Source organism: Eptesicus fuscus, chromosome 15, assembly GCF_027574615.1.
Source record: "Eptesicus fuscus isolate TK198812 chromosome 15, DD_ASM_mEF_20220401, whole genome shotgun sequence".
In the NCBI taxonomy this organism is placed as follows: Eukaryota; Metazoa; Chordata; class Mammalia; order Chiroptera; family Vespertilionidae; genus Eptesicus; species Eptesicus fuscus.
The window spans coordinates 24091766-24163854 of NC_072487.1; the positions used below are offsets into that span (position 1 = coordinate 24091766).

At 38.6% G+C, this 72089-nt stretch overlaps 1 protein-coding gene across 1 annotated transcript; it reads right to left on the reverse strand.

Annotated features, from left to right (window-relative positions):
* Positions 1 to 9444: 9444 nt before the first annotated feature.
* On the reverse strand, positions 9445 to 54238 carry LURAP1L (leucine rich adaptor protein 1 like). Its single transcript, XM_008145012.3, has 2 exons — positions 53237 to 54238; positions 9445 to 10456 (listed from the first exon to the last, which is right to left on the reverse strand). Exons 1-2 carry the CDS (start codon positions 53540 to 53542, stop codon positions 10082 to 10084), a joined length of 681 nt encoding a protein of 226 aa, XP_008143234.2. The 5' UTR covers positions 53543 to 54238; the 3' UTR covers positions 9445 to 10081.
* Positions 54239 to 72089: the final 17851 nt, after the last annotated feature.

Below are 72089 nucleotides of genomic sequence, written 5' to 3' on the forward strand. Positions count from 1 at the left end.
AGATTTTATGAGTTCTCATATATATCCCTTTGCATGAGAAGGAAAAAATGCAGAGTTGATAGCTAAAACTATATTTGATTTATAGGTGGATTTGGCTTATGTAAAAATAATTGTAGTAAATTACTCTGAGGATAATCTAAAAACATGAAGAATGCAGCGTTTCCCTACTGGTACATGATCTATCATTAGTTAAATATGAAATAATGCAGGCTCTGACAATTCTTCCCCCCACGTTGGACACACAGGCTCTGTGCACGATGCTAACAACTTGGAAGATGCCAGCCTTGGGCAGTGTTTGGAATCCGGCACTCTAAGTACAGGTGGATGAGATGGGATCCCAGCACTGGCTCTGGCTTGGCTTGACCAAACCTTAGGTTAAGCATGCTACACATTAATCCTGAGTGAGGAGATCTGAAAGAATGTGTGTTTAATGGGAGTGCTCTATTAAACATTTAAACAATGATAACTATGATTACATAGAAATAGTGTAAAGTTGATGCACCAGTCAATAAAATCCAAATAGAAACTATATCTTGTTGTGCAAGGAATTAAAACCTTGTGGAAAAAAACATTTCTGTCTACTTCCTTTCTTTCCTTCTGTAATACTTCTATAGCATTTCTATACTTGCCCTGAGAAATCCTTCTGCTTTGGAAAACTAGATTTAAATCTTTCAGACTTAAATGATATTGGACCATACCAAAGACATATTGGCTATACATATAACTGTATGCAGACAAATATTCTTTTGATACATCTCAAGCTAAGAAAAGACACATTGAGTTAGTGTAATGTTTTTATGCTATAATTTGCATGCTGTGGGAATTTTTGGAGTCTGTGAAGCTTAAGTTAAAATCTTAGATCTGACCATTACCGTTTGAATGAACTTGAGTAATTTATTTAGAGATTTACTAAGGACAGAGATAGCATGGATTTGCTACCATACTGGAGGTCATCAGAACAGTATTTCATGTGATGCAGTTTCTGGTATTCCATGTCTGGTAGAAATCAAGGAAATAGGTATTTTTGCTCACTTTTTGTACTTATACTGATTCTGTTTAATAAATCCATCTTCTTGGAACAAGTAACAAATGAGTGCTATGTTAGCATGGAATCTGTTGACAAACTCTAAACCATCAATTTATTAGCCTTAATTTAAATCGTTCTCTTGGAAAATGGCCCAGGATTAAAACATAATTTAATGGTGGTGACTAAGATTTATGCAGAAATGATTTTATTGTACTGTGTTTGTCTTAACAATGAAAGTGTGAATAAAATAAACCTCCCTGAGGTATACTTTTGATATATTTCAAGGATATAATTTAGTGATTTTTGCATTAATTCAACAATACCTCTTTGCACATTGGACTATGGTCCTGATTTAGTATCTATCATACTATTTTGCAATTGCCTTTCTTTATTTTTCTTTAGATTATAAGCTCCCTATGGGCAGGAAACATGTCTTTTTGACATAAATAACTAAAAATATTTTATAACAATTTTTATTTTTGGCTGTGGTTGAAAATAAAGAGAAAAGGAGGCAGTGTTACTAGCTACAAATGCGTTTTATTGAAACTAATAATTATAAGTACTTTTATAATAACCTTTTTTGACAGTACGGAAAATGTACTTGAAACTTAACAGGTCTTCAAACAAATGGCCATCAAATAATAAACACTTTAAGATACAGTAACTCCGAATGAGTTATGAATCATTAAAGAAATAAGCAAATGAAAATTATCTTACGGAAATTGAAATACCTAGTTTTTTTTATTTTATTTTATTTAATACCTAGTTTTTTAAAATTAAATATATTTTTTATTGATTTCAGAAAGGAAGGGAGAGAGAGAGAGAGATAGAGAAACATCAGCGATGAGAGAGAATCATTGATCAGCTGCTTCCTGCATGCCTCCCACTGGGAATTGAGCCTGCAACCCGAGCAGGTGCCCTTGACCGGAATGGAGCCCAGGACCCTTCAGTCCACAGGCCGACACTCTGTCCATTGAGCCAAACCAGCTAAGTCTAAAATAACTAGTTTTTAAGAATGGCTGCTCTCCCACTTAACCAGTGTGCTGGGAATTACAGGGCACATAGCTGATCTGCTATGTAACATGGTCCAACTTGCCCTCCTAAGCGTGTGCTTCTCAGGAAGATGTACTTTCAGGGCTTCCTCCCAGAGTAGAGGCTGATAGTGGTGACACTTTGGCTGTGAGGAGCCCAGGAATATTTATATAATCCATCATGTTTATTCATGGAGTCAGAGGAGTGGGAGTTAGGTCCCACAGGAGTTTTCTTAAAACATTATTTGTTAAAGTGTGGGCAGTTGGCCAAATCTTAATCTAGCCTCTCATAATTTAGCCCAGAACTCCTTCTTGTTCAGGTATGTATTTTCTTCTTTAGCGGTAAAAAAGCATAGAATAAAGCAGAGAAGGACACACGTAAGGCACTGTATTTGTAAGGTAACACAAGGGAACATTCACAGGTTTTAAAGGTTACAATGGAGACACCTTAGGGATGTCATTACACTGCGTATCATAGTTCACTGTCTGTACCCCCACGAAGCGTGCCCATCTCACATGCAAATTGCATTCACCCCATTCCAAAATTTCCAAATGTCTCAATTCAATAAAGCCTCAACTTTATTGAGTTTAAAACCTCATTTAAATTTCATCATCTCAAAAGGCCTACACTTCTTCATCTAAATCATCTAAATCAAGTATGGGTGAGGCTCCAGGTATAATCCATTCTGAGGGAGAATTCCTTTTCATGTGCAAAACTATGAAACTCAAGAAACAATAACTAAAATACAATGGTAGGACAGGTGTGGGATGCCAGTTATAGAGATCTCTATTCAAAAAAGGGAGAAAGGGAAGGGAAAAACACACCAACATCCCCAAGCAACTTTAAAATGTAGTTGAGGCATCAATATTTGGTTTGAAAGCCTGGGAATAATCCTCTGTAGTTTTCAGCTCTGTCCTCTGGATTTTTGACTTTTCCCTCTGAGGTTGAGAATCCAACCTCTAGTCACCCTCCAGTTTTCATCAGGAGGAGCATGTATTTGATGCTGATTAGTTTTACCAGCCTGGCTCCTAACTGTGGGGTTTTGGTGGGTTCTATAGCCTTTTTTCATTCTGATCTCTCCCTTCTAGTCCAAGCCGGCAATGTTTCTGCTAGTATAAAATTTCAAGACCCTTTTGAGTTTCCTTGATATGTCACAGGAATCCACCCCATTAGGAAAGGAGCTCCTCCGTGGGCCTTTCTTAGATAATCATATCTTTAATTTTGTGTTCTGCTGACAAGGTTGAGGGGATCCATGAATCATGTGCCTATTCTCCTTAAAGAGACATCGCTGAGACTGAATACTCAGACCTTCTGAGCCTTCGGAGGCATTAGACAAAGGCCGTCCAGCCACACCCTTGGCTTTGTATCCAGAACACTTTTTCTTGAAAATGATGCTCCTGATTTCAGTGTCGTTGGCAATCTGGATAGCCAAGAATATTCCACTTCATCAAGTCCTGCTTCCTTTTTGATTAAGTTCTTCCCTTATCCGTACATCTTTCCTCTTGCATTTTACTGGAAGAAGCCGGGAGAAACCACGCCACATCTTTCACTACTTTGCTTGGGAATCTCCTCAGCAAAATATCCAAGTTCATTAGTTACAAGTCATGCCTTTCGTAGAACTGAGGGACACAGTTCTGCTAAACTCTCTGCTGCTACATAACACGACTTCTCTTTCTTCCAGTTTCCAATAATGTGTTTTTCATTTGCTTCTGAGCCCTGAGCAGCAGTGCCTTTACTATCCTTCCTACCAATCATCAGCTTATGATGATTCAAGTGTCTCTAAGACAGCATAGATTTTCTCTTCTGTGCTTCTCACTGGCTCTTAATTAGCAGAGGCATTCAAGTCCATATTTCTACCAATCGTCTGTTCAAAGCAATCTAGGCTTTTTCTATCATGCTCCTCAAAATTCATTCCGTATTTGCTCCTTGTGCACATGTTTAGGTATTTATTAAAGCAGATCCTACTTCTAGTTCCCCAAATCTGTATGAGTTTGCCACATTAACGAATCACTACAAACTGAGTGGCTGAAAACAACCCTGTTGACACTCGATTTTAGCTGAGTCAGACCCATTTTAGACTTCAGAAGTCCAAAGTGGGTCTCACTCAGCTAAAATCGGATGTCAACAGGGCTCAAGGGAATGCCCATGTCTTTCCATTTTCAGCTACTGGAAGCTTCTTGCATTTCTTGACTCGTGGCTCTTCTCTCACAGCCAAACATATAACATGGTCACACCTGTCTCCCTTACACCACTGCCTCTTTCTTGTAAGGATCCTTACAATTACATTGGACCCCGTTGGATAACCCAGCGTCATCTTCCCATCTCAAGACCCTTAATTTAGTTGCATCTGCAAAGTTCAGTTTGCCATGTAGTCACAGATTCCAGGAATTAGGACATGGGCATCTTTGGGGAGGTGCAGGTGGAGCATTATTTTTCATACCAAAGAAACATACTATACAAATGAGGTCTTTAAAAGCGAAGTTTATACCTCCCTCCTTTCTGCATCACCAGGACCTGATATAGTTATTGCCTGGTACCTAGAAGGCACCCAGTAAATGTTAAATAATTGTTTTAGTAAAAATAACTTGTATTTGGCATTTGCTACATGACAGACACTCTTCTAAGAGATACAGCAGTGAACAAAACACAGTTCTCATCCTCACAGACCTTACCACACTCTAGTGTGGGTAAGCAGAGAGTATATGCACACAATAGTCTTAGGTGATGGATGACGTGAAGAAACATCATCCAGGGTAAGTGTAGAATTTGCCGGGTGTGCTATGTGAGAAGTCCTTTCAAACAAGGTGCCATTTGACTGGAGACCAAACAGAACAGAGGAATCGAGATTTATAAATATTTGGGAGAAGAAATTTCATTAAGAGGAAATGGTAAATGAACAGATTCTGAGGTAGGAACATGCAAGTGTTTTGAGATTTTTAAGGAATAGAAAGGATGCCAATGAGGTTCACAATGAGAGGCGAAAGAATGGACTAAGAAGAGGTCAGACAGAAAGGTGACAGGTTGCGTAGTATTTTGTAATCTGTGGGAAAGTTGGATTACACTGAGAGGGAGATGGCAGTACATTACATAGTTGGAAAACAGGCTGGCAAAAATCTGACTTGTATTTTAAAAGGTTATTCTGGTTGCTATGTTGACTACTACCTGCAGGAAGGTAAAGGTAGAAGCAAGGAGACAAGACAGGGCTATTGCAGTGAGAAATAATGCTGACTTGGCATAGAGTGGTAACAGTGGTAATATGAATTTGTAGCTCATTCTAAATTTTTTTTTAATTCTCACCTGATTATATTTCCATTGCTTTCCAAAGAGAGTAGAAGGGAAAGGGGCAAGTGGGAGAGGGGGAGGTGGAGAGAGAGAGAGAGAGAGAGAGAGAGAGAGAGAGAGAGAGAGAGAGAGAGAGAGAGATACACATTGATTGGTTGCCTCCTGCACGTGTCCCAACCAGAGCCAGGATGCAACCTGCAACTCATTTTTGAGCCCCTGATTGGGAATCGAACCTGAGGTCCTTCAGTGCAAGGGCCAACACTCTAACCACTGACCAACACCAGCCAAGGCTCTGAATTTTTTTCTAAAGTAGAACTCATGTGATTTGCATGAAGGATTGGTTGTGGTTTGAGAGACGGCAGTTAAAAATGACTGCAAAGATTTGGGCTGAGCATTTGTGAGTGGAAGCATCATGTTTTGAACTGGGGAATATTACAGACCATAACCAATTTTCAGTTTTGGATATGTTTACATTGAGTTGCTGATCAGACATTAAGCAGAGATGCTGTGTGGGCAGTTGGACATGGGGACTTGAGTTCAAGGGAGAGACTGGGGCCAGAGGTGCACTTTTGGGAATCTTAGCACCTAAGTGACATTGAAAACTGTGGAGCTGGATGAAGTCCCAGGCAAGAGAAGAGGCGCCAGCATTGAGCAGAGGTACTCTCTTGTCTGAAGGTCAGAAATCTGAGAAGAAATGAGCCCCGGGGTATGCTCACAAGCAGGCAGTGGGGAATGAGGAGATCCAAAAGAGAGTGAGGCCAAAGGAAGACAGTCTTTTAAGAAAGGGGCAAGCCTGGCCTGCATGGCTTAGTGGTTGAGCATTGACCTATGAACCAGGAGGTCACTGTTCAGTTCCAGGTCAAGGCACATGCCAGGGTTGCAGGCTCCCTCCCCAGTAGGGGGCATGCAGGAAGCAGCTGGTCAATAATTCTCTCTCGTCATTGATGTTTCTATCTCTCTCCCTCTCCCTTCCTCTCTGAAATCAATAAAAAATAAAATTTAAAAAAAAAGAAAGAAAGGGGTAATCAGTCCTAGCTCTGTAGCTCATTTGGCTAGAGTGTCATCCTGATTTGCTAAAGTTGCAGGTTTGATTCTTGATCAGAGCACATACAAGAATCAACCAATAAATAAGTGGAACAGCAAATCAACGCCTCTCTCTCTCTCTCTCTCTCTCTTTCTTTCCTTCCCCCTTCTACTCTCTCTTTAAAAGCAGTAAATTAAAAATAAATAATAAAAGTGATCAAATGTGTTCGCCACTGCTGTGATGCCAGTAAGATGAGTTCCCCAAAATAACCACTTAGTTTGGCATCATGCACGTGATTGTGTTCTGATGAGTTGGGGATACAGATGCCTAATTGAAGTTATTCATGGAACTCCAAGGGCCTTTATAATCCACCAAACAGCAAAGACTCCTCACTGCATTTCTAAACTTTGACAAATACTTAAAACTATGCTATGGAATTTGGGGCTGACTGGTAGTATAAATATTGGAGTTTCTTTGAAGTTGAGTCAAGACTTCTGCATTAGTCATCTAGAGTTCATTTCTTTGCAAAACTCTCAAAATGTACTAGCTTTAAGCTGTCTAAATTCCTTACCTTCAATTATCTCCCTCTCATAAGACAAACGAGTTTATAAAAAGAGGGAGATTAATGTAACGGAGGAAAATTCCATTTCCTGGGAGAACACGACTCAGTCCACGCAGAATAGTTTGGAAGGCACTTTTGCTTTAACATTTCTACCCCATTTCCTTATGGTGCTGACAGAGAGCGAACATCAGATGCTGCAGGTCAGGCATTAGTAATGGGGATTCCTTATTAGAAAATGCATTTGTTCTCTTGAGACCAATGAATATGTTAGTAATTAGTTAGTGTTGTATAAATTTCATATTCCCCTCCTCTTAGTAAACTCAACTATCAAAATATTGTTGGCTTATATGTGACTCCATATGTCAAAATCACTGAGTCCATATTTGGTATCTTTTGAAAAAAGTAGGCATAACTGTAAAGCACATATAATATTGAAACTAATAGAGCCAAAAAAAATTTTCCTTACATACGCTGCCAAAGTTTATTACAGGTTCTTTAAAATATAATGTATAAATGAAAACTAGTCCACATACTTCTCTCATAGTATACTCCTATGCTTTTCATTTCCTTTCTACAGAAGGGGGACTTATAGAAGGTATGGAATAGACAAAAGCAAGGAAAGCTGATTGAAAAAAGGAGGGTGTAAAAGAAATTTGCCAGATTGAATTTATCATCTGAAACTGTGATCCAAGGATACAAATAATCTTCCATGTGTTCTGCCTTGATCTAGCCAAATGCTGGGTTTTGAGGGGCTTAGAATTTGCTCTTGATGCTTCATATCGTCTTGCTCTCTGCCCACCTCCCTCTTATTGGGGACATTCTTCTTGCAATGGTGCAGACATAGGGTTACATATTTCATTACCCTCTGTTTGAAATTTATCAGTCATATTTCTAAGAATGTTTTCTCAACTAGGTCATGTGTGCTAAAAATTGCTCGATTTAACTTCAGATTAAATCCAAACAAAATAGCCAACCAACCAGCTTTCATTAACGGAATGAAAAAGAAAACAGAAAGGGTGAAATATACAAGGAACAGTTGGTATGTGGTCAACTCCCTGATTCGCCTATAGGTACAAACCTGACTCTGGACATGTGATTTCAACAAATGGTTGGGAAGCTCAGTATTGGAAAATGCAGGTCCCACTGATTGGAAGGGAAATGGTTGGTTGCTTTTTTCTTTTCGTCATCGACTTATATTTGCTTTCTCATTTGTGCTTTATTATTTAACTTCAATAGGTACAAAAGAGTCTACTGAGTGTTATTGTTAGGAATAAGATATACCCAAATTCAAATCCCAGTTCTGACACTTACTGGGTGATTTGACCCATTTACCTACCTTCTGTATGTCTTAGTTTCTCAAACATAGAAGGCAGACAGTCCCCACCCACATTATGAAATTGTTGTGACGAACATTATATCAAGAAGTTTATGAAAAAGGACCAGTGTAGAATATAGACCCTATAGATTTTAATCGTAAATTGAATAATATATGTCCTGGAAACAAACAATACATTTTGACAAGTGTGTTATAGGTACATAGTAACAAAGGACATTTTGGGGAGACCATGTCTTAAATATGGACATTTTTTAGTTTAAATAGGAATACTTTTTGATTCATATTGTAAAATATTTTGTGCAGAAACACGTATCATTACAAAATACAGTTTGACATCTCAATAGATTAACTCACTAGGAATCATTAAGGTAAAGGAAATGTGGAGGAATAATAATATCACATCAAAATTAAGAGATTATCCACCGCAGGATGAAATGATACCATATAAGTGAATAGTGATTCTGCTTTGCATGTACTATATTTATCCATCCATCCATATGTATTATCTAAGTTTTTATATATCCAATTGCAATTGCAAAATGCATATAAGTGAATGTTAACAAAATCTCAAAATACAATTAAATTTAGGACCCCTTAACCCAGGGGTGGGGAACCTTTTTTCAGCCAAAGGCCATTTGGGTATTTATAACATTATTCAACATACAAAGTTATCAACTTAAAAATTAGCCTGCTATATTTGGTTAAACATCTAATTAACTCACCCCTAATGCCTTAGCAGGGCCAGACCAAATGATTTCGTGGGCCTTATATGGCCTGCGGGCCAGACATTCCTCACCGCTGAGGCTTAACCTCTAATCACCATCATATCTGATCTCAATTATCTTTGAAATTTGGGAGAATCAAGTGTTACCATACAACATAGTCTACCATTTCAGTTAGCATCACTGATGAGAAACCCTAGCCAGTTTGGCTCAGTAGATGGGGCATCAGCCTGAGGACCACAGGGTCACAGGTTGATTCCAGTCAAGGGCAAGTACCTCTGTTGCAGGCTCCTCCCTGGCCTGGGCCCTGGTGGGGGCTCATGCAGGAGGCAACCAGTTGATGTGGTTCTTTCACATTAATGTTTCTCTCTGTCTTTCCCTCTCTCTTCCACTCTCTCTAAAAATCAATGGAAAAATATCCTTGGGTAAAGATTTTAAAAATAAATAAAAGAATCACTGATGAGAAAGTGCTGATCTACACTATGAACACCAAGTTGAACTGAATAGATTTCATATAGTTGGGTCATCCAAATGATTGCCATAAAAATGCGTGACTAACAGTTTTGTTGATTTTTATGCTAGGAAGTTGTGAACTGGAAATAATACCTAACTTGGTCCCAAGCATTTTGTTCAGTCTACTCTATAAAACAGTAATAAACCTCGGTATCTTCTAGACAATGACACTTTGAATCATTTAGGAATGCAAGCAACAAAATTAGCTGTCATCAGACTTTGGTTTATTGAAAAATGTAGCAAAGTTTTTTGATGTAATCCCTGACCCCTTGCTCTGAAAACAAAAGCAAAAACATAATTATTGCTTATTCTTTCCCCCTTCTTTATTTGTGCCACTGTAAAAGAAGGGAGAGGAAAAAAAATCATTGTAATAAATAAAAATAGAGATGTAAGAGAGAAAAATAGATGAATCCAGATTAGAAATATTAGGAGCAACAGAAATATCATCAAGCAGTTTCAAAATATGCTTCTTTTTTTAAAGGTTATCATGTAAAAAAAAAAATCACACCAAAAATATAGCAGCAGAGAAGAGAGATAAATACAAGTTAATTGCACACTAATCCCATGCAAAAAACCTGGGTCATTAGCCAAAGCAGTAGTATTCAGAATCCAATTTGGGATGCTTGTGCAGTGCCTGGGAGTCCTCTATTACGGAGCCGTCACTGAACTGGTCCAAGTCTGACGGGGTCTGATGGCCTGGGACATCATCTGCCAAAGTGTCCAGGTAGCTCCCCACAGAGATGCCATCCAGCCCATCGCTGCCGTCATGTAGGCTATTGTAGCTGCCGTGCAGGGAGGTGCTCTGACTCTCCAGTAAGCTGCACAGGCTGCCACTGAGACTGCTGCCTCGGCTGGTGATGGTGGCTTTCTCTTCAATCATCCACTTGATGGACTCAATGCTCTCATTGATAACAAGCAGCTGGCGCATGAGCCTGGCGTCCGTGGCTCTGAGATTAACCTACAGAGAAGGGGGAGAGAGGAAAGACCTTCCAGTTAGCCTACGTTCTTGAAAGACCCAACATTCATTTGGATTCTATCTTCTTCAGCCCATGATTTTACTTATTTATTTATTTTTAAATATATTTTATTGATTTTTTACAGAGAGGAAGGGAAAGGGATAGAGAGTTAGAAACATCGATGGGAGAGAAACATCGATCAGCCGCCTCCTGCACACCCCTACTGGGGATGTGCCTGCAACCAAGGTACATGCCCTTGACCGGAATCGAACCTGGGACCTTTCAGTCCGCAGACCAACGCTCTATCTACTGAGCCAAACCGGTTTCGGCCAGCCCATAATTTTAAATTCATAGACTAAATTCACTTGATCTCAGGATGTTTTTGAAAACTGCTGACCAACGGCGGGAATCCTAATCAAGGAACTCGCTTCCTGCCAGACGCATCAAGCTCCAAAAGAGACAGTAAAACTCCCACTGCATCCCTGACCCTGACCAAGATGCCTGGAAATTTCATACTGAATCTCAGGTTCTCAGCTAAAAAACGTATGCTCTCTTTGGCCACATTAATAGTTTATCCAAGTTTACTTGAGAATTTGTGTGTTAATGCTAAGAGGTGGGGAGAGGAGAAATGTGTAGAAATTAGGAATTATCATAATCATTGTTACAGCTTCTATTTTTTTTGTGTGATAATGTGCCAGGCATCATTATGGAAGCTCAACACTCATTGTAGTAATTCTCTACCACAGGTAAATTATTTTTATCCCCATTTTACAGATGAAGAAATGGAAAAGATTTGAGAGTACAGAGGAGGTCTGTTCTCTTTATGATTTATGAACATATATAGTAATCAATAATTCCTTGTTTCTAAGAGGAACCAAATTGCTCTAATATTTCTTGACTCCAAAAGGGTACCATTATACTAGGCTGATACACTTGGCAAGATGCAGTGTACAGATAGTTTCTGTAGATTTATTTGCTTCAAATATGTCAGGGGCAGCCCCAATCAAAATTGGGGTATGGAATTCTGAGAAGGTTCTAACACTCCCCTAAGTGCCTTCTAGGTGTGTATTTCTTCTGATAGTTCTAAGCTACCTTGGAGAAATCTGTCTTTAAAGCCACAAAACATAATTTCTTTGTGGGTCTTACACTTCAACGGAACGTTTGCTAACATCAGGTGTGTGGTGGTTCTGGCGGAGGTGGGAAAAGGGAGGCTGCAGGAACTCGCATCATTTCCTTTGTTCTTGGAGTTGGAGAGATGTGGCTCCTATAAAGACTGTGGTGCCTGGACTGGGAGGCAGGGACACGTTTGGCCACCAGGGGTCCTAGTCACATTCTTTATGGTTTGAAATGGATTCCTGTTGTGTGTGTTTTTCAGTTGGAATCTTTTAACCCAAGAGTCTGGGCTTTGCTAATTCTCTTTAACATCCATGGCTAGTTCAAATTGATAGGTTTCTAGAATTATCAAAGGCACTCAGTCACAAGTGACTCAAGCCATAAGGGAGAAAGGAGCCTATTGTCTTCAAATATATGCATTCATTTTTGTAAAAAATATTTCCTGGTTAGGAGTTAATCCATAACTGAAGGCAAACTTTGCATTTAGTGAATGTGGTGAACAAACATTAGGAGAGATGGAATTTCTACCAGGGACTTCAAAGATCTAAGATTACAGGATAAAATATATATGTATAAATATAAAAAGCACAAAGTACAATTTAAAAATCCTTCTTTTTGATAGGATATTCAATAAAGTGATTGGGTGATTTCCTTATCTTTTCCAAGAAAACACTGAGAACAAATTCTGTGGAAGGTAACCAGTGAAAATCATTTCACTGAGGTGTTCACAAACAGAAGGATGTAAACTTAGTAGGTCTAACAGGAGAAATGGGTAGAAATTAAGGAATCATTGTATCATCATATATTAGCTTTTCTATTTGCGGTGTCATCTCAATGACCTTGCAGTGACCTGTTGGGGAAGGAGACTTTCTGGCAGTTTTTATGTTCCAGTTCACCCACACACCCCCAAGAGCCATCAAGAGACTGTAATACGACAACTATTTACAAATCAGCAACAATTTGCCTAAGTCCACTGAGGAGCCTAGAAAATCAGGATGAGCCAAAGTCTTGCAAATGTCTCCAGTCAGGCAACCGTAGCTGATAGAACACGCTGTGTCCATTGCTGGTGCAATGGAAAGGAGAGCATTTCCCGAGAGCTCCCCAAACGAGCACGGCTGCATCTGTTCACATGCCCACCCTGTCCCATGCGAGTCTCCCAGCCCGGGCTCGGCTCTCGGTGTGTCCCGGCTAGTCCCCTCACTTGAAATACTTTTACTCTCTGCCTCCCTAAATCCACTCCATCCTTCAAGTCCCACTTCTTCCCTCAACCCTACTTGCTACTCCCAGCCTCCTCTGCAGTCCTATTAGTTTATACCTCACGGTTTGGCTTAATTTTGTACGGTCTTGCATTGCTACCTATTATTGTGTCTTGGAGCTGTTTCTTTGACTAAATTTAAAGTGCCTTTAAGAAAGAAGCCATGTCTTCTATTTCTTCCATCTCTTTAGGTGTGTCGTAAGCAATGATTGATTTTTTTTTTTCCCTTTTACAAATAGTCATAATTTGGGGGCCTCAAAACATAGTAATTCACATTCCCAGAAAAGTGTGTCACTCAAGGGTTAAAACACACTTAGGATAATATTTCAGAGATTTTTGCCTGAGCCACACAGTGGCTGCATCAAATACAATTTAAAAAAAATTCATTGCACAATATGAATAAGAGAGGAGTAGACTATGAAGTAACAAAAGCTTCCTTTGACCGTGACATGATTTATTTAAATAAAAAAATTCTTTTCTTCTGAAAGCAAACATTCACAGGCCATTGAACCACAGTTGGGGGAAAAAACTGACGAAAGCGGGTCAGTTAGAACGCGTTGATCTGGCTGATAATGATTACAGATCGACTGTGTCTCACTCTCTGTCCTCGGTGAGAGAGTAAACAGCTTCCCACTGTGGGAGCCCTGGGCCGGCCGGTTCACACGCTGCCCATCCATTTCCTGGAGCTGCAGGCAGCTTGCTCACACTCACTGCTTTCTCCCGGAGCTGAGGCGTGGCTGTGCTCCTGCTGATGAACCTTGGAAGCATGAGCAATCCACCACAGAACTAAAGCACAGGGTCACTTCAGTCTCCAGTAGCTGCCCCACCCATTCTCACTATTGTTCATGTCAGTCCTTATGAAGTCTGACCATCGATTAAGAAGAGAGTAGACGAGAGAGAGAGAGAGAGAGAGAGAGAGAGAGAGAGAGAGAGAGAGAGAGAGAGGAGACTGGCTATGTTGGCAGGAGACCATGCAGTTCTTTCACTTGAGGTCTTATAAGGTCCCGTAACCTTACTCTGAGAATGGCGAGAGGTGGGAGGCCCTCCTTATGATTGAATCTGTGTCCCGCTCTTTGGAGAGGGGACATGATATACAACCCCCATATCACATTTCTGGTTTTTCTGCTCCCTTCATAACATTCATCACTAGTTGAAATCATTCTGCTTCTTATTTGTCTACTTCTTTTCTGTCTCCCCATTGGCATGCAAGTGCCACAGAGTGCACAGAGTGTCCTCTTCACGGCTCTGTGCTCAAGACGTACAAGAGTGCTGGGCACCTAGTAGGTGCTCAGTTAGTGTTCATTCAAGGGCTGAATGATTTCGTCAGATTGGACCATCTGTCAGGAGCGCCCCTCCCTTGGGCTCTGCTGTGGGCCAGTGACATGTTTGCTTCTAGAAGAAAATACATTTTTTATTTTTATTTAAGTAAATCATGTCACGGTCAGAGGCAGCTTCTGGAAAGAGCATTTCAGTATTGAAACGTTCCCAGCGTGCAATCCCACGCCTCGTCATCCACAGGCCTGGGCCGCTGGGGAACCGGCGCAAGGTTACTCCTATCTTCAAGGTGCAGATTGCGAGCTAGTATCTCCGAAAGGAAGTGGACGTCAAGGTGTGAATCACACGCCAAACATGACTGTGTTTGTTCGGAGGTAATAATTGGTACGAGCACGGCACAGGTGTTCTGCAAACACTTGCTGAAATGAGTTAAACAAAGGGAGCAAACACACAAGTAGGACATTTACCAAAAAAAAAAAAAGTTTGCACGAACTGATCCAGCAGAGTGGATGTCCTTTCCTCTCTCCCTGCTCCCTCTCTCCCGCCCTGGCCCTTAGTTGCTGCACTTTAGACGGGGTGAATGCTGACATTTCACGTCCTTTTTAAGCAGGAGGTGAGCTGGGTCTGTGGTAGAACTTGAAAGGAAGGATCTTGAAAGAGCAAATATTCTTCATAATAAACTTTTCCAGATCTATGTTTTCTTTCAGACTCTCATTTTAATACTGAAAGAATACAAAGGTTACGAATTGGCTCAGTGGGATCCCAGAAAGAGAGAATGCGGTCAAATTTTCAGTGAAAGAGGGAGATGACAAACTAGTCAACTTGCTTTGTGGTGGTGAATGAGGAACCTGCCCCTGCCTCTGTCGGCCTACATGACCTTTGGGCAAAGTGGCCTGGCACGGAGGCCTGAAAACCACATCCTGGGTGTCGTCTGAGCTGCAGTGAGCCACGGGACTCAGTGGATGTGGTAAAACAGTCTGTGAACAAAGCCTGATTTCTGCCCAGTAAAGACGATTTCGTTCAGCTGGGGGACTCAGCTGTCACTTGTGTCTGCTTTTGGTATTGAGATGTTATTTGATAAGAAGATTCTGTGGGACAGATCATCTCAGTATCTCCCTCCACCCTGCCTTTGTCTCCGATTCTTTGCCATTCCTGTGGCCATTTGCTCACTAAATTGTTTCTGCTCTGAGAAAATTCTGCACGTTATAGAGGAGGCAAGTTACACCGCTTTTTGCCGCTCAGGAACTCCAGCAAAAGGCTTAGCTGGTAAAAACCCATGGCTAAAGCCAGAAGTTTGAGCTCTATGTGAATGCAGTGATAGAAATTTTAGCTCTGACCATTTGGGTTGAAATAACAATCAGATTGTGTTCTGCTCCAAGATAAACATGCATCTCCTCTTTAACATGCCTGTATCTTGACTGCAGTATGCACTTGAACTGCGGAATTGTGTCTTCCAGATAAGGACATCACTCACTCTGTCTTGTCAGACTACAGGCCTGGTCAGCACCATGTTCTCATATCTCTCTCCAGGCTCTCTTTCACTGTTTCTCCCCTTTTATTTATGAGAATGGATTAATCAGATAAAAGCAAGCCATCTCGTAGTTATGCATTCCTACTGTGAAAGCCACCATATCCATGACCTAAATCCCAAACGTCCAGCAGGCTGTCATATGCATTAGAAGGGAGAAAGACTACTTTTCAAGCAAGTCCATAATAATGAACAAGCGGAAAGGAAGCCAGATTTGCTTTGCTTTTTAACATGATGCTCTAATCCTAGTTTCAAATCGGAGGAAACCCATCGACATTGTTTTCAGATTTGTAGTTGGCGGAAGCTCGCTTTTCTACCCATATTTATTTCTAAATATACAAACATAATCAAAAGCATCTGTATGTACTAAATGAAAGAGCTGTTTCAAATATGCTTGGAATATTGTTTTTCCAGCAGCTTATCCCAGTTTATCTGCATGTTCACTTTGCATAACCTTCTTGTGTCCAAATTTGCTCTCTCTCCAAATTCACCACATCCTCAATTTGATGATCACAGGAGATTTTCTGCCTGCCCACCGTTAACATTTCCAGCAGTTTTATTAATAGTTTATTTGTAAAGCACTCCTCTAACTCTTCTCGCAGAGGATCCGCAAAGATGTTGTTGTCCGTGCAGTCTAGGAGACAGTGTGCATTCCCACCCACAGCCTTTGCTTCGGAATGAGCGCTTCAGGGGAGAAGCCATCCACAAGTCCCTGCGGTTCCCAGAGTTTTCCTCCGCTTTCCCAGTCAGTTAAAAACTGACAATAAAATTTGTTTCTAATTGGGCAAGAGAGGATTCCATTTTTATATCAGTCAGCTTTTGTCTCCCTCCATTTATGTTGTTTATTTGGGGAACTGAACAATAACTAAAACAGTTCACTCTTTTCCCAAGACCTTATAGAAGAGTTATTTCCCCAAAGACTAAATTACATACATAAAAACACTATCAGCAGCACAGTTGACTGATGGATGTTGTTTTGATAAATTCAAAAGCTGCATCTGGTTTATGTGAAAGGGGCACATGTGATCCGCCCCCTCCCCGCCCCCCCCCGCCCCCCCCCCCCCCCGCCCCAGTTTTAAACATAAACTCCATCCACCAGGCCTGCTCCTGAGATCTGTACAGTTTCTGCTGGTTGGATAGGAGTTTGCAGTCTTGTTCCCTCAGGTTTTAGGTCCAACGGATACTTAGATGCCTGTGAAGTCAATTCCTTTTCCATATCCTAATGTAGTGAAATTGGTTTCCTGAGTGCTTTCAATACATACATGCAGAGTGTAGTCACCTGGGTTGAAATTCTTTGCAATGATGTAGCAGAAACACAGACTCCCCACATTTGTACCATGTGCATTTTTCTAATTTAGAAGTTAAAACGGTATTTTTACATGGAAGACTAGGATATGTAAAGTGCTTCTCTGTAAACATAGTAGCTGTGCTTACAGTGGGAGGGAAGGGAGGATGCAGGGTGGTGAGCTGGTAGATGCTTAACAACTGGCTCCCTGGAAAACCACACACACACACACACACACACACACACTAGAAATTGTACCGGCATAAAAGATGTGTAGCACACACTTTACAAATAACACTAAAATATATAGTGCCTTTTATTGTGAATTTCATGTAACTAGTTGAGTCTCAGAGAATGCTTTTGTTCATTTTTGCTAAACTGAACCTGTGGTTGCAGTTCAACCACAATTCAACAAGTAGAACTGCTCCTGATCCACGAACTCTTTTCTCAATAATTCTGTCATTAAAGTTCATACGTGATCTACTGTTAAACTACCTTTCACGCCAGAACAAATTATATGTGCTAAACCGAAACCTGTTTCAGCTGCAGCATTAGTTATGTGCCTCAGCACTAGTTATGCCTGCACCTTGCTGGTTGGTCAGTGGTGTGAGCAACTTTGCTAAATTGGATAATGGGTTTTGAATATGTGAAGAATAGTTCCCTGTCTGCGTGTGCTGTTGATAATGTAATAGCTAAAGACTCGGCCCCCTTTTCAGTTTAATCTGCGGTATTCACATTTTCCCTATCACTGCTTTATGACCACAAAATCAAGGTCAGGTTCTGATTTATAGTGACTTCCAGTGCCGTGCTGTCAATACTCCTACCACGGTCAGTTTCAATCTACCAATGTGATATCACTAAGCACAGGGTTGGTAAGAGAGTCTCAGTAGTGCAGCATTAGATAGTATTTCACCCAATAGAAACAATACATGTTTTAAATAACCCCAGAAAATAACTAATAGTAAAATGCAGTAAATAATTACCAAGTGATGTGTTTTGAGTACTTATTACCTTACTTTTCATATAACTTATTCATTTGTAGGTTTATATAAATACACACTTTAAGGTGTAAGAGCGACTGTGACTAAAAACTAGTTCATAAAACTGAAAATTTAACAAACAGGTCACACAGGCCGGTAGGAGTTGGCCCTCGTATCTCACTGAAGGTGAAAAATAAAGGCTTAACCTCATCTACTACATTTTTTGATAAGTAGGTCAGAGGCTTTCATTTCTCCCTTAGGGCATTTATTTTCCTATAAAGGATTAAAAGGCCAATGTAACTTTATCTTTTCCACTAACTAGAATTTGAGGAAAATGTAAAATGTTTACACCAAAGTTATTAGTGTTTTTATTGTTTTTAGATTTTAGAGAGAGGAAGGGAGAGGGAGAGATAGAAACATCAATGAGAGAGAAACGTCAACATCGATTGGCTACCTCCTGAGCACCCCTTCCTGGGAATCGAGCCCACAACCTGGGCACGTGCCCTGACCGGGAATCGAACTAGTGACCTCTTTGGTGCATAGGTCGATGCTCAACCAGTGAGCCACACAGGCCAGGTGAAAGTTATTAGTATTTTTTATGGAAAGATTTCAAATATTGAATATAGATTATTCGTTTAAGCATCCCTGAGATATAAAATGTACTTGGTAAAGGGATAATAGATCTGAAACTCACTTAAGCATTTCTGCTTTGATATTATAATTTTTGCTGGGTATATTTCTAATAAAATATGCCACACACTTCTCTAGGTAAACAGAACCATGCAGAATCAAGTATAAACAGAATATTTCTAATGAGTAGTTATTCAGCAGTGCACTTAAGGGTGTTGAGGAAATAGCATCCAAGTCCCTTTTTTGATTCCAGACATCCTTCCCACCCAAATATGTAATCTTCTCTTTCAGTAAATTTTTTTTTCTTTTAGTACTTTCTTGATTTTCAGATTAGATCCTGTTTGTCAGTCATTATGTCCCCCTTTTCTTTCTAATTGATAAATATATCAATTAGAAATTCTATTTCTAATCTGCTATCTGCAGCCATAGATTTTTCCTATGTGTTGAGTAGGGGAGTACTGCACTGCAAGGAAGACTTATCTTTGCCCTCATTAGAAAGTAATATTAACTGAGTAAAACTAGGGAGGCGATATTCTCTGCAACAGGATAAGGTGCGTGGGGCTTGCTCTCTAGAACAGCTCTTCTCAACCTTTAATGCACATACAGATCGCTGTGGAATCTTGTTCAAATTCAGATTCTCTTCACTGCTCTGTCATCCTGCATTTCTAACAAGCTCCCAGCTGATGCCCGTAGAGATAGCAACCTCTACGATATCTGCCGAGAACCCCCTCTTCCCCGGTGTGTCTACATCTTTGCCGAGTTCCCTGCCCTTGTTTGTGAACTGGCCTATGGGCTTGTTTCCAAGGAACAGAATATGGTGAAATGATGGGATGTCACTCCTGAGAAAAGGTAACAAAAAGACTGGTTTCTGTCTGGGGCATATTACTTGCTCTAATGAGAGCCATCTGCCAGGCTGTGGGCCGTTCTCCTGTGAGATTTACATGATAAGGAACTACTATTTACTGGACCACAGCTAAGCGAGAAGCTAGGCTGCCAGCTGCTACAGGCTGTGCGGGTGCGTTTGGAAGCCAGATCCTCCCTGAATCCAGCCTTAAGTGACTGCAGCCCCAACAGACGTGGCGATTGCAGACTTGCTGCTAAGGAACTCTGAGCCGGGGGCACTCAGTGAATCTCTGCCCAAACTCTTACTCACAGAAGCTGTGAGACAATGTTTGCTGTTTACCTGGCCGAGTTGTAGAGTTACGCAGCATGAATAAGGAGTACACCAATGCTTTTGGTAAATGGACCACACTTTGAGTAGCAAGTGCCTAGAGATCTTTTTACTTGTGGATAATTTTGGGTAATGGCTGATGGACCACTCTATTGATGGAATGATACTCTACTGACACATTGTTTTATAGTTTGAAAAAAAGTAAAGCATAGAGTAAATAGGTAAATATTTATTGATGAAGACAAAAAATGTTCCTTGAGGGGCCATCGGCATCTCCCACGGGCTAACCTTTCTTCTTCCTAAGAAAAGGTGGTTTAATACCCAAAGGAGAAATGACAGACTCAGATATGGCACAGATTTTGGAGTTATTAGACTGAACATTTAAAATAGTTGTGTTAATATGCTAAGGGATCTAATAAAAAATGGGCAATATGCAAGAACAGGTGGATAAAAAAAGCAGAAAGATGGAAATTCAAAGAAAGAATCAAAAGGAAATGCTATAAGTAAAAAACACTGTAATGTAAATGAATATTTCAGTAGACTGGACACAACCAAAGAGAGAATGAATGGCTTTGGAAATATGTAAATAATTTGAATGTCTTTTTAAGGGCCTTAGAAGTCCAGCAAACCATTATTTTAATTATCTATGGGATTACCCTTATGCGACTTGCTATTTACTATTAATTTGGCCCAGATTTTTCAAGTTAGAACTTGGCTTATAGATTTGTGTCTGGATGACATGAAAATGAATTTTGTCTAGCTAAAAAATAATCTCAAAGGTTATGGTTTTACTATCCTGCTGGACATTAAACATTTTCTCAGAGAAACTCTAACTTAACAAAATGATTTCACATGTCTTTTTTCAGAAAATATATCAACCTTTCCTCTAATTCTCTTCTAAACCAGCTATATCGTCACCAGAAAGTAATCTCACAGGGTGATCTAATCACAAAACTCCTAACTGGGCAGGTCATGATTGGTAGTCATGCCCTAGGCATATAACTTCTTTAGTAAAAGGTTTTATCTTTGCCTTAAGCAAGCCCTGTACATTTTTTGAGTGCTTATAGGTTAACCACACCTTTGAAATAAGCATAACCACCCTCAAGAGAGCACATAACCTTGTTAACTACCCAGTAATCTAATCCCCACCTTACTTGGAGAAAGTAATCTTCCTTGTTAATTTCAAAACTGTCATTCCCTGGAGCGCTTGAGATCTTGCTTCCCAGCAATTATTGTCATTTTTTTGCTCATATAAACTCTAATATAAAATTCTCTACATGTTTGGACGTTTCTCATGTCCACACCATCTTGCTGGTTCTCTCATTAAATGAGCTAAGTAAATCTGTGACATGTGCTCCCTCTGGGTTTGTATGAGAGTCATGTTTTCATCTTTTTGAATATTGTACTTTGCTTACCTGCTAGGACTAGTTAAGTAGAGTTGCCCACAAAGAGACTTCTGAAGTGACTCATCAACAGCAACAGAACTTGACCTTTTCTGACTCTCAGTTTTCTTCTGGTCTGGTTCTTTCTGTTCTGGTTTGTTTAGCTGCTGTTGTTTCAGATTCTTGACCAACAACCAATATGTTAGTTCGTCTATATTGTTTGTCTATTGGTGTGCTCAAATCCATGTAGAAAATATTCTGTTTCCACGGATTAGGAGAACAAGCCTTTGAGAATGTGTGTTCTGTGTTTCCTAGTGCCCTGAGCCTGAGGTGGTAGAATTGAAGTTTCAAGTCCTGTTGATGGTCAAGCATTTAATCGAAAAAACCTTTTACTGCTCATGATTAGAAAATGAAATATTTTTCTACTTCTAGAGTACATTAATGAATTAAATTAGACAGTCTCTTAAGAAAAAGGAGAATTTTCTAATTATAGAGGCTAACAAGTACTTGCAAAAATGTAATATTACCAGAATTTCAAGAAGAAGAAAAAAGAACTCTAATACACTGAATGCACTGACCTTTTAAAGGAAAAACGACAAAACCTCCTTACAAACAATACTAACTCAGAAGCATTTTTGTAGAAGAATCGAAGTGAATCTTTAGAGATGAATTGTTTTCATAATTTTAGGTTATAAATAGCTAAGTGTCTTTTTCTTGATTTCTTCAGTATGAGGAATCAACATATTTTATTTAAATTTTTGAGATTTGGATTTATTATCTAATGAGGAGATCAGTTAATTTTAACTTCCTAAATTTATTATACTGGTTTACTGATAAGCTAATGTGACCTCCATATATTATGTAAGATTAAGAAAATAATGCAATTATGTATTCTAAAATATATGTAATTATAATTCTTAGTCTTTTTAATTCAACTGTAATAATTTTCTGTACTGTAGCAGGTTAAACATAATTTGCAAGATATTTATTAATTTAGAATTTAGAGTAATATCAAGTTAATAAACAATAACATATGGGTATGTGTATAATTTCTAAGGAGGATAGATTATTGAAACACTGGTCACCAATTGTTATTGATATCTTTGTTTTTTTGTTGTTGTTGTTAATCCTCACCTCAGGATATTTTCCCATTGATTTTTAAAGAGCATGGAAGGGAAGGAGAGAAACACAGAGAGAGAGACACATCGATTGGTTGCCTCCCACATCCTACCAGGGACTGAGATCAAGCCTGCAACTGAGGTATATGCCCTTGATTGGGACTGAACTAGGGACCCTTCAGTCCTTGGGCTGAGGCTCTATCCGCTGACCCAAACTGACTCGGGCTTATATCTTTGCTTTTAATTTAAAGTAATAAAGTGACTATATCTTTGGGTCATTTTAATGAACATATTAATTTTGCCATCTACAAAGGTGTGAAAAGTACATTTTTGGCTGTGGAGGTCTTATAATAAGGTGACCAGATTTTAACATTGGTAAAGTGGGACACCATTGACCCGGGAGGGGGGAGGGGTTCTTTTTTTTTTTAATATATTTTATTGATTTTTTACAGAGAGGAAGAGAGAGGGATAGAGAGTTAGAAACATCGATGAGAGAGAAACATCTATCAGCTGCCTCTTGCACACCCCCTACTGGGGATGTGCCCGAAACCAAGGTACATGCCCTTGACCTGAATCGAACCTGGGACCCTTGAGTCCGCAGGCCGACGCTCTATCCACTGAGCCAAACCAGTTTGGGCCCGGGGGGGGGGGGGGTTGGGGGGGTTGGGGGGGGATGTTCTTGATTAAAAATTTGGTCTATATTGTAATCGCTTTTGGTTTTTTAATAAAAGGAAATTCACTTCTTAGATCATCGTTAAATTTGCATCTCTTTTTTCTTACTCATTATGTTAAAAATCTAAAAACAATAATTTAAAATTATATTATAAATTATTATATACATATTGCTTAAAAACACAGTAAGTAGGTACATAATTACATGAACATATTTTATTGTTAGTTTATAAATTAAATTAATTTGATTGTTATAAAGTAACTATATTTTAAAAATTATTTTAATCCTATATTTCTTTCTAAATAATAACAATACTAACTTGTATTATTTTTCCTCTGAATTTGCCGTAACGTAAGTCATGTCACTTTCAAGGCTGGCGCTAGACTTTTTGCCGCCACTATAAAATATAAATAATACGAGTACTGTCTGCTAAATTCAAGAAAATTTATGTTATGAATAATAAATTACTTACCTAAATTATCTGAATAGCTGATTTGTAATGACATCACTTGTTTAACTAGCTTACTAGCACGCAGTACGATGTGTATCGTCTGAGAGACAGTTACAAAATGTTTTCGTCGTTGCCAATCCCCAAAAATGCCATTGTTCATTAAGTCCAAAGAATGGTGGTCGAATTCTAACAACTGATCGACAATGCGAACTTTGATAAGCAGTTCTCGATAATCAGTTCTCAACAATTATTTGTTATTATTAAAGTTTAACATTATAAAATTAACAAAAAATAATATAAAACTCATATCCTGGCTAAATAGCCACATGGCCGCCGAAAACTGTATATTCCCTTCCCGTTCTCCCGCTGTTCCCTAGCTTGTCGTGCATTCTTTCCAAAAATCGGGACTTTTTTAAAACGCCGCGGGATGTGGGACAAATTGTTAAAAATCAGGACTGTCCCGCCAAAAGCAGGACGTCTGGTCACCTTATCTTATAATGTAGTATGTAAGCTTTGCTGGACTGCTAAAATGCTAATATGTATATGACAGACTGTGATTATTCTACAGTTTCTCTGAAAGATTAGTAAATTGGATTAAAAAATGATAGCTTAGTTGTGTAGTTGAGACTACACTGGGAATAATCATGGCAAAGAACTGTAACAAAAATATGGTTTTGTATATCAAAGAGGAGAGTTTTTTGTTCTTAATTAAAATTGTTCATTTAAAAAAATATTTTTATTGATTTCAGAGAGTAAGAGAGATGGACAGAGAAATAGCAACATCAGTGATGGGAGAGATTCATTGATCAGCTGTCTTCTGCACATCCTCCCTGACTGCAAATTAAACCATGACCTCCTGGTTCATAGGTTGATGCTCAACCACTGAGCCATGCCAGCCAGGCAAATTGTTCAGAATGTGAAAGAACATAGTGAAGGACAGAACTTGACTTGATATAGAAAACTGAATATACAAAAAACAAACATAAAATCTGTGTTTGCCTTGAATTAATAATTCTGAAGTAATAAAATCTATAAAAATGTTGGTAAAATTTGCTCAGTTTAGATGGACTTATTGGGAGAAGTTTTCAAAGGAGCTTGTCAATAAATGTATTAATGCAAAGCTAGGACTATTTTTCTTTTCTTTGTCCTCTGTTGGGATGAAAAAAAGGTTTAGAAGAATTTAGTTTGCTCTTATGGAGAGATAGTAAAAAGTTATTATTTCCTGTTATCTGCTCAGATAGCAGAGATTCCTTATCTAACCTGAAAGTTTCAGTGCTGTGTCCTGGCTTTAGAGAGAGAGAGAGAGAGAGAGAGAGAGAGAGAGAGAGAGAGAGAGAGAGAGAGAGAGAGAGAAGGGAAAAAAGGAGGTTACCTAAAATTATGTTGTAATCTTACTCCAAACTATAGCCATTCCTTGTTTTCAGACACATCTGAGAGTGCTTTCATCAAATAATTAAATCTACTCAAATAACACTTAAACCCTTTTAATTTTGCCTTCCAAAGAAAAAACCCTAAATTCAAGTTGAAAATCATTTAAGATGTCTTTTACCCCCAAACTATTCTTTGAGATCTCTGCAAGGCCCCTGGGCACGTGCCTTGGATGACTGGTAGGTAGCAGTCTTGGTAAATGATTGGGCATGCCTGTGTCCCAATAAAAATTTTTACAAAAATAGGCAAGCTGGAGTTAGATATTCTGTTGCTGTGGGTTCCCAGTCTTGCAGGTATAAAAAGAGGTGCTTCCTAGTGAATTTATTAACTCAGCGTAGCTTTCCAATGGACTATCTGTTGTCTGCTCCTCTATTCCTTCCTTTACCCATCTTTTCCATCCTGATGGTTCACCTCACTAAAGAATTAAATAAATATTTAGCCTATATGTGAGTTATTTGTATGAGTCATGTTTTTGACTGTTAATTTGTTGTTGTTTTGAAAAAGGTAGCCACAGACAGAAATCTGTTAGATCTGGCACAAAGGCATTTGGGCCCAGAACAGTACAGATAACGCAGGTGATATAAAGAAACTTAAAAGTGTTGCAACAAAAGCTTCTGTTAAGTATCTGTCCCTAGTTCTAACTTTTTTTTTTTTTTTACCTCTAATCACTTCTTATCTTCTATTTATTAGGGAAAAAATTTACCCGTATTGCATAAGAGAACATTTAATTCCCTAAATTTAATATTTCCAATAAGAATAAACTGTCTTCTCAGTGTGAACCAAGGTGAATTCTTTAAGGAAGGAATGGATTTGTTATTTCCAGTGGATTTATCTCTCTGATTATCTGTGATTCAGCACATACCAAGTATTGTGATGACTAAGTGTTCATAATCTTCCTGAGCTGTCCACATCTTATTTTCCACAAATAGCTTAATGATATCTCTGGCACTTGCAGGTTGTCAAGGACTAAATTTATGTGCTACTCTCTTTAGTCTTTTAGAAATGAAAGTCTTTAAACTATCCCTTTGCATGATACCATTTAAAAATTATTGATTTATTTTAAATAAAGTGTATCACAGACATGAAAATAACATTGCCTAAAATATTACATTCATTTTTTTTCCAATTTAGTATTCTCCTAAATTTTTACTCTAATTAATGTAGATGACTTTACCTGGATATGTGAGTTTGCTCTCCTTTGAATGTGATATAATTTGTCATGTTTATATCTATATAGATCCATTTCCAGGAGAAATGATTATCAAAGAAATTTAAAACAGAGGTGATGGCTGATTTGTTATTTATTTACACCAATGATGCCTGTGACCCAACTACCAATTGGTGATGTAGTTTAGTGAGACTAGCAAGGAAAATAAAATTTTGGTTCTAGTCTTGGTTCCATTACTAACAACCAGTGACTTGTAACAAGTTACTCAACCTAATCTTCCCAAGCCTCTGTTTTTCTGACTGTTAGATGAGAATACTGGAGATCATCTTTAAAATTCCTTCCAGCCCTAAAATGTCTCGATTTCTGGGTATAGCACATTAACAGTGTATGATCAGCATACTATTTGCACAAAAAATGAGATTTATCTATGTGTCTAATGGAGCATAGTTAAAATAATCTTTAGAGTTTAATTCTGAGAGATGACTACATTAGAAAGAGATAACATATGAACAAGGGAATTTTCAAGATAGAGAAATTTTAAAGATATGGGAGAAACAAGCACATAGGTAACAATTGAATATAAAGACAAATGACAAAAAAAGTGGTAAGCATGAACTAACTCCTCTAGTGCAGTGGGTCTATCCTATCCATCAATCCTTGTTTCTTTCATGTGTGTTTTTGTGTGTGTGTGTTTAATATGTTTGTATTCATTTCAAAGAGAGGAAGGGAGAGGGAGAGAGGGATCAAAACATCAATGATAAGAGAGAATCAGTAACTGGCTTCCTCCTGCACACCCCCTACTAGGAATTGTGACCTGACTTGGAATCAAACCGTGACCTCCTGCTTCATGGGTTGATGTTCAACCACTGGGCAACACCAGCCAGGTCATCAATCTTAGTTCCTAACTAGGATTATTAGTACATGGCAAATCAGTAAATATATGTTGAGTGAAGAAATGGATGAGAGAGGAAAAAGCAGGTACATATGTGCGTGGCAATGTAGCAGAGGATAAGTATTGGTTAATGTTCTTTGGGAAAAGAATATATGGCAGTTGAATAATTTTGAAAAATGGATCTGGATAGAGAGAGGTGGGTAGGGGTGGCCTATGCAAAGAAAGACCTAATTATTTGAAGCTGCAATGAGGAAAATAAGTGAAGGCCTAAAGAGGTAAAAGTTCAATACATACATACATACATACATACATACATATGTATGTATGTATGTATGTATGTATGTGCTCAGAAAGTGGCAAGCCAGCCAGAGAGACTGAGGATCTAGAATGTGATGGGAAGGTAATCTGGAGGCATGCCATGTCTGAAGTGTTGAGCAAGGATCACTCCGCAATGATGTGATGGTCCATCCCATCACATTGTCTCACCACGTTGTCTTCAACAGAAGCTCTGTATCAGAGTACTACCTCACTGCTGTGATCTGGATTACTGACTTGGAGCTGACCTCAAAAGAGCATAAGGGGGTTTCGTTATGATCTCAGACCTGTTTGGGAAAACACTTACTAATTGCAACAAATGATATTAAAGAAAAAAATAACTTGACTGTCTAAGGAAGTTAGACAAGGACTGCAGCTTAGATTGACACGAGGCCATTGCTTTCTGGAACAAATGCTACCTCTTCCAAGAATAATTTTGCTAAACTGTGAGTAAGCGATTATTTCATTCTCCAGAATCCAAAGTGGTAGATTCAGTCTTGGGGAGAATCTGCTGAGAATTCAGAGTCCATCTGTATATGTGAAGCAAGGCTATTTTCCATCAGAAGCAAAGATGGGGTGAAGTGCTTTTCAAGTATCTGACATAGAAAGGCAGAGGTCTTGACTCCAAATTCTTATTCTGATCTCCCATTTCCTGCCCGTAAACCCCATCTCATTGTTCTTAAAATTCTCATGACAAATATGTTCTTCCTCTTGGGTTTTGACTTGTTCTCCCAATTTAGGGACATACTTAAGTTTCTCTGAAGGTCTGTGTATTTTTCCTGTTTTGTTTTTTTTAATGGACACAAAAGAAGCTTGTTTCTTGCCTTTCAAATGCAATCACATTAACTGTTCCTCACCTAATTGCTAAACACACTTTGGTTTAGTTGAGTCCATTTAAAAATGTTCTTAAAACAAACATTCCTTTGTAAGCTGTATTCTAATAGCAGTTTAATGAAGATAATGTAGTAAAAATTTCTTAAAATGATGGATGATTAGAGAATCCCATGTTTCCCTTTAGGAGGGAACAAAAACCATGGTCTGGTGCTCCATGCTAAGGAACAGGATATACATTCCTAAGAAATACTTCTAGGTACTCCTAATTCACTTCATGAGCAAGTTTCTGAACAGCTTTTGCCATCTCTAATATACTTAACTACCATTAAAATAATATCCCGATGCTACTTCAGAGAGATGCAGCTACATCCAAAGCTTGTGATGATTATTTATAATTATAACAATTAGTAATAGATGGTCTTGAATGAAAGGTGCTATGTGGAATTGCAGTATGATTATTATAATAATTAGATCACTTTCTCAGCTTATAAAACTCGTTAGGAAAATATTTTTGTAGCAACAATAAGAAGTACATAATTATCATTATGTAAAACTCTAAATATTTTCAGTTGCTTTTATACCTTAGGTATCACAATCAGCTTTATGCCTAGTCAAAATTAAATTTTATTTTCTGTTTGGACTTGTCAAGAGAAACTACCATACAGACACTGTTTTTTTTTTTGTGTGTGTGTGAAAATTACAAAGATATAAGAGTCAGATGATCTTAACAGATTATTGCTCATACATTGATTATGCCACTCTAATCACAATATAATTTAATATTATGTTTTCTATCATAATATAATTTATTATAATCATATAGAAATAGTTTACCTAAGTGCTTTCTGTAAAATAAAATAAAACAACATATATATTGCTTTTTTTTTTTTTTTTCTTTTTGACTCACTATGTTTGGGCATTTCTTTGCTATGTTCTTATGAAGTCCAAAATAAAAACAGTGTAAGAAAATGGTATCCCAGACAGACTGGTATCCTAGAAAAAACTATGGGTTTGGATATTTAAAACCAGAAATATGCAATTCTTCCCCTAATTAGCTTCTTCGATTTTAATATTTTCTCTACATCAGTTTTCTAATCTATTTTGTGGTCTGATCAGTGTGGTATTCGCCTTTAATATTCTATCAACTTTCTGTTGACAATTTAGGATTGGTTAAAAATGAATCATCTTTTTTAAAAAAACACAATTCTAGTTCTAGCAGGTTTAAATAGAGTGTTGGCCTGTGGACTGGAGGGTTTGAGGTTCGATTATGGTCAATGCCTGGGTTTTGGGCTCCATCTCCAGGGGGTGTGCAGTAGACAGCTGATCTAAGATTCTTATCATTGATGTTTCTATCTCTCTCCCCTCTCCCTTCTTCTCTGAAATCAATTAAAAAAAACATATTAAAAAATAAAGATACAATTCTACAACTTGGATTTAAAAGGCACTGGCCTGCATAAGTATTCATTAACAACTCTAGGGGCAAAAGTAGATTTACAGTTGCTCATAAGGAAAATAAACAATACTTAAGTAATAAACTCATGTACTCATACCTGTAAACCTATTTTTGCCCACCTGATATGATACTACTTTGATTTAATTTACTTTGATGTAATCTCAACATATTTTACAATCAAGAATCACTCCTCACATTTTGCTGTTAAAGAAATGGAGCGATGCGTAAGTAACCAACAGTAGATGAATGGATAGAAAAGCAGTGGTACATTTACACAATAGACTACTCATAAAAAAAGGAGGAATTCTTACAGCATTGATGGACCTGGAGAGTATTATGCTAAGTGAAAATAAGCCAGTTAGAGAAGGACAAATACCATAAGAATTTAATAAACAAAATAAACTAACAAACAACATAGAAATAGACTCATTGATACAGAGAACAGACTGCCAGCTGTCAGAGGGGAGGGAGGTTGTGGGCCTGGGTGACAAAGGTGAAGGGATTAAGCAAAGAGAAAAAACTTGATAGATACACACACTAATATGGTTGTTACCTGAGGGGAAGGGTGGAGGGAGATAAAAGAATAGATATAGGAAGAAGAAATGGTGATGGAAGAATACACAATACAATATACAGATGATGTATTATAGAATTGTATACCTGAAACTTACATCATTTTATTAACCAATGTCACCCTAATAAATTAAATGAAAAGTTTAAAAATGGCATTATGGAGATACTACAACTATCTAAAAGTTGTACACCTATTCAAAAAATGTAGCTGGGAATACATTGTCATTTCTATTCTTATCCTCTTGTATTTCCTTACATCTGAAAATCACTGCTGCCAGATTAAATGGTTTGCAGTAGCAGTAAAAATTAGCATAAATTCAATGTTAATTTATCACTTCTATCTTTGAAGGATCACAAATGAGGATGATAAAAGCAGATGCCTGGCATATGGCAACAGATGGGTCACACCACACTTAAAAAGAACTAGTGGGAACAGGGTGGTTCATTTTTCTCAGTTCTTACCACAAAAGGTGGAAAGTATGGGGAGGAAAACAATCAAGGCAATGCAGACTTAATTGGGTCCTAATTTTCCTATAGCTGTTAAATGTCCTATTAAAAGATAGGGCTTATAGTTTGCTAGTATGTTTCAGGTCACAGCCATGTAGAAAAATCCATCCTAGAATGAGTAAAGGTAGATATATAGGTTGGAATCTACAGTATCCACTGACAAACTATGGCAGCCGATGGCAAGAATTATTGGAGCAGATGGTACATGATGAATGCATCAGGACAGGTCCAGACACCCAGATTCATAACAATATCAAGTGTTTCACTATTTTTGCTCAGATGATGACTTATCCTAACATTACATTGAAAATTTCGTCTATGAAGCATTTAAAATTTTATGTTATAATTACACATGCTTTTTATTATAAATCCAACATAAGAATTATGCTTATGATAAAACTTTGACTCAATACCCATAAAACATTACAGAAATACCCTACGACGGAATGCTTACCCAGTCAACTAGCACCTAAATAACTATTCATTTTTAAGGAATATTCCATTTTCCACTTGGAATTCTTTCCATAAATACAATTCATAAACTCAGATGACAAAAAAGAAAACCAACTATTTATATTCATACACATTATACTAAATAAATAGCTGGGTTTTACTGGATATAACTGCTTGCCATATAATTAGCAAAGATGATGCCAGATCATATTTTCCCTTGGGTATGAATTATCTAAATAAGGCTCTATTTGGGTTGATTTAATCTCTCTCTATTAAAGAAAATATATGACTCCTACACAAATAAAATCCTTAAAGAATTTTCTAAAGTTAAAACTTAAAAGTTTATTCTAAATTGTAATACAGAAAAGAAGACAAAGTTACAGCAATAAAAGCTCAAACTTTACCTAGAATTCAACGTTATTTTCTACTAATTAAAATCTTGGTTGATACAGCTTAAAAAGTGTAAGCAGTATTGTATTTGGGTGTCTCAATCAATAAAAGTAATGGAACAGCCATTTTTCTTTCCCTGCTATCTGTCTTTTGATTCAGAAATGTTAACTTCTGCCAGCTGGTGTGGCTCAGGGGTTGAGCATCAACTCAGGAACCAAGAGGTGACTGGTTCGATTCCAGGTCAGGGCACATGCCCAAGTTGCCGACTTGATCCCCAGTAAGGGTACATGCAGCAGGCACCCAATCGATGATGTTACTCTCTCATTGATATTTCTGTCTCTCTCTTCCTCTCTCTCTAAAAATCAATAAAAACATATTAAAAAGAAAAAAGAAATGAAACTTCCGCAATCACCTAAAACTTGGCATTGGTCTCTCCTAACACTCTGTATGTGCTGCTTTTATAAGTTAATCAGTGTGGTTGGCATTGCCAATTTTTGGTAATAACAATAATGTCTTTCTAGGCTGTTTGCAATTATCAGAATTCACTGCAGGAAGCAGGTAAAGAACACCTGGAGGTGGTGTACTGAGTTCTAGGAAATAACCATAGTTCTCACAGGTAAAGGCTCCGGGGTTGATGGCAGATATAGGAAGAGTCCTGGTAACAATGCATTTTAGCAATAGTGGAGGCATTTGCTGTTTTAATTATTGTGTTTGTAATCCCACATAGAAAATTTGAACTAATCCAGGTTAACTGCCATAGTGACAGCAAAGAATTCCAACAACATTAATAATAGCATAGACAGTAATAACTACCCTTTAATAAAGCACTAGTTCCAGGCACTATAACAAGTAGTTCATATATTTTTTTCACTTAATCTTCATAAAAAATCTAACAGTATATTTTATTAAATTGCAACTCAGAGAGGATCTGTAATTTGCTAGAGTTGTACAACTATGGAGTGATGGAGCCAGGATTCAGACCTAGATCTACCTTGCTCTGAACGCCATGGCCTACATGCTTCCTTTCCCTATGCAAGAGCCCAGAAAGCAGCATTCAAGAACCCCTTAACAAAAACCTACTAGAATATTCAGTCTGACAAAAAACAACCACAATGTAATTAGAAAATCATGTTGCAAAAGGAATGACATTTATTCCCTCAGCTTAGGAATTGTTAAGGAAATAACCTGAACTGTTTTATCATCACAACAGAAATATAAGAAACAAGTTAAATATCCACTATCAGAGAAATGCCCCAAAAAATGGAGTCTCACTCAGGCAATAACAATTAGATTTAAGAAAATCACATAGGAAAAGGTTTATGATACAATGCCAAGCAAAAATATAGGCTCTACAAAAGAGAAATATATAAGGTATATATTATAATTTCAACACTGCAAAGGAAAATTACAGAAGAAAAATAATTGAATATAATAAGACAAAAATTACATAATAATGGCCTTGAGTAATATAATCATTATTTTTGTCTCCCACTTATACTTATGTACTTTCTAAAATAACTATTAGGTGTATATATTACATTTTAATGAGAAAAACCTTAATGACATGATAAATCACATAATCATAAACATGGAAATTTATATAAATAGCTGATCATTCAATGCCAGTTGAATGATTAAAACATTACATTATTAAATTTTTTTGTTTAGAAAATATCAACATTCTAATAAAGGCAATTTACATTAATTTATTGTGTAAGTATAAAATCTATGGAATTGTGGAATTATATCTGATAGGAAGAGAACAAACATTTTGGAATATTTATATCTTGTACAAGTATAACCTTCTCTCTTTCCTTGTTCTAAAAATATTTTTGTCATTTTTTATTTTATTGCATACTTTCATTCCTTAGTAATCAACAGTACACTTTCTTGTTTATGAGTATTTCAAAAGTACAGCATACTTTAAGGATCCCATAATAAAAAACACATGGAACTGTTTAGTTCTCAAGAAGAAAATCTTAAGAAAAAAATTGAGTCAGTATGCAAAAATATAACACAGTTTTTATTATGCAAGTTCCCTCAAATAACAACTGCAATTGGTCCTTATTGCCTATCCAACCATATTCAAGCTTCTTAGCTGAGAATTCTCTATTAACTGTGATTGTTTTACCTTTCCTATCTCAGTACACTAATTCCCACATAACCTTCTCACCTACCTCAATCATTCCCGTTAGAGATTCCTAAATAACAAGAGCTTATTCTACCCCCAAATTTGCCCGGGCTAATTTTCCTCTACCTATGGTAACCCTCCTACCTAACCAGTTCTTTGCAGGGCGCTTTCTAGACAGCTTTACTAATTTACTTCTCCAGTACTGAGCTCTTATACTCCACTAAATGTATAGAGATGAAATATATCGGACATGGCTTTAGCTGTGCAAGAACTTATATTCTTGAGAGGGATATAAAAAGTAAAAAATGAGAAAAAATATATAGTACAATGTTACCCGGGGTATGACTTGGAGGATGAAAAGTCAGAGTTGACTGGATGAGGTGTGAGGGGCAGCACTGGGAAAGGAAGAAATATCCAGGTAAAAAGAACAACCTATACAAATGTCAAGAAATGAGAGTAGACATGGCACATCTGAGGAGCTTAGGTGGGGCTGGAGTTGTACATGAAGATGTAAATGACCAGGTCTTAGGCACAGTATTGAATGGTTATGATAGATATAATTTGCTTGATATAAAAATTATATGTTATTACAGATCATGGGCCTTTGGAATTAGACCAGAATTTTTAATACCATGGTGGTTAAATATTGCTATTGTTTTACTAATAACCTCATTGGTTTGCAAGTAATCTGAAATCCATGTCTTCAACTGTATTTCTTCTGGGGCCTATACTGGAGTGGGATGTGGTTTGTGCTTAAAAATATGTGTTGCATTCACTTGATTACTGTTATAGTAACATTTCTAGAAGCAGAGGTGGTGAACCGTGCCCAGGGTGGATATTTACATAGCTAAATTGTGTGAAACTGAGAGTTTCCATCTGTCTTTAAGGCCCAGCAGGGGGTAAGGATTTGGAAATATGTATATTTCCTATAGATATGCATCATCAGTGCTTAATTGGAACAACCAAAGTTTTTGGCTGAGTCAAATTAATTTCATGTGTAAAGTCAAGAGATGGCAAATAGATTCTTGTTAGACATTTCCAAGTATGTAAATCCTGTAATATGTACTTATTTGTTCTCAGAAGAGTTGGAGAGTATGAGTAGCACCAAAATCTGCTTACAAAAAGGCACTGGATTATTTTCATGGAGAGGATAACTTTTTCAAGTGATTTGATACTATTGTCACAAAATTAACTCAATGATGTAAAAAAAAGAAAAAGTGTATTACTCCTTGAAGAATTTTGGGTGAAATTCAAATAGAATCAGTTTGTTTTAAGACTGACAGAAAACAAAAATAATCCAACTCTTAATGTTATGAAATTGCTGCGCATCCCCAGTAATGATGTCTGGACTTTTGGAATTAAAGTGTAAATGCAAATTCTTTTCCTCTATTTATATTGGCTACTCCATGACATGCAAAACAACCAATTTGGAAAAGTAGAAAATCCTGGCCCTGTCTTTATCTACTGTAAATCACTCCCTATCTCAATTTCCAACTCAGCAATGTGAGCATTTGATAGTGCTCCTATGAGACTTAATGGTTAGTGGTTTTAAATAAAACAGTGTTACAGAGTCTAAGAATAATCATTGCAACCTACTTGCTTATCAATGCCAATAAGATAAGATGGTTATGCTATGATTATTTAAAAGGCTCCAATACAGAAAGTAGCATCCATTCATGAGTTCATCCTTGTTATTTATTTTTTGACTGCTAATGATCATATTCAGAGCTCATTTCATTATTAATTAAATAAAAATGTTCGAGCGGTTCCACTTTGTGCTGGCAATGTGCTTCCAAGCATGTTGATTTTCCATGTCTGATGCCAAGTAAAGCTATGGTTCATGAAAAAGATTACTTTCTATCATGGCTGAAAGAAGCACTGCTAGAGGGAGCGTTTTCACTGCCTTGTTAGCTGCTCTTTAAAGTTACAGTATTCATCATTATAATAATACTAGAGGCCCGGTGCACGAAATTCGTACACTCGGGTGGGGGTCCCTCAGCCTGGCTTGCACCCTCTCATAGTCTGGGAACCCTTGGGGGATGTCTGTGGGGAGCAGGCCTAAAACAGCAGTTGCAAATCCTTAGCGCTGCTGCGGAGGCGGGAACGGCTCCCGCCACCACCGCTGCGCTCACCAGCTGTGAGCCCGGCTTCTGGCTGAGCGGCGCTCCCCCTATGGGAGCACACTGACCACTAGGGGGCAGCTCCTGCATTGAGCGTCTGCCCCCTGGTGGTCAGTGTGCATCATAACTACTGGTCATTTCTCCGTTCAGTCAATTTGCATATTAGCCTTTTATTATATTGGATAATAATTATAGTAAGTTTATAGTGTACATCAATATAGTACATGAAAACCATTAAGATCTTCTCAAAATTCCTGACCTCATCATGTATGAATCCACATACAAGCATAAGTAGTCAGTTGCTTCACTACATAAGTTTTCCATGTTCGATAAAATTAGTCTTTTAATTCCACTTATAAATGTAAATTTTAACATGGTTGGAAAGGAGAGTAATAAAAATTTACTGCCATTGAATAACCAAATACATCCAAAAAATGCTTAGCATCACATAAAGAATGTTTATCAGTTTAAATGTACTCCAAAGTATAGATCAAGATCATGGACTACAAATATGTTTGCTAATAAAAAACAACTCGATTAGGTGATAAACCGAAGATATCATACCAATACAAACACCTAAGAAAATAGTTTTATTTTACATTGAGCGTATTGGTGTAGACAGTACAGATTTCATTTCCCTGTGGTGCAAGATTACCTTGAAGCAGAATACATGTTTATAGACATGAAATTTACATAATTTCCAAGACTACTACTGAAGGATGGCATTGGAAGGAATGTAACTGACAAGAGTGGGGGGAAATTTTATGATCCATTCTTGAGTCTTTATTTAAGTTTGGTCCCTATTAAAGCAATGCATAATCTGCATTTATCATGAAATCCAAAATAATCTTTGTCAAGTTCTAGTTCATTTTTTCCCCACTGACCAAACCACATGTAAAGAAGACCATGAATCTCTTAGTTATCCCGACCTTATTCTCACATATTCATTCTGATATTCCCAAACTAATTTTTAAGAACTCCCAAGTAAGGGATAATTGGAACAAATACTACATCGAAAAGCAAAGACAAACACAAATTTAAAAATGGAATAATAAACTCAAAGTTAAGAAGTAGAATATGAAAGTTAAAATTATATTTCATTTCATCGGAGTTGTCAGGGCCATGGTTCCTGGCAAACTATGAACATAGCCAGATTAAAGGAAAAACAAGTGGATGTTTTCAAAAGTTAATTCAACATAAGGATATTACTATTAAATGCAACCCTCAAAAGGAGTTTAGCACATGATGACAGTGATAGTATAGCTTAAGTCATTACTTCTTTGATCAATTAACTATAGTATTAGGCAGAAGACTATTATTAATAGTCCCATTTATTGGGCGAATACAGTATTCTAGCAAATATAGCTACAGACATTGCATTGAAACATAGGTAGCAAGTGTTTTATATTCATTGTTGAAGCATTATAACATCATTAACTCTAGGACTGAGGAAAGAAGATAGCATATGTGAAAATGCTTTGTAAACTACAATGTATAGTGCAAAATAATGACTCTATACAGGAGACATCTTTTCTTAGACAAAAATGCTAAAACATTATATTCTTTTCCTGTGACCTTTTCTCTCACTTAACGAAACTGGCTCTGCAAATCCTTGTTCCCATACAGTTCAAATACTAGAAGGCAATAGTGTTGTTACTATATCCAGCATTCAAATGTATTTACTAGATACCACCTATGCTCCAAAATCTTCCAGCTGCTACTTCATATTTTCATACGGAACATAAGCTCTGGCTGAAAAGATGATTTTGTGAGAATAGAATTTCTGGCATCAAGTCAACAGGAAGGTGAGAAGTTGAGGGCATTTTCCGATTGCCCCTAGTATGCTTCAGGTAGACCCTGTTATATTGTCTAACTGAATACTGGCCTGATGGATGTGAAGTAGCCACTTCTAGCATTCTTTCAAAGATATTCTTAGGGAAGGTCTGAACTCAGCAGGAAAAGGATGGAGGTCATTAATTATGACTGCGATTCTGCAAGAGGGAGGAAGGACATTTATGCCCCATAACTGTTCTCGTTTATGAGAAATACTCACCGAAGTATTTGGAAGTAAAGTAATAGCATGTCTGCCACGTTTTTCTTCAATTTGGAGAGTATGTTGATGAAAGCTGGGGACAGCGAAACAAGAAAGGGCTTAGGGTAGAAGCGGCAGGAGAGAGCCTGGGTGGTGCTCTGCTTTGGCTCCCTGAAAACATGACAGGAAAGAAGTAAGTGAGCTGGGGCAGGGCTGCTCTCAGCTCGCTGAAAAGTCAGAGAAAAGGGGGCCTTGGAACCAGGTTCATGGGTTCAGCCTGAGATGAGCTGCTGCTGCCCATTGCTCCCCTGGTTGCAAGTCTCCTGGGACCCTTGAGTTTAGGAGAGAAAAGTCAAGATGCACGCCTATGAGGGAAGGTGTGGGTGTGCTCCAGGGATGGCCTGCCTGTCTGCCACTTTTTAAGGTGAAAAAATTTTAAGGAAGTGTGTGTGTGTGTGAGAAAGAGAGAGAGAGAGAGAGAGAGAGAGAGAGGGGAGGGAATTGAGAGAATGAGGTCAATGTAAATTGTTAACAGGTGGGAGAATCTGGATGAGGGGTATATAGTGATTTTGGGTACTATTTTTGTAGCTTTTATGTAAGATCTAACATTATGTTAAAATAAAAGGGTTTTAAAAATGCCTGCCACATATTTGGAACTCCTCCTGTGGATGTGGATAACATACATAAGAAAGAGGAAGATTAAAAGCAGCAAAAGCCCATTAGTGTAGCTTTAGGAAGGTGGTAAAAGAATGCCATTGGGAAAACGAGGATTTAAAAAGCTCACATAGGGACAAATCAGTCCAGAAGGAAGCCCGTACTGTTGCTGGTTTAGTAGCAATACTGGAATATTTGATAGCTTTTTTTTTCATCTTTTGAGACTAGTTCCAAATTAAAAACAGAAAAATGGGTTGATTCCTTGGAACTCCTTTCCATTTTGAATCTTATAATGAACACTCAGGACATGGAGCTTTTTTCATTCTGTCCATCCAACTTACCCATCTGGATGTTGATAATGTGATGTTCACTGAAGTTTGCTTAACTGCCTCAAACATATAAGATACAGTGTGCCCAGGTCACATTGTACTCCTAAGTCCCCAAGGCCCGTGCCAAGAAGAGTCAGACAATTAATGCCCTGATGACTGATGCTACCCAGGTACTAAACAAGGCTGCCAAAATAAATGATCATTTATTGGTGTACTGATCAGAGAAGAAAAAGAACTCCTTCATTTCTATGGTATGGCAGTGTCCCTGAGAGCAGTGACTCTTGAGACTGACAGTATCTAGGGATAGAGTAGATGGTGCAACCAGGAAGAAATTCTGCTGTCTTGCTTCAAAAAAGGCAGAAAAGTTCTTTTTCTTTCTTTTTTTTTAAAGTAATGAAATGTGAAAATTGAACTGGAATGCACGGTGTTTCTCTGGGCAGGATGATTCCCGGGTCCTTATCCAGGTGGGTTCAAAGAATGAAACCACGGACAAAAGGTGGTACAGGAAAAGGTGGAAATTTATTGAGAAACAAGCACAGACTCCCATGTGGGGAGGAGGACAGAGTCCCACTAAGTCCCTTTTTTCTTAGGTTTATGAAGGCTGCGATTCTTTGTGTCTTGCTATCCCCTCTGATTGGTCACTATAGCAGCTCCAGAGCTCAAACCTCATGTGAGGTTCCCCTCTTCTTCTCCCTTATTGTTTTTCTATTCCCTTTGGCCTTCCTCTTCCCTCTCTGAATGAGTGGCTTCCTTCCCTTTATTCTGTAAATGTATACCTTCTGCAGCTCTCAGCTCCCTTATTCTATGGAAATATATACCTTCTGGCAGCTCCCTTATTCTGTGAATGTATACCTTCTGCAGCTCTCAGCTCCCTTATTCTATGGAAATATATGCCTTCTGGCAGCTCCCTTATTCTGTGAATGTATACCTTCTGCAGCTCCCAGCTTTACAGCCTGTGGTTCTCTCCCATAGAGCCCCTTATTCCTAAAACTTCCTAAACCTGCCTATTTTACCCCTAAAACCCCCTTTCAGTGAAGTGGAACAATAACAAACACTCAAAAGATGTTTTAACATTTCTTCAACCACCAACCTAAATTCCAGGTGACTGGGTTTGGCTGGTGGGAGCCAGGGGAGGCACTGTGGTTCTGTGTTCCAATCAAAAAGGAAATGTTGCTAATGCATTCCAAACACAACACTTAGAAGCAGGACTAAGGTGTACTTTAATTTAGATATTCAGTGTTTGATCCCTAAATAATGGCTGGGCATTATGGAAATACTAGAGGCCCGGTGCACGAAATTCATGCACTGGGGTAGTGGAGTACCTTAGCCCAGCCTGCACCCTCTCACAGTCCAGGACCCCTTGCTCCTTACCACCTGCCTGCTCGCTGCTCTTTACCACTCGGCTCGCTGCTCCTTAGTGCTGCCATGGAGGCAGGAGAGACTCCCGCTACCGCTGCTGCTCTCGCCAGCCATGAGCCCAGCTTCTGGCTGAGTGGTGCTCCCTCTGAGGGAGCGCACTGACCACCAGGGGACAGCTCCTGCATTGAGCATCTGCCCCCTGGTGGTCAGTACACGTCATAGCGACCGGTTGTTCTGGTCGTTCCTCCATAAAGGTCGCTTAGGTTTTTATTGTATGGATAAGCATTGATTAGTCATAGCCTCTGCCCTCAAGGTGATAATAGTGAGGGAGAAAAAGATAGTGAGTAATATTATTCACCAAGTTGAAATATATAGCCTAAAACTTGCACAATAGGAAAGTGACAAATGAAATTATGTACATAGAATTTTGTCAGACTTTTGCCCCATGGAAACATTTAGTCCTAGAGATAAATAAATGTATTTATAAATGTATTTAGTAAATGTGCTTTTACTGCAGAAATATTCTTTTCCGTGAACAATATTTAGTCTACCATTAAATCATTAAGTTTTATAGTGTGACTGAAATCACCGAACTCAGTCATTAAATTAAGTTATACTTGGTCGTTCCTTATGTATTATTTCTTTGCAATACAATTTTATTATCACCTTTTAAAATGACAGAAGACTAGAAAGTGGCTTGAGATTCTTGCCCATGGAATCCTTATCCTTTTCTGCACTTTGAACAGTGACTAATTTTCTCTCTAAAAATGTATATAAACATCTATCCGAGTCCTAATATGTTCCACTCATGTGAAGAGACTGTAGAATGTGTGTAAATATTTCTGAGAGTAGCGGTCAACTTCATTACCTTCCTTTGGTGAACTTGCCCATGTTTAGCATAAGCTACTGTGACTAAAATCCTGAGGGTCCATTGGTTTTTAATGCACCTTATTCTACAGAGAGGATGTTCCTAAGTTGAAGTGGCCAATTCTTACTTAGGCACTAAGCATTCCAGGTGTTACTTCTGTGCAAGGGCACTCAGTGCCAAACTTAGCAACTCAGACTTAGTACATGTAGGACAAGAAGCTATTTCACATGTAGTCGTACTGCCTTCTTCTTTGAAATGGAATAAAGGGAAGAAAGAGAAAAATGAGTAGTAGAAACAATTCTAATCTCATCTTTTCTTACAAGCACCAAAGAGTTAAGCTAATAATCAAATGGGAAGGACAGAAAAACTAATGCTTAATGAGCTCTTTCTGTGTCACAGGCCAAATCCCAGCTATTTTACATATATTAAACTCACTATGTGCTTAAAGGGACATAGCTGATAAAAGGCAGAGCTATAATTCCTTGACTTCAACTCTACCTTATTCTGAAGCACACATTCTTGAATTTTTTATTTTTTAAATTCTATCTATAATTTTTTTTCTTAACAAAATACAAAATATACTCAGTGTAGAACAAGCATACCAAACTCAAAGGCTAACATGGGCCAAATAAACAAGTTTTAAGTTTATGTGGGCCGCAAAAAAAAACCAAAAGCTTCAATTTTCATAGAAATGTAGGTTTATTTCGATAGAGACATGCTGAATACAAAGGGCTGAAATAAATGAGTAATAGATCATGAATATTTGTTGTGGGCTGCATGCGGCCTGTGGGCCGCAAGTTTGACATGGTTGGTGTAGAGCAGTGGTCGGCAAACTCATTAGCCAACAGAGTGGCAAATCGCGGCTCGCGAGCCGCAGTTTGCCGACCACTGGTAGAGGAACTGGATCAAACAAGAGCTCAATAGAAAAACAAACAAAAAATGTATCACCCATAACTCTACCATCCAAAGATACCACTGTGAATATTATAGGATATTTTTATTTCCAACCTTTTTCCTAAGCATATTATATCCAAAACTGTTTTTGCTGTTCATAAATAATTTTATAATATAATTTAAATAGTTAAACAAATTTCTATCATATGCACATAAATAACCAACCCACCATCATTGGTCATTTAGATTACTTTTATTTTTCAATCTTGAATAATACCAAAATTACAGCCTATGTTTTTGTGTGCATATTCATTATTTCCTTAGGGTAAGTAAATTTCTATATTTATCCTAAGTATTCCTGGCACCAGAATTGCTATGTCCAAGGATATTTTTTCTTTTTTTAAATACAGTGTCAAGTTTACCTCTAACGGTACCTTGAACATACACACTACTAGCCGCAGTGAGGAGAGTGCCTGTTTCTCTCCACTCTTGCCAAGACATGGCTTTGCCATTCTTTTCTCATTTGGCAAGAAAGGCCTTTGTTTTATGCATATACACAGAAACCCAGGAGGATCTCATTGAGCTTTTATTGTGTTTTATACTGGAGAGCTTTCATCTTAGGTTATAAATCCATGGCTTGTAGACACACATGCTAGAGCATTTTTCCCGATAGTAAATGATTGTAGAGTTTGTTTTTTGATGAACAACTGGAATTGCCAATTAACAATTATAATGAATAGAAGTATCTGAACATGAGCCAGGGAAGTACCCATCACTGAAGAAGTTGAAGAAAAAAAATTATCAGCTGACTAGCATGCCAGTAGGGAATTGGTCTAGATGACCTCTATAGTTTCTTTCTACCTTAAGGTCTTTGATGCTCTTTTCTTTGTTGTTGTTGTTATTATTATTATTATTTCTAGAGAAGCAAGCAAGAATTTATTGACCACCGAAAAAATATATGTAGGACAGTAAAACAAAGAAGGGCATAGAAGAAGCAACAGGAGAGCCTATACTTGGCTGCCTTGGCTCACCAGGAAGTCAGAGAAAAAGGGACCTTGGAGTCAGGTTCAGGGGGTTAGCCTGGGAGGAGCTGCCTCTGCCCATTGCTCCCCTGGTTGCAAGTCTCATGGAGTTCCTTGGAGTTTAGGAGATGCACACCTGTGGGGAAAGATGGGGAAGGGAATGGCCTGGGTGTGCTCCCTGGAGGGAGCGCAGCCTGGGACCTAGCTGCCCTTGCCCATTCTCCCCTGGCTGCAAGTCTCATGGGGCCCCTTGGAGTTTAGGAGATACATGATTATGTGGGAAGGAGAGGGGGGAGGGAATGGCGTGGGAGTGACCCCTGGAGAGAGAGCACCCTATGATGCTCTTTTCTATTTCTAGAGATTATTGACTCTGTATTTTCACCTCATCAATTGCAATATTTTTATACAAATAGAGTGATTCTCTCAGACTGCTATACTTTGTCAGTAATCTATCCAAAGTGGCATCACTGTAAATTATGCTTTGAAGCAATATATATATATATATATATATATATATATATATATATATATTCAATACCAGAGTGTTTGCTGAATCTAGAAAATTAGCTGCAACATGAGCTCCTGAGAGTTTCAATTTGAAAAGTATGCATGCATGTATAGTCACAAAAAATATATGTATAATTATAGCTAAAGTATGTAAGAAACCAAAGGTATGCTTTCATGTGTTCAGAAAATTTCTAGGAGGGTACATAAAATATTATTCTTAGTAGTTGTCTCTAAGGAGGGGAAATTGAGTAAAGGGATGTGGGGAACTTTTATTTTCCACTTTAGATCATTTATACTGTTGGCATGTTTCAATGACTGCATGTAAGAATTTATTCATCATAATTTAAGATTTTATGAAATTAAGAGAAAATTTGGAAACAGAGTTAACTTCACGCCAATAAAAAGCCAATAGGAGCTATTTATCATTAAATTGTCAGCAAAGAAACTATCGGTATCTGAATTGAACAGCCTTACTGCCTAACTGCCTAACCACGTTGTACTTAATCACCAACTTGTGATAAAGTGCCTTGTGAGGAGGGACTTTTCTTCTCAATATATGGAAAGTTGGAGACTTAAGTCCTAAGTTAACATACAGAGAGAAAATTCCATAATTTTAATTACAAACAGATAATTCTGACCATTTTTTTTTAGTTTGCATAAAAAGAATCCATGGTATCCATCAAATCTGTTTTAAACCTTAAAAATCATTCAAGAAAAGCTGATGCTGATAGTAGAGGGGGACATGCATGTGAATGTGATTCTAGAACTTAGAAATGAGGGATTATTCCCTGAAAATCTGAAATTAATCATAAGGCATCAGAGGTCAGGATTGAACTATCACCCCTAAAGACAGTCCAGTGTGCCCAACTCCTGACTGATGGGATTAACGTTTTGAAGACTAACAGGTGTCAAAATATAGGCTTAACTGCAATGGACATGCTGCCTGACCCAACCAAGGCAGTTTTTTAATTAGTAACTGGTTGAGGTTTATATGAGAAGTGACAAAATAGGATAAAAATTAACTAGATAAACATTTCTTAAGTTCCATCAGGAATCTGTTTGTATTACCTAACACCCCACAGTGCCTACCTCAAAAGTGGGTGAGGGGTAAGAATATAACAACATATACATGAAAACTGTTCACAGTACTAACTGACATAATGTAATCATCCAATGCATGTCAGATGACATAATAAAGTAAGGAAAATGAAATCTATAACAACAAAATTATGTGAATGTGTACGTATACTCTGCAGTATATATGCAGGCAAAGACATAGAGAAAGACCTGAGAGGATTCATACCAAACTTCCACAGCAGTTTCCTTTGGGGTATAGAGTAATATGGGGGAGCTAAAGTACTGAGGATAAGTGAAGGGAGACTTTAGTTTTCCTTTTTCAATATGTCTATATTTCTGGAAGTTTTATAATGAAAAATCCTATCTTTAACTTTGAAAAAGGAAACAATAATGTTTTTGAAGAAATACCAAAGGATACATTGGTAGATGTGAGATGAAATTACTGTAAAAATGTGCATTCACAATAAATGAGCACACTTCGTGGTACTCAGATATAGTATGATTTGCGAGTAATTTAGATCCACCATGTAGCCAGGCTCACAGTGGTTCTTGTTTGAATAAATGGCTGAGAAACCACTTCTAGTGACTTAGTCAAGTTACTTAACCTCTGTAAGCCAGTTTCCTTATCTATAAAATGAACATATGCATATATGTGTAACCCATGGACACAGACTAGCGCAGTAAAGGCCTGTAGTGGAGGGCGGCAGTGGGGTGGAGTCAATGGGGAGGGAAAAGGAGGACATCTCTAATACTTTGAACAATAAAGATAAATTTTTTAAAGAGAGTCGTTGGGCTGGTAGCACCATTTTTTTTTCTATGACAAATAATGTCTAACCGGTGAAAAAAGTACATGTTGGTATAGCCATTTTAACATACATAGAAATTTGATAATAAATAGACATAATTATAAAAAATAGCTACATATAAACATCCATGTCTTTAGTTATTCCTCCTGGGAGAGCTTATGGTAAATAAGCATACAGTTTAAACTATTTAATATTTTGAAAATTCTGACAGAAAAGCATTTAATCCCGGGTGTCAACAAAAGCATAGAGGTAATCTCAAGCATGAAATGTAATACCATAGTCATGGTTAAAAGCTCAGATCCTGGGGGGAGAGGGGAGGCTAGAAGAGGTCAATGGGGAAAGAAAGGGTACATCTATATTACTTTCAACAATAAAGGTAAATTAAAAAAAAAAAAAAGCTCAGATACTGACTACAACTAGCTCATAGAAAGATCTCATTATATGGTGATGGAAGACCTGACTTGGGGTGGTGAACACAATACAATATGTAGGTGATGTATTATAGAATTGTACACCCGGAACCTATACAATTTTATTAACCAATGGCACCCAAATAAATTCACAATAAATGAATGAATGAATGAAAGGTCTCATTATAAGTAACCAAATATTAGTCTCCAGTTCCTCAGACTACCTAGGATACTGAAAATTAGTTTCATTAACCTATGCTACTATACTCTGCTTACACTGCAGCTGGGGAAAGGCTATCCACATTTCTTTTTTGCTTTTGTATAGAAATGTGGTCCCTATGGACGATCTAATGACATGGTTGATGCTATGATATTCAGTTTGGTAAAAGAGGTGCCTAAGCTTTCATCTGTTGCAAAGCCGCATTGCCCATCTAGGGCTACTTGTCTAAAGTCAACAGAACAGCCATGTAATTGACATAATACCTGTTAACTGTCATCATTCTCACTGTTTTTGAATGCCTATGTAATAACTGATTTTCTTATTTCATTGAGTTAATATAGTGCCTTGGTAGAGATGCCTTTATCCCTATGTGAAAAAGAAATACTATTATAACTTGCTCAGAAATACTATTATAACTTGCTCATTGCTACATACCAGTGAATGAGAGAGCCAAGGCTAGAATGAGGGACCATGGTAGATGAGCTAAAGTCTCTGCAGGGATAGAGTATTGGGCCCAGACAGCCTGCTGGGCCCTGTTGGTTTGTATCCTGTCTTGTTCTAGACGTGACTGGAGTCCTAGCTTGTCTGATTCCAAAACCAGTGAAGGTTCCAGCAAACCAGAGGTCCACCACATGAGTAGTGAATAAACAACCTTTAAAGAAGAACAACAAAAAAATGTCCTTCAAAGAAATAGAAACAAATTCTCAGCGACCCCAGAGACTCCAGACATAAATCCCAGTTTCATAAGTAGTATCTTAAAAGCTAAAGTCTTAGTGTGTGAAAAAGTCTTTTAATTGTGACTCATCACTACAAAGTGGAAGGTAAAAAGGTGTTTTTTTATGCAATCACCCAAGTGAACATAACCAGTTTTAAAATTGGCGTAAAATGTGGTCTTTCAAGGTCAGGGCAGTATGGTTGTGTAACTTGAGTAAAAATGAAGGTAATTCTTTTTTTGTCAGAATATGTTCCTCATGAGTGTACCAATCATTCAACATACATTTCTAGGGACAGCGCTGGGCTCATCCGTTTTTGGAAATGTCACTGTTTTCAAGTTATGTATAAATCCTCAGCATTCTGTCTGTGTAACGTTACTATCTTAGCCTGCACTGCCATTAATTTTGAGCCACTGTATAAGGAAACATGTTTCAACAAGATTTGTTTACTAGAGTAAGGAAGTTGAATAATACTCCATGCACAACATGACAGAAGAAACTACTGTTAGGAATCAGATTTTCTGATCTCCTTTATGTCTTTATCCCTAATATTAATTAAGCCTATAATTTACATAGTTATTAGCACTTTTAATTCCTTGTACAAGGCACATTTGCTGTGAGAAATCTCCTCAGCTTTATCTGTTAGTCTCAACATTTATGTCTAATCTCCACCATGGCATCACACACCTGCTGATGTATTTGTTTGTAATCTTTCTCTGGCCAAATTATATTCCCATTTTATCTTTTCAGCTCTCTTGTGAACTCGTCAAGGAAGTTGCATTCTACTTTCAGCTTCTCAATTATATATCAAAGTGCTTTCCTTAAGTTTTTGTCCAATTTTAAAAAATAACTAAATTTTAGCACCAATGATATAAATCTTGTTGTCTACTTAAGTTGAAGTATAGCTGATGAAAGTGTGAAGTTCATGTAGTAAAATTCTTTTTGAGGGTATATAAGATAACTTTTTTTTTCAATAAAAATATATTTTATTGATTTTACAGAGAGGACGGGAGATAGTTAGAAACATCTATGAGAGAGAAACATAGATCAGCTGCCTCCTGCACGCCCCCTACTGGGGATGTGCCTGCAATCAAGGTACATACCCTTGACAGGAATTGAATGTGGGACCCTTCAGTCTGCAGGCCGAGGCTCTATCCACTGAGCCAAACCAGTTAGGGCAATAATTTTTCTTTTTACTACAAAATAAGTAAGTCATTTAACACAGGGTACACACATGAAAAAGATCAGTGGGAGAAAGTATCGGTAACATTTTTTTTTTTACTATTTTATTATTATTCTTCTAAATTTATCTTTATTGTTGAAAGTATTACACATATCCCCTTTGTTTTTTTGTTTTTCCCATTGACCCCCTCCACCAGGCACCTGCCCCTCCCAGGCCTTCACCACAAGATTTGTCTGTGTCCAAGGGCCATGCATATATGCATATGAATTCCCTGCTAATCACTCCCCACCTTCCCACCCCACCTTCCCTCTGAAAGATAACATGTTGATTTATGTTCCAGTATTACTTGATATGTCTGTATTTGTGTCTACTACTGTATTTGCCTAGAAAACTTTATTAAAGCAAGAGTTGATGAGTTGGATGAGGTATTTAAATGCTTTAATAGTAGGAAAAAATAACTTAAGATCGATTTTACCTCACTACTACATAGCTGCTATGCAAATAATTGGCAAAAATATGGAAATCAGGACACAATATTTTCAAATTAGTTTTTATAGTGGCACTGCAGTAACCATTCCAACATAATAAAGAGTTGACTAAAATCCAGAATATGGCATCTACAAGTAATACGTACTTCTTGACAAACTCTACTTTGATTTTATAAACAGTAATTATGTAGGAAGGCAAATGTGGGAAGGTATTAGACTCCTTCTAATTCCAGGTTCTAGTTCTTTAGTAATTGCTTTCATAATCTCCTGCATTTCAAATTTCTTCCAGAGTAAATTGATGTAGATAATTTTCACTCTCAAGCTAGATGTATGATATGGACGCATTCAAGTAGCACTAAAACTCTTTACACGTATTGTAAAAGTGCAATATAAAATTAATCACTAAGAAATAAAATGCAGGTTCTGACAGAGATTATAATTATTGGAAAATATTTGGATATACTGAGATATTCTAGAACTTAGAGTAATACTACTTGATAAATAATGCTTAAAGTCCCACACTTAAGAAAATTTTGCAAAAGGAATCTTTATGCACTGAAAGAAGTATAACATATAATACTCATAACAATGTATTGGTGCCACCCCCTCCAAAAAATAGGAGTCTTTGCATAGAGAGTAGGAAGAAAATTTCAAATATAACAGACCTTGGATGACCGGCTTTTTAAGGTAGGCATTTTGTTCTATATTCCCAAGGTCTTGAGGCGGACCTGGTACATAGTAGGCACTCAGTAAATATTTGTTGGTTGTTGAATGAACCCCTGTCTGAAACAACCCCGGGCATGCATCCTGAGGGATTCTTTTGATTGGTCTCTTAGTACTTTAAGATATCACAGATGTATAAAAAATATATTTTGAAGGGAAATTATTGGGATACAGACCAGAATGGTCATAAAAACACAGTACATGGATTCAGATGATATGAGCTAAGTTGTGATTCTGTCCACTAGAAAGCTGTGTGACCTTGGCCTGCTTTCTCAACCTTCTCTAAGCCACAATGGTCACATTTGTAAAATATGAAAGAAAAGAATTCCTTTCCCAGTATGGTCTTAGACACAAATGATATGACAGATATTAAAACACTCTGTGAACTGAAAAGTAGTGAACAAATATTATTGGGCATAATTTGTACAAGAGGTCTGAAATCTATTTTTAATTTTATCATACATTTCCTATGTATAGCTCTTCATTTTTTATTGTATTGTCAAATTTCCTCATCTTTAAATTAAAAATAAAAATACTTTACATATTGGGAAAATTTGCTCCCTCCCCCAAACATCCTGATATTCCTGAAAAATTTATTTTGCAATATTTTCCTTCCTACACCTCTATATGTATGGTGCTATTTATGTTGTTAATAAGAGTTTCAACATTAAGAAAATTGATCACAGAAACAGATTCTCCCCCCTCTTCAATCTTTTTCAACTTTCTTCCATCACAATGCATTTCACAGGCCTCTATGAGCATGGATTATAACATTAACTGATAAGAGTTAAGGAAATGATTCATAAAAGCATAAAAGGAGATGAGAGAGACAATGATAAAGTCATGTGCATGTAAAGAATCTTAAGACTACTTCTCTGCAAGGCTAGGCTGTAATGTGTCTATGGTATACACATCCATTCTAATAGGAAAAGAAGGAGGCTAATTCCTGGAAGTCTCTAGAAAGGTGTGTGCATGGCTAAGGTATTTCTTAGGAAGGAGTTATGAAGGCAAGATCAAAGCCTGATAATTCTAGACTATCCAGAAGAAAAATCTGTAAACAACTCAAAATAATGAGCATGAAATATGGGGTCGAAGCTTAACTCAATGCTCATGGTAGAGGATAGACAAGGACATAAAAATCATGATTAAGAGATCATAGCTCAACTTCTCTACATGGAGACACTAGGGAAGTTAGGAAGAACTGCATCTGTTCAGTGTTTATAAGAAAACTGCCAACTCTACATGAAAACAAATCGGTTGCTTTGCAACTATGCTAAAGCTGAGCACCCAGAGAGTTATGTAAAATGGGGGGAAACTCTCTCATTGGCCAGGGAATATACCTGTTTTCAGACCCTTCTCTCTCACATCTCATGGCCAGTGTTATCATGTGCTCAATGGAGACCTTTATTAGAGCACAAAATTGAACACAGGACATCTGTTCTGGCATGAATTCTCCTAAGCGCATAGATGTTTCACATAGAAAATATAATGAATAGTCAAGTTAGCAATGTGCCTCTGCTGTTACTGTTTCTATTTGCTTTTTAAACTTTACTTCTTAATATACCATAATCATTACACACAGCAAGATCTGGTTTGGAGAAACTGATTTTTATTAACTCTATAACATTTTCATTAAGAAAAACAGATATATCTAGAAAGTGTTGAAGAGGAACAGAATACATGACCTCTATATATACCACTTTGGAATTTGGATTATTTTGAGCTGAAGACAATCAAGACCCAGCAGGCTGGAGAAAAAATTCTACTTCTCCCTTAACTACCTAAAAGAATTCAGATAGGGGGCCTGGTTCAGAAAGAGAGCTATTACCAGAGATAACTTTTATCTGAACAACCCGTCTGTAAGCCAGGCAAACATCTAATTTCCAAACATCTGCTCTTCTTCTTGGCCCGAGAATTACCTTTCTCCCCTTTGAAGCCCTAGGGCCCTATTCCATTACTTTTCTCAGAGAGGCAAATGAGCCTCAACTGCCTAACTTGACCTTGTGTCTCACATTTTATTGGGGTTACCGCACATATGAAATTAAATTTGTTTTTCTCTTGTTAATCTGTCTTATGTCAGTTTACTTGTTAGACCAGCCAAAGAACCAAGAAGAATAAGAGGAAATTTTCCTCCTTAATAGTGTCTTTAGTTGTTAATAACCAGATGTGGGTTTTTTTTTTAACCCTACAGAGTTACAGAACACATTTGACTTGATATACTGAAAATAATAAATGGCAAATGAGTACAAGAAATTGGAGAGCCTTAATAGAGAGGCTCCTTGACTTTTTCATCTTGTATTTTCAGCAGCCAGTTAATTACCAGGTATACTAAATGCTTAGTAAATACTTGTTGAATAACGAATATGTATAACCTGTGTATCTGGACAGTGAAACATAAATATAGTATAAAATCATTTGCATTACACATGATGTATGAATATATACACATACAACTAGCCATTCATGTGTTGTGTGTGCATGTGTGTGTGCGCGCACACACACACACACACACATATATTTCTCACCTGAGGATATGCTTTTATTTTATTATATTTATTTATTTTTAAATATGTATTATATTGATTTCAGAGACGAAGGGAGAGGCAGAGAGAGAGAGATAGAAACATCAGTGATGAGAGAGAATCATTGATTGGCTGCCTCCTGCACACCTCCTACTGGGGATTGAGCCTGCAACCCGGGCATGTGCCCTTGACCGGAATCAAACCAGGGACTCGTTAGTCCACAGGCCGATGTTCTACCCACTGAGCAAAACCAGCTAGGGCTGACTTTATTTATTTTTTAAAGAGAGAGGGAAGGACAGAGAAAGAGAGAGGAGAACTTGGATATGAGAGAAACATTGATCAGTTGCCTCCCAAATGGGCCCCCACTGGGGATCAAACCAGCAACCTAGGTATGTGCCCTGACAGGGAATTGAGCCCACCCACAACCTCTTGGTGTACAGGAGGATGCCCCAACCAACTGAGGCATGGGGCTAGGGCTATAGCTATATATTTTTTAAACATCTGGGCATTCCATGTAGGGAGAAAATGAATACTTGAGACATACAAGATACAGAATGGCTTTAAAGAACTTGAGAGAGGTTTTTAGAGTGTTTCCTAGAGCCTTCATGTGGTGAAAATTCTGAATATGGGACATATCTTGAAGACTGGCTTTTTGTGCTCATATGATTGCCAAGATTACTTTAGGCTGTGGAATTCATTCCCTCCAGAGTGTTCCAACTGCAGAAAGAGAGGAGGGAAACACCTCTGGTTACTTCTTCTCAATGCAAAGCTCCGTAGACAGCATCATTTATGTAGAAAATCCTTCCAACCATCCCTTGAGAAGGCCCCTGTTTCAACTTTCCTTCTCCCCAGCCTGGCAGAAAATGCTGTTGATTTGTTGTCATTTTCCTCAAAATATTCGGGAAGGAATCATTTCCTCCGATCACTTCATTGTACAAATAAACTGAGGCCCCCATCCCCACAGAAGTGACTTGCACAAGAGCTTCTGGCAAGTGCCTTTATCTAAATCCATCCGGAATAAGGAGTGTCCCTGTCCCTGTACTCCTCCCACCCGCCCTTTCTTAGGCTAACTGTAACATTTGCAAACAGCACAGAACACAATTGCAGATTGAGGGTTGAGGGGGAAGGGTAGGAAGTGGTGATTAGCAAATCCCTGGGCCTGGAGATCACCTGCTCTCTCGGATCAAAACAGTGTAACAAGCTATTCATGAGAACATCCAGGACAGGACGAGTGGGCCATTGTTTTCGGAACCAGCTGTGGAGAATCAGCTCAACAGTGGCCTTGGAACAGCAGCTGCACCAAGGGGCGGAGGCCATGGAGGTGGGAGAGGAGTGAGCGAGCTAGTCAGGCCGGCTGCGGGGACCCCGCGGCGCCACCTCTCGGCAAACCCGGAAGTGTTTCCCTAATAAGTGCAATGGCCTGAGCCACCTTTTTGAACCTAAAGTGTGAATGGCTGGGAGCAGGCCCCAGATGCTTCTGTAGTAACCGCAAACCCTGGGGGGATTGGTGCCCGGGAGACTGCGCTCTGGCCGCTAAATGGTCAGAGCCAGGGCGCACCAAGTCCTCGCAATCAGAAAGTCCGCAGAACAGAGCAGGCTCCGCTCTCTTGGCGAACCGTGAACCGAGCAAAGTCCGGGGTAAACAAGCCTTGCAGCGGCTGCCTCCAGACCTGCACCCCCTGTGTGCTCCTCTCCCCCTCATTTCCCACGCATCGGAACCCACCCCTGCAGCCCTGGCCACCCTCTCTCCCAGGCCGTATCTTCCCATCTCCGATCTCCCCCCCCCCTTTTTTTTTTTTTTTTTTTGGCCGGGGAGGCCCCCATCCCCACAGCTGGCGCACCACACTCACCATCTCTTGCCTGAGGAGGTGCAGCTTGGTTTCCAGCCTCTCCAGGGTGCTGGAGTGGCTACGTCTTCCTGGGGAGCCCGAGGTTGGGGAGGACGAAGAGGAGGACGACAAGGAGGGAGGGAGGCTGCAGCAGCTGCTGCTGCTACTACAGCCGCCGCCGCCGCCGCTGCTCCCCCCACTGGGGTCCCTGATCCTTTCCAGGGGAACCGGCTCCTCCCCACGCAGCGAGCGCACTAGGCTCTCCGGCACTTTGCGCCCCAGCTTCAGCTCGATGTCTCTGAGGTCTGGCACTGTCGCGTCTTCCATGACTTTTCAAGAGCGATGCTAACGGCAGGAAAATGCTGCGGCTGCGAGGTGGCAGCGGCTTCTAAGTGGGCCCCGAGGTCAGAGGGCCCCTCCAGCCGCCAGGGTTGTCTATCCTCGGCGGATCCAGAGCACCATCCGCTCCATAACCGCCTGTGCGTATCCACCCTGCAATCTGCACAGGACGCACAGGGTCCCAGCCGCAGTCCCCTGGTCGCCGTAACTCCTCCGACTCTTACCAAGATTATAGAGACCAATTCATCCTCTTCCCTTTTGGCCACTCCACTGCGAAGTTGAGTTTAATTGATATTGCAGAGAGGGGGAGAATGCAAGTACTACAGACCGAAAGGAAATAGAGGGAAACGAAGCCTGCTCTAGCTTTCTGGGGGGAAAATCACGTTATAAAACTGTCCATCACATCCCTGCGCCATTCACTGACTGCCCATCTGGTCCCGCGCGACACAAAATAATGATGTGGCCACACTCCAGCGTCGTTTCATTTTCCAGCCATAATTCTCCCAGCTTTCAAGGATCGTCAGAAATCATCTCTGGTCAGCGATAGAGGAGGGCGGGCGGGTGCATGGACGCATGCAAGGAGAGAGCACGCAGGAGTTTCAGGGCTTCCTCGATCCAGTAGAAATACCCTTCTTGCCATTTAGGCTGTTTGATCCAAGTCATTGTGTTCGTGCGAGCCTCAGAAACTTTAAACTGCGCTGGCAGGTGGACCAAGCCAGGGCCAACCCCTGCACCCCTGTACCGTATATCCTAGGCAAGAAGAGCAACGCATTTCCGCACCCCTGCTGCCAGTGGTAGTTTCAGCGCCCTGTTTTAGTTGGGAGTTCCTAATAGGAGTATTAGATTTCAGTTTTCCCGGCGGGATTGTCTGGCACCTACAACCTTTACAACAGTTAGGGAATATTGGAGGCAGAATAATGACTTTAAAGGTTGTGTCATACCCCACCCCACCCCATCTTCCCAAGGCAAAAAAAAATGTAACTTTAAAAGCCTTTCTTAATAATTTTATACGAATAAAAAGTAACCAAGTGAGAATGCACAACCAAAATTAATGGTTACCTAATGTAACAGTATGTCACTACAAGCAGAAGTGAAGAAATAAATAGCCAGAATAATGCATATGATTACTGAAGATAGCTATGGATTTAAAAAAAGGGGGGGGGGGGTTGCTGAGATGCTTTTACTTTAATTATGGAGGGAAAATATTGAGCATAATTAGTCAAAAAGTTGTCTCTGATAATTTATATTTTCAACTGTTTAAGAGTATGCCATCTATTGATCTGAGATACTTTTACCAAGGAAGTTATAATGGATTATAGGTTTGATTCAACATGGAATTTATGCTAATATCTTCAAGTGGAGGATACCATTTTCAATACAGTGAAGTCTAATTTTAGGGTTCCATTGGAATATTTTGAAATATGGCCCTCCTATTTCTGGGACAAATAAGTATTTGTGGTATCAGTCCTTCCCACCTCCATTCCCAGGGACATCACTTGGGTTTTGTCAACACTTGTAAGTTCAGAGGCAGACATTTCTGAGACTCTGTTTCTAGACTCATCTAGAAAGTCTAGGGAATAGGAAACGGGGCTTCTGAATGACGTATTTCATGTCAGGGAGAAAGTTGCTGAAGTTCTCTTGTCAGCATGTCAAATATTTGTGTTATTTTTAAAAAATAGAGAATAGTTGTAAATTAGGTGGCCCTTTTTAAAGTTGGAACAACCATTTATGGAATCAAAGGAGAACAAGGCTAAATCTCAACTCACTGATAAAACTACATGCTTTATACTAAATTTGGAAAACCACAGCCCCATTGCGTAAGAATTGCACTGTGACATGTAATTATGGAAGCTTTAGTCAATTATGCATCTCAGTCAAGAACAGGTTTTTTTTAAATTATAAAACCCTTACAAAGTTCATAATAGAGTTGGCTGAGAAGAGTAGCTTACAAATACAATATCTACCTTGAACTTGGTCAATTTAAAAAGTTTATTGTCAAATTATCAATATAATCTACAAAAAAGGAACACTTCCTTTGCTGTGAGTCAGACAATAAAATTAGTATTTGATACTGGTGAAAACTCAAAAATAGAAAAAAAATTTGCCTTTTAAAAGTCAGCAGAGAAAATTCCTCTGAAATTAAAAATATGACCCATATTGAAAATAATACTTTGTGTCAGTACAATATAAAACAAATGTTAAGACTTACATTTTCTCAGTTTAATGCTTTATGATATTTAAAATAGAGACATTTTGCCCTAGCTGGTTTGGTTCAGTGGCTAGAGCATCAACCTGTGGACTCAAGGGGTTCCAGGTTCGATTCTAGTCAAGGGCACATGCCCAGGTTGCAGGTTCGATCCCCAGTAAGGGGCATGCAGGAGACAGCTGATCAATGATTCTCTCTCATTATTGATGTTTCTCTCTTTCCCTCTCCCTTCCTCTCTGAAATCAATAAGTATATATTTTTAAAAAAATAGAGATATTTTGAATGCTGAAATGCTAATTTTCAAAACATTTTAGAATCAACCCAGCTAGTATGGCTTAGTGGTTGAGCATCAACCCATAAACCAGGAGGTCATGACATGATTCAATTCCCTGTCAGGGCACATGCATGCTCAATCTCCAATAGGGGGCATGCAAGAGGCAGCCAATTAGGGATTCTCTCTCATCATTGATGATTCTATCTCTATCTCTCTCCCTCTCTTTTCCTCTCTGAAATCAAGAAAAAAAAATTTACAAAAACACATAGTAGAATCAGAGAACTCTTATTAGGCCTCTAATAGATTGTGTTAACCCTGTCATTACTGCTTTATATAGTCTGATCTCAGAACATTCCTTATCCAAAATGTTAAAAAAAAAATAAGGGTCTTTTTACCTTTGAGTCTTAAGACTACTTTTTGCTTCTTTTTAGGATTCTTCTATGATTAAGAAAAGAAAATGTGTGAGGAGTTTAACCCATTGCTGTTATCCTGGTATGTTAATTGCACATATTGATTGGAGAAATTAGTTGCAAGAACTTGGTCCAGGATGAGGACTAGGGGTAGGAGTGATTGAGGGTATCAATGAGATGAAGAGGGCACACAGGGAGAACTGAGAAAGAAATAAGGAAAAACCCTTCAGAGCAACCATTTATATATATATATATATATATATATATATTATTAATATTTTATTGATTTTAGAGAGGAAGGGAGAGAGAGAGAGAGAGAGAGAGAAGAGAAACATAAATGATGAGAGAGAATCATTGATTGGCTGCCTTCTGCACACCCCAACTGGGGATCAAGCCCGCAACCTGGGCATGCGCTCCTGATGGGGAATCGAACCTGGGACCCTTCAGTCTGCAGGCTGACACTCTTATCTATTGAGCCAAACCAGCCAGGGATATGTTTTTATTCTTTGTTAATCCCAAATATATTTTTCCATTGAATGGAGAGACACATTGATTGGTTACCTCTCCAGGCACCCTGACCAGGGCCAGGGATCAAGCCTGCAACCTAGGTACTTGCCCTTGACCAGAATTGAACCCAGGACCCTTCAGTCTGCAGGATGATGCTCTATCCACTGAGCCAAACTAGCTAGGGCATCAGAGCAATCAGTTTATATTTTAACTAGTGTCCCAGTGCACGAATTTGTGCACACTGGAAGGAAATTATTTAGAAGAAATATTTTAATATCGCTATTCACCCTTTCTCTATAATAGAAGTGTCAACCAAATTCACAATCAGGATTCTACTGAGTCTCCTATCTACCTACTCCAGGACTTCTGTGAGGATCAAATGAGATGAGGCACGGGAAAATGCTTCACAAACATTTGGTTAAACTGTAAAATGTTTACACCTGGCTATAAAGTAAGTCGGGTTCCTGGGCTGCAGAAACTCCAAGGCGGCTAGTTGCTAGGGAGAGGAAGCCGGGCGTTGCTGCATGACATCATTACCCAGCACCCACAGTGACCATTTTTGGGCTGGTCTGGGCTGTGGACCACATTTTGTGCCATGGGTTCTGGCAGGGTTGGCTGCGATTTGGTGGGGTGTCACTCTGGGGTGGTGGTGGGGCCTGTGTCCCACTTGGGGGAAGCCGAGTGTTGGTTTTTCAGTGCCAGGTTTGTAGTGCTGTTTATTTTTAAATGGCCAGTGCACTTCATGGCAGCTCCTGCGTTGAACATCTGCCCCGAGGTAGTCAGTGCGCATCATAGCTACCGGTCGGAGGGAAGGAAGGACACTTAGCCTTTTATATATAGAGACGAGTCAGTCTTAACAGCACTTCCTTCCTGACTCAGCCTTTCTTGTCCATCTCTAATCATTTCTTATTTTCTTAATTAAGAGCACCTACCACAACAACCTAAACTCAGGGTGTTTCTCCAAGGCTGATATGTTGAAAAATAAATTTATGAAAGTAGTTATTGTTTTTGTGTTTGTGGTACATTTTTTAGACCCAGACTACCTTATATATGCTTCCTTTTCTAACTGCCTTATATATGAACTAGATTTGCCTTTGTTTTCTTTTCTATTCAGACTAAGGAATCTAAGCATGGGTATTAAACTATGGAGAACTTTAAGAAACTGAATTTCTTCCCCAGTTGAATTGTGTTTCCAGAGAAGGAAAGGAAGCCTCTTATTTATCATTTCAAAAAAGCACACACAACATAACAAAACCCAGTGTCTAATTTAATAGGAACATTGTTGAACTCAGATGACAGGTTTAAAAGAATGTCTCATTCCTCCCAAAACAGAGTGATGTGGTGTATGCTTCACACATTCCATGCTTAGAACATTTTCTGGTATGAGACTTATAGCAATAGTAGACTCAGCAAGACTGTATGGTGTGAGTAATGCCACTCCTTACTCTGCTGGCATTGTGGTTAAAAGAAAAAAGACCTTCCACCTTCTCCCAGGCACTGATTCAAGGTTTTCAGCATTCCCAGATCTTGCTGGCACCAAGTTCAAGGACTAGGGCAGATTCTCTAACCTGAGACTCCACTCCCCACAGTGCAGAATAATATCAAGCAGCTTACTGCCTCAAATTACTCTTAAGAATTTCAAGAAGTAACTATTTAATGGGTATCAGCTTCTTTGGATCTTTGTTTTAAATGTGTAGGGATGCTGTTTCTATAAATATTTTTGTTTAGCTGATGATGTGCTTAACAAGGAAGATGTCATACAAAACTAAAGAACGTTGCCCTAGCTGGTTTGGCTCAGTGGACAGAGTGTCAGCCTGCAGACTGGGTTTGATTCCGGTCAAGGGCACATGCCCAGGTTGCGGACTCAATCCCCAGTAGGGGTGTGCAAGAGACAGTCAAGCAAAAATTCTCCCTCATCATTGATGTTTCCATCTCTCTTTCTCTCTCCCTTCCTATCTGAAATCAATGGAAATATATTAAAACAAACAAACAAAACAATAACAACAACAACAAAAAACCTTAAAGAATGTTGATCGTTTTCATACATAGTAGACATATATTTGCTAAAGCTGCAAAGATTTTATTCTGTCTATTTACAGGGTGATTTCATTCACCTATTTTGTAGCTGGGTCTTTTTTACAGCATAAAATCATCTAGTTTATTACCAACCTGAGCTACTTATGCATGTGTTTATATATATATCACTGCATCTATCTATCTATCTATCTATCTATCTATCTATCTATCTATCTATCTATCTATTATCTATTATCTAAAATGCCTCTCCCTAAGAAGCACAGATCCTTTAAATAGTACTCTGATTGGAATCTAATTAATATTTATAATCAGAGCTAAACACTTCCCTGAGAGATTTAGTAGACAATACTAAAAGTAGGTCACCAGCATCTAAGTCAGCCTTATCCCCTCTTCTCAATCCCTGTCAAATCTCTCTGCCTTCGTTATGTGTGAAGAGTCTTTTATTTGCTTTTACCTGTTTGGCTGAGCTCTGAATTCCTTCTGAAATATGCAAAGCCAGGGCCCAGGAAAGCGACCTCTTCAGCGAAGCTAACCTGGGTCTCTTCCTTCGTAGCCATCCCAGTTTGGCTTATAAAATAGACTGTAGGTTGTATTTCAATGGCATGCTGATAAATGTTTATAACTATCTCTCTGAAAATATATAAAGAACTGATTTGTAGCTTTTGACAATTTTCATGGCGTAACTATTCCACTGTGGCTGATTTCAAGCTATGGAGGCAGCCTTGAATGCTTATGTAAAGCCACAGGGAAGAAAGAGATAACGGGCTTTTTCCTAATCGGGAAAAAGGTATTAAAAATGACAGGCTAGTTTACCCCTTTAGTCATAATCACCTATGGTTAGATAATAACAACTATCAGCTTTTTATTAAAGTATGCTTTTTTACAGGCTAGAAAACTTTGATCACAGAAATAATCTTATCCTGTAATCCAGTGGCATAGTTATGGACATAATTTATAGAATCCACCTTTCATATCTTTTACCAAACACCTTGATGACTTCTAAAATCAAATATGAGGTGGGTCTAACAATAGATAGTGTAAATATGAAAACAAACATAAAGGGCCTAAAGAAATCTCCTATTTCCATGTCCTAGCTTAGAGACATCCTTTTGGATTTGATATGAAAAAGACTTCACAGATTTTATTTGAAGTGTTTGATTTTATACAGCATGGAGGCTAAGCATGTTGGACTAGAACCCCGGTGAGGGCAGAGAAAAGCACAGAGAGGATGGTGTCTGAGAAGTTCAGAGAGACCTATGATTTTCCACAAAAGGTTTTGACCTGTAGATGTGGCACAGGCCGTAGAATTCCCATGGAGGTCATGGCTTCATTTTCAATGCCCATTTCTGGCAGTGTCTTATGAATAGCTCAGTTCTTCTCCATCGTTTAGGCTTCTAGCTTCTCATTATCCGGAGTGTTATAGTTGTGGAAGGCAAGGCAGAAATGCTTTTCGGTAGTCTTGAAAAGAAGAGAATAAAGACTACACGTTTATATGCATTTTTTAAACTTTATACACATCACAGAGATTCTATGTAAAGACACACATGAGTAAGTTAGCATTATTTGGGAGTTAAAACTCAGCAAGTCCCCATATTAGAATTTCAGATCATAGTCTTATGAGTTAAGAGCATTACTCTTCAGTTGAAAATTAGCCTTCTTAAGCTATTAACTAGTCTTGCTGGATGCATGGAGAGGGGAGAGGGAGAGGGAGAGAGAGAGGAGGGAAAGAGAGAGAATATGAATGTCATTTTTCTTCCAGAAGTAGGTATGAGTCAATGTGAATACTTTTGTGACCATAATGAGATATTTTTGAGTCTATGTACCTTATATAAAAGATAAATACTATAATTATGTCGTTAAAATATTAAGGCAGGTAGTTACTGGTTATTATATTCATTTGATGCATCAGCAAGAACATTTTTTGAAGTAGAAAAACATTTTTAAATCAGAGCAGCACAAATCACAGATTTTGTATCATTTAATCCTCATGGCAACACAGAGAAACAGTGATATTAACCTGCTCTCATAAGATTAATGTGAAGTCCCAGAAGGTGAAACTACTTGCCCAGGGTTCACTGGCATCAAGTGGGGAAGCTGGGATTTGCCTCAAGTTATATTTTACTGCCCAACTCATGCTCTTTCCATTACTTACAGATGGGCATGAGCCCTCCTTCAGAATTTTTAAGGGTATCTACTGCTGATCATTCAAAAAATATATTTTTTAGAGAGAGAGGAAGGGAGAAAGATAGATAGAGAGAAACATCAATAGGTTACATCCTGCATGCCCCTGAGCCTGAAACCTGGGCATGTGCTCTGACCGGGAATCAAACTGGTGACCTGGGTTCATGGGTTGATGCTCAACCACTGAGCCACACCAGCTGGGCCAAACTTAATTTTTAAGACGCCAATATCAAGTTACTGCTTCTGATGTTTAGGGGGAATTCATATTCTAAGTGAGGTAGAGATAAAACTTAAAATGGATTTTAAAAATAAGTGCATTCATGGAAGGTTTATATATAATGACTCATTAAGGGATATTAGGATATTCTACGAAGCTGTTCCCATGTTCCACCTCTGATTTCATATGAATCATCCTTTCCTCCTTTAGCACAGGGCCAGGACTTGAGACGGAATGTGGCAGTTAGTGGACCCAGATCTGAATAGGTGTGGGGGTTAACTCTTTGGTTTACAAGGGGATGGCCCTAAAGGAAATGAAAGGTTTGGAGGAGCAAAGCAATCATGAAAGGGTGCTGTATGAGAGCTTGTGCAATAATCTTGGCTGAGCAGAAGGTTTTATGACCTTTTGACCAGGGAAACTTCGCTTGCCAGTCTGATGTGGCAAATGCCAAGGGCATGGCAAAGTCACAGGGGTGGGGGGAACCCACGGCACCCTGCCATTTCAGAAAATAAAAGGCAGTGAGAGTGTAATTGCTTACCCATGTGTTGTAGCTGATTTTGTGGTAGCGGACCCTCAATTCCATAGTAACCTTTGGCTTATAATCCTAGGCTATACTTTGGTAGTTCAAACACTTCGACGTTTCTTTTAAGAACATTGCTGAAGTCATTTAAACTTCACTATGTTCTACCAGAACCACTTCATATTTCGATTGAGTTTGTGAGTCAATGCTTGTTCTTAGGGGCCAATTAAAGAGATGTGATCATAAGTATTGGAGGTGCCATAGCACAAGATAAGGCCTCAGAAGGAGACGGGGAGAGGGAGGGAGGAAGTGAGGAAAGAAAAGGGTGGGGGGAGAGAGAGCAAGTGTGGGAGAAAATGGGAGAGTTCTCCTGACAGGTGAAAACCCAACAGTTTCACACAGACAGGTGTGGTCACTCTGGCTACAATAGCAACCAATCTCACTTGACAGCTGTGTAAAAATTTGGGCCAGAAACACCTCTCATCCTCATTTTCTCTCTCAGTTCTGTTTTGTTTTTTTCCTAGAGATGATTTAGGGTGAATAATGGGATTCGGAAAAGACAAATTTTGATTACTTGTAAGTAGGTTTTTACAATTCCTTTGCAAGGAAAAAAAAACACAAAACCAGAAAGCAAAGTATTTACTTATTCATTTATTTACTTTGTTACAACTTACCTAAAATTTAAAAACACCTGAGTTGTGATTATAGCCTGGGTAAATTAAATATATTCTTGGTGTGCGTGTAAACTGGTAACATTTTTGGAGGACCAATGGTCACATTTTAAAATCAGGCATACCATTAGACTCAGCAATTTCTTTTCTAGAAATTTATCTCTAAAAAGATGATCAGCAATATGTAGAGAGATTTATTTATAAATCTGTTCAATACAAATCCCAAAGAAAAACAACCAAGCAAGCAAAATCAGCTATATAAATGTCTGGTCATAAGCAATTAGGTAAATAAATTATGTATAGTGTATAGCCCCAGCTTGGACAACTCTGCAACCAATGATGGAAATACTTAACAGTACTTTAATTAACAGTAAAATGAGAAATATTGCCAGTATGTTGTTAAATCTTTAAAAAACTAAAAAAAATGCTCGTGTCCACAACATGTTCAAATGCACACACACACACACACACACAGATATATATATATATATATATATATATATATATATATATATACACATACACATACATGCACACATATTCATACACATATACATAGAGGTATAAAATAGTCACCTAAATTCATATCAAATATATATGCATAGTTATCAAATAATGAAGAAGCTTTCACTTTGTGGTGAAATTATGGGAAGGTTCTCAGAACATTGCTTTAAAATCTTTTTTTAGTGCTTTCCATTTTATTATTATTACACTAGAGGCCCGGTGCACGAAATTCGTGCACGGAGGGGGGTTGTCCCTCAGCCCAGCCTGTACCCTCTCCAATCTGGGACCCCTCAAGGGATGTCCTCCCAGTGGGATCGGGCCTAAACGGGCAGTCAGACATCCCTCTCACAATCCAGGACTGCTGGCTCCCAACTGCTTGCCTTCCTGCCTTCCTGATTGCCCCTAACCGCTTCTGCCTGCCAGCCTGATCACCCCCTAACCACTCTGCTGCCAGCCTGTTTGCCCCCAACTTCCCTCCTCTGCCGGCCTGCTCACCCCTAACTGCCCTCTCCTGCAGGGTTGATCACCTCCAATTGCCCTCCCTTGCAGGCTTGGTCCCTCTCAACTGCCCTCCCTTGCAGGCCGGGTGCCTCCCAACTGCCCTCTCCTGCTGGCCATCTTGTGGTGGCCATCTTGTGTCCACATGGGGGCAGGATCTTTGACCACATGGGGGCAGCTATATTGTGTGTTGCAGTGATGATCAATCTGCATAGTACTCTTTTATTAGATAGGATAGAGGCCTGGTACAGGGGTGGGGGCCAGCTGGTTTGCCCTGAAGGGTGTCCCTGATCAGGGTGGGGTACCCTTGGGGCGTGGGGCGGCCTGAGCGAGGGGCCTGTGGTGGTTTGCAGGCCGGCCACCCCCCTGGCAATGCAAGCGGAGGCCCTGGTATCTGGAATTTATTTTCCTTCTACAATTGAAACTTTGTAGCCTGGAGCAGAGCCAAGCCTGGGGCTCCCTCCGAGACCCAAAGCCATTTGTGTTGGGGTTATAATTGAAACTTTGTTGCCTTAAGCGGGTGGGCCCGGCCAGGGTGTTCGGAAAGCTTTGCTTCCCCTGTTGCCGGCAGCAACCCTGGCCTGCTCTCTCAAGCTCCATTCTGCCGCCATTTGTTTGAATTTGTTTACCTTCTATAATTGAAACTTTGTAGTTTGAGTGGAGGCTTAGGCCTGCAACGGCTGGCAGAAAGCTTGGCTTCCTCTGTTACCTAGGAAACCTTGCTCTCTGTGGCTGTAGCCATCTTGGTTTGGGTTAATTTGCATGCTCGCTCTGATTGGATGGTGGGTGTGGCTCGTGGGCGTGGCTTGTGGGTGTGTCGGAGGTATGGTCAATTTGCATATTTGTCTATTATTATATAGGATGTTTATGAATGCCTTTTATAACAGCTGGTTTTTTTTTTTAACCCTAAAGAAAGAAATTAAGTAGGATATTTTTAAGGAGAATCCTGGGTGTTTTAATAAATGCAAATGTCATTTAATAACTTAATATATTAGTTTTCTAAGTAGCCTTTGCTAATATAACTATTAAAACCCTAATGCTATGGAGTACCAATACTATCATTGATTGCTGGCTACCTCATGGCAAATTTGTGTTCCACTTCTCCCATGATGAAGTGGGCTGCCTACTCTGGGTCTGACTGGAATAACTCCTGCAAGTAGGGAGCAGAGGATAACTCTAGAAATTGTCCAGGATTATTGCCTGATGCAACATGGAATAAAATAGTCAAAAGCAGGCTACATGTGACATAAAATAACGAGTTCTCTATATATTTAATAAACTAGAGGCCCAGCGTATGAAATCATGCGCATGTAGCGTCCCTAGGCCTAGCTTGTGATCAGAGCCATGTCCGCCACTCCATGACGCTGCTCACCGCTGCCCCGCAACCCTCCACGACACTGATGCTGCCCTGCAAGTCCAGTCCCCTGTCTCGCTCCACTGCCACCCAGCCCAGTTCCCGTGGTTCCCCATTGGCCATCCAGTGATGGCCCCGAGAGGTGGTCATTGCACTTCATAGCGACTAGTCGATTGGTCATTCTGGTTGTGATGCCTGGCCTTTTATTATTATAAATGATCTAGCAAAATTATCTTCCCCACAGCACTGCCACTGAACTTTATTAAAAAAAAAAAAAAAGAACAACACCTTTCAATTTTAAATATATTAGCTAGAAATTCAATCCATGAATGTTCAGGAACTCTTTAGTCTGGTTTATGTTAATGCTATGTTGGGTAGCAAATAATTGCAAAAGAGGGATTGAGATCAAGGTAATATTATAGAGAAGGATCAAGCCAAAACTGTGAGTCCTTGGTTCGGTACATCTGGGTGTGTGGGAGGTAGAGAGGGTTGAGATGTGATGAGTCATCAAATATAACACAGATACCACACAGTTTTCCCTCTGGCCAACCCTGAATGTTCATGTCTTACACAATAAAATTTTGCAGAAGTCTCTGGTCACTAAACGTGTAAATCTCAATCTGTATAAAGATATTCTCAGCTCATAAGAAAATTGCATTAAGTCCTAACTCAATGAACTGTCATCATTCATTCATATTTATTTTCTAAGCATAACGTGAGTAACTTAAATTATTTTTGGTTCCTGTGTGAGAGCTGTAGTAAACTATAATAAATAGACTACAGAGTATATTCATTTCTGCAATATGCCATCAATTCAGATAGATTCCTTAGGCATTTGGGCCAGAGATTCATTGAAAGAATGGTTTAGTTGACATATAACCTGGCATTACCTCATTCTAAATTGTGTCTGAATAGGGGTTATAAGGAAAGATTTTCTAGTTTGCTGGAATGTGGCCTCAGTTTTATAGAACATAAGTTTCCTGGTGTAATATAATATCTTTACTTTGTATTATATACCATTCCTAATTATATAAGTGTACTTTGTTTAAAATAGTGTATAAAGGGCAAACCGTATTTGACTAAGAAGGCTTGCAATGCACATTATTTAAACAAGCGTTTTTATATAGCTATATAAATATGAAAAAAGAAGGCATAGGAAAGAATGAGATGAAGTCATATTTTACCCTATTAATCAATTCTCATATGGCCAACACCCAGGCCCTTTCCTCCCCTATCCCCCGCTCCCCAATTAAGCTTTCCAATGAGTTTTCCATTAACATTTGTTTCCAGTTTCATTCAGAATTGTATTTTATTTTGTCCTGCTTCTATTTATATAACAAAGAAATTATATGTGAAAATTTCAAATTATAAATGTTCATTTTAAGAATCCTTTCCTGGTTCTCTCAAATTTTTCTGTCACTTTCTCCCACATTTTCTCATTTTTATCACATTTCTCCTTCTTTACCTATCCTTGCTGCTGTCTTGTCTCATCTCCTCTCATCTTTCCTCCTCTTCCTTACCTTGCCCCCCTCCTCTCATTTTCTTTTTCTGTTCTTATATTTAAAGGCTAGAAATTAGTGGTGTCCTCATGCTAATTAAAGTAGATTTCACACTGTTTCCTTTTAAATAATGTTAGCTAGCATTTATTGAGTACTTACTTCCTACAATTATAGAAGGTAGATTCTCTTATTGTACCCATATTACAATTTGTGGGCTTAGCTAAATTCAGTAGTTTTCCTATGGCCACCACAGCTAGGAGCTGTGTTTTATTTCAAGATGAACACTTTTCTTTCTGATTCCAAAGTCCATGCACTTAATCATTATTGAGTGCTTTCTCCCCTTTTAATAAAAATTCCCTGCGATCAGGCCCCTTCCTTCTCCTTGGTTCTTGGTTCTAGCTCCTTGTAGATCTGCTATAATTTAGAAAGCCATATGTCCTTGTAGGCCAGCATCACTTTCCCCCTCTTCTACCTGTTAAGCATCCCTGTTCTCATGTTGGCTGAAGCTTGTAGAACAGGTAGGTTACGTGGTTAGGGGATGTCTTGTTCTTATTTTGTAGTTAGGAAAATAGAGGTAATAGGTTGACAGAAGAAAGCTCAGCCTATCCTAGGGTTTCTGTTTTTCCGCCCCCAGAAAATAAATTCTATGTTCTCTATAGTTTTGTTATCTTTCATTCCTTTGAAAGAGAATATGGGAGAGCAACATTGTTTAAGAGCCTAGAAAGAGGAGAAAAACTACCTTTTTTTATGGATCAGGCAAAAATATATACCTTTGCCCCTGGTCTCTGATTTATAACTTACGAAAAGATTTGACAATTGTTATTTGACAATAACAGTTCTAACAATCACCATCTTATTTTATGCACACAGTGTGATAATTATAGCAGGAATTTATGTGCCCTTTTAATATTTTAGGAAACGTAAATACCCAGATATGTCAATTGATTTAATAAAAATAAAAATTGAACATCCAGCCCTGGCTGGTTTGGCTCAGTGGATAGAGCGTCGGCCTGCGGACGGAAGGGTCCTGGGTTTGATTCCCTTCAAGGGCACATGCCCAGGTTGTGGGCTGGGTCCCCAGTAGGGGGCATGCAGGAGGCAGCCAATCAATAATTCTCTCTCATCATTGATGTTTCTATCTCTATCTCTCTCCCTTCCTCTCTGAAATTAATAAAAATATATTTTTTAAAAAATTGAACATCCAAGTACCTTTGTCATGCTCTGCACAGAACTAGAGGCTTTGCTTATTCTATCATTAGTGATCTGTTCTTTCAGCCTAGCTGGGTGTGGCTCAGTGGTTGAGCATCAACCCAGGAACCAAGAGGTCACTGGTTAGATTCCTGGTCAGGGCACATGCCCAGGTTGTGGGCTTAATCCCCAGTAGGGGGCATGCAGGTGGCAGCCGATGGATGATTCTCTCTCATCATTGATGTTTCTATCTCTTTCTCCCTCTCCCTTCCACTCTGAAATCAATAAAAATATATTTTTAAAATAATAATTGTTCTTTCTACTACCTCATGCTATGTAAAATCATCATGTACAAAATTAAATTGTCATTTTCCTTAAGCCAACTACTTTCTGTACTTCCTTATTTTAATTTATGGCACCAGAATTTATGAGCTCAACCTCTCTCACACATTTAGGAGTTTGGGGATATTTACTGTGTCTCTGTCCCTTTTACTCTTACAGTCAATCATTAAACCCCACTGACTTTAAAAAAAAAGATTTTCTATCTGGTGATCAGGCTCATCACCTCAGGATTACATGATCACAATTGGATTGAAACTGATTTCCCTTCTTTACTGTTTCCTTTCTCCTCCACCTTGCATAATGCTGTTTCTAAGTAGTTTTCCTAAAAATGTTTTTCATATAGGTCTAACCAATGGACACAGACAACAGAGGGGTGAGGGCATAAGAGGGGAGGGTGGGGGGTAATGGAGGGGATAAGGACACATATGTAATAACTTAATCAATAAAGAAATTTAAAAATAAAAATAAAATAGATACAAAGAAAAAAATAAAATACAGATATTTAATTTTAAAAAAAATGCTTTTCATCCTCTTAAGATCTGTAATGGCTCCATTACCTCTGGCCCGAGTTCTAAATTATTCTGATCTCCACAGCATGAAAAATATCTTACCTATTCTGAAGATGTGCTGAGCCATCATAAAGAAAATTTCTCATTGCAGTTAGAATAGCTTCCACATAGTTTCACCCACACAGAGGCTCCCACACTGCCAGCTTTAACCATCTGCCTTTGCTGATAATGTCCTTCTTGTCTAGAATTCCTGACTTTTTTTTTCATATTTGAGTCCATTCTTCAATACCCAGATTCATTCCTCCCTCCTTTCAATGTTGTCCTTCCAACTTTCCTTCCTTAGTCAAACATTGCCATTTCCACTGTGTCAGGCATTATGCTAGGACAAAAACAAGGAATAAGCGTGAAAAAGACCAATGATTGTGCTTAAGGAGCTCAGAGTCACAGTATCCATTGTGCCTGCAACATAATAACCTCATATAAATATTGCCTCTATGGTTGTTCCATTATGTTAATTCATATTCCACTAATATTTTGTCATAATTTTTATGATAATTAGGTAAAAATTCAGTGGTACATCTTTGTGCAAAACAAAGTGACTGGATTTGAAGATGTAAGAAAAATCATATATGGTTCCTGACCAAGAGACTTATGATCTAGATGGGAAAACAACTTATTTGTTAGCACGTTAAAATCCAAAGATTTGAAAAAAGACAAAAATGTGGTAGATATGAGCTAGAAAATTCAGGGAAGGCTTCCCAGAGTAAATGAGGGTTTAGTTGGTTTTGGGGGAAAATGAGGGTTTAGTTGGTTTTGGAGGGAAAATGTGACTAGATGAGGGCAAGATATTTGATATCATTAGTTCTATATTCTCTTTAGAACATTCTAATTCTTTTATATCTCTGAATTCTGTCTCACCAACTTCTTGGATGGCACATGTGTCAGTTATTTGTTTGTTTTTATCTCCTAGAGCCGTGGTCGGCAAACTGCAGCTCGCGAGCCACATGCGGCTCTTTGGCCCCTTGAGTGTGGCTCTTCCACAAAATACCATGGCCTGGGCTAGTCTATTTTGAAGAAGTGGCGTTAGAAGAAGTTTAAGTTTAAAAAATTTGGCTCTCAAAAGAAATTTCAATCGTTGTACTGTTGATATTTGTCTCTGTTGACTAATTAGTTTGCCGACCACTGGCCTAGAGCATTTAGAACTGACCTGGGCAATAAAGTATGTAAATTGAGTATCCTATTTGCCTTCATTCAGAAGAGAAGACATGCTTCCAGAATTTGGGTCAAAGAGTATAATTCTCTCTTTTTAGGGCTGGAAGAGTGTTCCAGCGGATTGTTAGTTGATTGGGTATGAACATCAAACTATACAGGCAATGATATTGTAAATTTAAGTTTATCACTATCCACTAATTCTTTTTACAACTCACTCACGTTGTACAATTTTGATTTTATACTTTGGAAAACTATTATATGAATGGTATAAATAATCTATCAAGTAACATTAAAAGACTCTTGAATGTGACCTGAGATCTAAATACTCACATCTTTCCGTTTTCCATTTTGATTCTTTGGCAAAGTCTGTGAGAGGAGAAAAAAAATGATAGCACATAAAACCTACACCCTCCTCTGAAATGAGGAATTCTGCAGTAATTAATTTAAAAGAACACTAGCACTGCCCCACTACTGCAGTTTGCCCATAGTCTATAGGAACACGAGAAGACCACCTAGGTTCTCTGTGAGTGAGGTTTATGAAGTGGCTCAGCCCGGAGCTTCACTTATTGGCTCTGGTCTTATTTCCGCAGGCTTAGAAGCACACAGAATAAGGAAACTTCTTTAATTGGCCAAGACACACATTTTGAGGCGTGCAGAGCTCCTAACAGGATATAAGGTAGCAGAGCAAATACTTAAAATTAAAGGCAGCTGCCAGAGCTTCCCAGAAATCGTGGCATTGACTCTGTTGTCATAGTAATCCAGACATTGTTTGTGTTTTGTTTGATTTCAGTCACACGAAACACCATCTACTGTACTCTGGGTTTCCGTGTGTGTGTGTGTGTGTGTGTGTGTGTGTGTGTGTGTGTGTGTGTGTGTGACAGAGAGAGATGACAGTGAGTATTGTATTTCTACTGTTTGTGAGACATTGCATCGGAGCGGTTCTGTCCCATTTCACCACCATAGGACAGGGAAGTTGAACAAAGGGAGATTAAACATGATTTTCTACCATTATGTTTTATTCACACTTTGTTTTGTTCAGGTCATGCATGTATAGAGTATATGCGAGGTCAAATAGAGGATATTAAAAGGAAAATATTGTATTAAAGATGGGTATATGGGTGTGATTTCTTTTTTTCTTTACTTGCGAGTCATTGCTATAAATCCCTGCTCTTCATACTGTTGGTAATTTTATCTAATATTCATTTATTTGCCAAAATACTTACTGAGCACTCACTCAAATAGGAATAAGTAGACCACTGGCATCGAAGCATCTTTGCATAGAAAATGATTGTTGCTTTCTGAAGAAATGTATGATAAAGGAGAAGTATCTAAATTGAGTATCCTATTTGCCTCTACTCAGAAGAGAAGACATGCAGGGAGGTTATTTGCTTCCAGAATTTGGGTCAAAGAATATCATTCTCTCTACTTAGGGCTGGAAGAGTGTTCCGGGAGATGTTTATTTAATCATTAATGTGGCGTAAATCTGAACTAGCTTACAAAGGCACCGATAAAATCAAACATAGTCTTAGCCTAGATTTCTGTATACATGGCACACATGCAATTTTTAAAGACTTTGATTTTAATAACATTTCTGCCATGAGGCTGTTCCCTACACTCTTACTACTGCCTTTTGATTACTTGCTAGGGGCCAGGAGTTTACATAATTTATCTCAAATAGTCTTCAAATAACTGTTATGTTCCCATTCAACAAACAAGGACAACATAATCCAGAGAGATAAAGTAATTTGCTCAAGGTTATCTAGAATCCACACAATTCTGTTTTACTTCAAAACCACCTCAAATATCACACCAACATTTCTCCCAACTTTCTGCTTTGTGGGGGTAGGTCATTACGGGTTAAAGGATAAGGCTGGATATATATATTTGCTTACATGTTTTCTTTTTCTGATTATGTGCATGTAGTACCTTGGGTACAGTTTATGCTATATTACTCCACAGAATACAAAACCAAACCAAACCACGAAAAAATTGTACATATGTATGTGTGTATAAGGAGGAGGGAGGGAGAGTGTCAGAGATACAAAATTTCCCCCAAATTATCCTCTGCCAATCCTTGTGATAGAAATGAAGAAAAAGTAATGAAGTTTTAAAAATTGGTTTTTTGAAACAAAGAAGTTTGGGGTAAATGCAGGGTTTAACGCCTAATTCTGTGGAAGGAATTTGGGATTGAAAACATGAATGGATCTACCATGTACTCCTCACAGGAACAGGAAAAACAATTCAACATAGCGTGCCAGTGCTTGTTTCCATAAGCTGCAGCACTGGTGCATTTGAGGAAAGAAATGGTGCGCTACGGTGCTGCTCACCAACTGGAGGATTTGCCAAAGTACCGACTGTCTCCCTTCCAATGGACGGAGTCTACCAGAATGCTCCCCACAGTGCAGT

Coding starts and splice junctions, on each gene's coding strand:
- LURAP1L (XM_008145012.3), bottom strand. CDS start 53,542: ATGGAAGACGCGACAGTGCCAGACCTCAGAGACATCGAGCTGAAGCTG. Junction 10,457..53,236: donor ACCTCCTCAGGCAAGAGATG/GTGAGTGTGGTG, acceptor CCTTCTCTGTAG/GTTAATCTCAGAGCCACGGA.